Source organism: Mauremys reevesii, unplaced genomic scaffold (genome assembly GCF_016161935.1).
Source record: "Mauremys reevesii isolate NIE-2019 unplaced genomic scaffold, ASM1616193v1 Contig94, whole genome shotgun sequence".
NCBI lineage: Eukaryota > Metazoa > Chordata > Testudines > Geoemydidae > Mauremys > Mauremys reevesii.
In genome coordinates this window covers 228,530-296,704 of record NW_024100911.1, presented here as the reverse complement: position 1 = coordinate 296,704, position 68,175 = coordinate 228,530, and the positions used below count along the sequence as shown (strand labels likewise).

At 54.0% G+C, this 68,175-nt stretch overlaps 4 protein-coding genes and 1 long non-coding RNA gene across 6 annotated transcripts; 1 reads left to right on the top strand and 4 right to left on the bottom strand.

Annotated features, from left to right (window-relative positions):
* Positions 1-8,820: 8,820 nt before the first annotated feature.
* LOC120395107 lies at positions 8,821-10,766 on the bottom strand. Of its 2 annotated transcripts, XR_005592473.1 has the most exons (5): positions 10,720-10,766; positions 10,243-10,390; positions 9,673-10,063; positions 9,506-9,578; positions 8,821-9,116 (listed from the first exon to the last, which is right to left on the bottom strand). It is a non-coding gene; the product is annotated as an uncharacterized LOC120395107 (long non-coding RNA). The 2 variants fall into 2 exon arrangements; XR_005592472.1 differs by lacking the exon at positions 10,720-10,766 and having other exon boundaries at positions 10,243-10,482.
* Positions 10,767-26,357: 15,591 nt separating this feature from the next.
* LOC120395102 lies at positions 26,358-29,322 on the bottom strand. Its single transcript, XM_039519263.1, has 6 exons — positions 29,078-29,322; positions 28,598-28,702; positions 28,113-28,248; positions 27,273-27,367; positions 26,637-26,789; positions 26,358-26,369 (listed from the first exon to the last, which is right to left on the bottom strand). Exons 1-6 carry the CDS (start codon positions 29,201-29,203, stop codon positions 26,358-26,360), a joined length of 627 nt encoding a protein of 208 aa, XP_039375197.1. The 5' UTR covers positions 29,204-29,322.
* Positions 29,323-44,650: 15,328 nt separating this feature from the next.
* On the bottom strand, positions 44,651-48,895 carry LOC120395103 (serine protease 27-like). The gene is made up of 6 exons (XM_039519264.1): positions 48,803-48,895; positions 48,154-48,180; positions 47,740-47,899; positions 46,791-47,068; positions 46,110-46,258; positions 44,651-45,234 (listed from the first exon to the last, which is right to left on the bottom strand). Exons 1-6 carry the CDS (start codon positions 48,870-48,872, stop codon positions 44,938-44,940), a joined length of 981 nt encoding a protein of 326 aa, XP_039375198.1. The 5' UTR covers positions 48,873-48,895; the 3' UTR covers positions 44,651-44,937.
* Positions 48,896-56,702: 7,807 nt separating this feature from the next.
* LOC120395104 (serine protease 27-like) lies at positions 56,703-60,600 on the top strand. The gene is made up of 6 exons (XM_039519265.1): positions 56,703-56,858; positions 57,481-57,507; positions 57,761-57,917; positions 58,585-58,862; positions 59,246-59,397; positions 59,976-60,600. The coding sequence occupies exons 1-6, from the start codon at positions 56,789-56,791 to the stop codon at positions 60,198-60,200; spliced, it is 909 nt and encodes a 302-aa protein (XP_039375199.1). The 5' UTR covers positions 56,703-56,788; the 3' UTR covers positions 60,201-60,600.
* A 3,966-nt stretch (positions 60,601-64,566) lies between these two features.
* On the bottom strand, positions 64,567-67,622 carry LOC120395101 (serine protease 27-like). The gene is made up of 6 exons (XM_039519262.1): positions 67,499-67,622; positions 67,068-67,094; positions 66,707-66,869; positions 66,205-66,476; positions 65,546-65,715; positions 64,567-64,846 (listed from the first exon to the last, which is right to left on the bottom strand). The coding sequence occupies exons 1-6, from the start codon at positions 67,554-67,556 to the stop codon at positions 64,583-64,585; spliced, it is 954 nt and encodes a 317-aa protein (XP_039375196.1). The 5' UTR covers positions 67,557-67,622; the 3' UTR covers positions 64,567-64,582.
* Between the last annotated feature and the right edge of the window lie 553 nt (positions 67,623-68,175).

Below are 68,175 nucleotides of genomic sequence, written 5' to 3'. Positions count from 1 at the left end.
GCAGGGAACTTCTTATAGATCCTTAATATGACAACTTGTAGTGTGACCGCCCCTCACGCCACCCGAGTCACTCTGCCCTCGGGCCCGTCATTCCAGCGGGTATTTCCTGCCCATCGCTGCTGCAGGAGGTGGAGGTGCTCGCTGTAGGCTCCATGAGCTGCAACAGTCTCTTCTGTGAAGCATTAAAAGAGCCTGCGAGTTACAGCCCCGTCACAGAGGACATGATGTGTGCTGGGTCCATGCACGGCTGTAAAGGCTTTGCTTGGGTGAGGTTCTCAGAATGAGATCTGGAGACCCCCTCTCTGTGTGGGGTGCTACAGGGACCCCCCACCTCATTGCTCCTGGCCCATTGTCCCTGTTGACTTGGTGTTGGGTGTCAATGGGACCATAGGGGCCAACTCCATGGGGGTCCCATGGCTCAGCTCCTCCCCCTCCCTTTCCCCCCAATCCTCCCACCCACTGGCGGCCCCACCAATCAGCTCCTCCCCCACCTTCCCAGCGCCTCCTGCCCACCACAATCAGCTGTTCAGTGGCATGAAGAAGATGCAGGGGCGAGGGGAGGGGTGGGAGCAGGGAGAGGCAAGGGAGGGGGCGGAGTGCGGTGGGAAGAGAAAGAGGTGGGGCAGGCATGGGGGGCTTGGGGGAAGGGGCAGAGTGGGGGTGGAGCCTGGGGTGGAAGGGGGATCAAGCAACTCTCCTCCCCCCCCCCCCCCAGCAACTCAGGAAGTTTTCACCTCTGAGTGGGACCCACCAAACCGTGGTCCTGGATGGAGGGGCTGAGCTCTGAGTTCATTCCCCAGTGTTCAGACATGACACCTCTTAGCGTGAGGCTGCGCCATAGAGTATAAAGTCAGCAGGATCCATCAGCCCATCCAGTCTGACCTCCTGGATACCCCGGACCATAACTGGACCCGGTTACCCCTTCACTGAGCCCAGGGACTTGCGTCTGGGTAAAGCATCTCCCAGAAAGGCAGCCAGTGGGGACGTGAAGCCATCGAGAGATAGAGAACCCACCACTGCCCTTATGGAGCCCGGACCCCACCCCCAAAACCCTATTTCTGTCCCCGTCTCTAGGGTGACAGTGGGGGACCCCTGGTGTGTGAAAAGGATGGGACCTGGTATCTTGCTGGGATTGTGAGCTGGTTACTGAGAACATCATAAAATACTTTTGCTGGATGTTCGCAAGGTCTCCTTAATTTGTTTCTTAGGAGCCAGAACAATAACACATAAGAACCCAAAACTCAGAGGGAGAGAACGCAGGCTACTGCCTATAACAGAGAAGCACAACTCACTGGGGACCTGCTGACTGGCTGCTGCTACGCCCCGATTGTGTGCTGCCCTACCGAGCTCCCCAGCATGCAAGCACGCCCAGGAACCCTGCCCAACATTTAAAGTCACAGTATTCAATTTTAACAACCACAAATGCACCAGAGCATCAACATTTCCTGGTTTACAAGGCCTCTCCTTTTTTGGAACCCTTGTTTCTAAACATGCCATGCAGGATTTGAATCAAATTTCAGTGACTAATTATCATATGGGTGGAATCACCATTACTGTGTATTCTGGGTAGTTATGTTGTTGGCTTCTTTAGGAAATTTGGGGAAACAGTGGGAAAGCCTGCCCCACCCCAAACACACATACACACCACACATTTGCTGCCCACTGGTGCTGCCTGAGCAATAGCCTTGTGACATCAGAGTTAACCCACCACTCAGCACTCCCTCCCTCCGGTTCATTTTCATACTTGGGGAGAATGACTAGCACCCTGGCTGCCATGGCAACAGCTCCCTTTGACAGCTGGTTGCCCCCATGTTACCAGAACATCATCACAGACAGGAAGTTTGTAATGAAACAGGGCCAGAGCTGGATAACCGGGACAGCCCCTGCTGTGCTCAGTGAGGTTTGTGCTGCGGTACGGTGCTGTGTTCCTTCGCAAAGGGCAGGTGTTTGCTACTGTCCTCAGTAAGGCCTAGGTGAAAACAAGATGCAAAATTCCAGCTCTTTTTCTTGGATATTGTTTCTCTGCTTCTTGCACATTCAGGGTTATAGCTGAGAACTTTCACTGACCCTGAAGTTGCATAAAATGAGTTTTGTTTTAATGCAGTTTAATTTAATGACTTTCAATACTCTGATCAGCACAGCACTGAGTGGTGAAACGGGGATTTTCACCAAGCTAACAATGGCAATAAAATATAGACTGAACCAATGCATGAGCAAGAGCTTCGTTGTTTAAACAGCTTGTAGAGGTGCGGACTCACCTCCACAGCACCTCCAGCTGGTGACTTCTGGGAATTAGCTCGTTCCAGCTCCGGAGCGCCCTCTGCAGGCCAGTGATCCACCTGTCCTCTGGCCCCCGTGCCCCTCCCTGGACCCAGTGCCCCTTTAGCTGGGATGCTGCCCCCTGGCAGTAACCCCTCAGTCTCAGGGTCTCCCCTCCTTGGGGAACCTCTAACCCACTATTCCCACCTCACATCAGTATATGGCTACTGCCAGTCATCGTCTAGCCCTGCGCCCTGGGGCAGGCTGCAGGATCAGTCACTCAGCACTGGCAAGGAGGGTCTGGACCTGCTGCCTTGGCCTACTCCTGGGCTGCCCTCTGCAACCCCCAGGACCTGTTGGCCTTGTGCTAGGCCACAGCCTGGGGCTTTCCAGGCTGGAGCTCCCCAGCTCCTCTGCCTTTCCCTAGCCCTGCTCCACTCAGGTACCCTGTCTCTAGCTCCCTGCAGCCAGATCCTTCTCCCTCGACAGACAGAGAGAGACTGATCCTTCTGGCTTCCCTGGCCTTCTTATAAGGCCCTGTCGCTCAGTTTGGGGTGTGGCCCCAGCTGCAGCCACTTCCCCAGCTTTTACCCAGCAGCAGCCCTTGGCTTTTGGCTTTTCCACTTCTTCCAGGCTGGGAGCGGGGCACACAGTTACACAGCACAGAGTTAAGATTTTAAAAAAAAAAAAAAAAAAAATAAACAAACAAAAACCTTCATTTAACGTTACTCATGTTTGCTTTCATCAAAAAAATCATAGGAAAATACAAAGTCAAGGCTTTAAACAAGATGGAAAGGTTACAAAGTGAAGCATTCTCAGGTTAGCAAATGTCCAAAGAACTGTTGCCCTGGCACCCTCAATTCAGTCCTCTTGTGCATTTGCAGGATGATGCAGACTTTAATGACATGATCCCATAGTAATTTTTTCCCACAGGACCCCTGCCTTATTCAGCGCACAGGGTTTTCTGCTCTGGGGCTGGGTATTGAAGGAGGCTGTTGCCTGTAGGATCCCTGCCTCATTTCTTGCAGAGTTAACGTTGCACAGGCAATGCTTATTCTGGTATTTCCTAACTTGAGAGTGCTTCACTTTGCAGCCTTTTAGTCCTCTGTGCATTTCCTAATGTTTATAGCTTGCTTTACTGAGGAGAACAGTCTCCATAACAAAGGGCTTGGTTATTTTTTTGTGTGTGCGATGTCTCCATTATTTATCTGGTCAGTGTCACTAGTGTGCACTTTACAAGACAGAGAAAGTAAGGACACTCCCTGATACAAAGCCCCTATGATCTAAGGAAGACTGACACATACAAAGAAAGCAGGAGATGTAAGAACTAGGACGTTCTTTCTTTCTTCTGATGAATAGTCATTTATTATGAATTACACTGGTCTACAATTTTTGAGAAGTCGTCTGCTTCAGAGATAAAATGTGGTATTTATTATGTATTTTGATGTGCTGAATTCAAATATGACAATTAAAACAACTGATTGGCTACTGTTTCTAAGATATTTAAGTTTTTACATTTTATGTCTATGTATATTGTGTAGATAGTAGAGTTTTAATCATAAATTGTAAACCTAGGTCTTTTCATGTGTTTATGGTTGCTTTACATGATAATATTTCACCTGTCCTGTTTATGTAACACTTTAAAAATCAGCAAAAGGGTTATCTAACTAAAATTTATTATGAAACAAAAGGCAAAAAACTATTATGTACATAGTTTAGTCCTATTCAGTGTCTACTCAGCGCTTCTTGGCTTGTCTCTTGTATTCATTAAATGGAGCATCTCTTGTCACTGTCCAGCAATAGTCTGCAAGCATTGATGGGCTCCATTTGCCCTGATAGCGTTTCTCCATTGTTGCAATGTCATGGTGAAATCTCTCGCCGTGCTAGTCGCTCACTGCTCTGCAGTTCGGTGGAAAAAATCTAGATGAGAGTGCAAAAATGTATCTTTAGTGACATGTTGCAACCAAGGCTTTTGTATGCCTTGAGGAGGTTTTCCACCAACAACCTGTAGTTGTCTGCCTTCTTGTTTCCAAGAAAATTTATTGCCACTAACTGGAAGGCTTTCCATGCCGTCTTTTCCTTGCCACGCAGTGCATGGTCAAATGCATCATCTCAAAGAAGTTCACGAATCTGAGGACCAACAAAGACACCTTCCTTTATCTTAGCTTCACTTAACCTTGGAAATTGTCCACGGAGGTACTTGAAAGCTGCTTGTGTTTTGTCAATGGCCTTGACAAAGTTCTTCATCAGACCCAGCTTGATGTGTAAGGGTGGTAACAAAATCTTCCTTGATTCAACAAGTGGTGGATGCTGAACACTTTTCCTCCCAGGCTCCAATGACTGTCGGAGTGGCCAATCTTTCTTGATGTAGTAGGAATCTCTTGCACGACTATCCCATTCGCAGAGAAAACAGCAGTACTTTGTGTATCCAGTCTGCAGACCAAGCAAGAGAGCAACAACCTTCAAAACGCCACAAAGCTGCCATTGACGTTGGTCATAGTTTATGCACCTCAAAAGTTGTTTCACGTTGTCATAGGTTTCCTTCATATGGACTGCATGACCAACTGGAATTGATGGCAAAACATTGCCATTATGCAGTAAAACATCTTTAAGACTCGTCTTCGATGAATCAATGAACAGTCTCCACTCATCTGGATAGTGAACGATGTTGAGGGCTGCCATCACACCATCGATGTTGTTGCAGGCTACAAGATCACCTTCCATGAAGAAGAATGGGACAAGATCCTTTTGACGGTCACGGAACATGGAAACCCTAACATCACCTGCCAGGAGATTCCACTGCTGTAGTCTGGAGCCCAACAGCTCTGCCTTACTCTTGGGTAGTTCCAAATCCCTGACAAGGTCATTCAGTTCACCTTGTGTTATGAGGTGTGGTTCAGAGGAGGAGGATGGGAGAAAATGTGGGTCCTGTGACATTGATGGTTCAGGACCAGAAGTTTCATCCTCTTCCTCTTCCTCATCTGACTCAAGTGAGAATGATTCTGGTGCATCAGGAACCGGCAGTCCTTCTCCGTGGGGTACTGGGCGTATAGCTCATGGAATGTTTGGATAATGCACAGTCCACTTTTTCTTCTTTGACACACCTTTCCCAACTGGAGGCACCATGCAGAAGTAACAATTGCTGGTATGATCTGTTGGCTCTCTCCAAATCACTGGCACTGCAAAAAGCATAGATTTCCTTTTCCTGTTCAACCACTGGCGAAGATTTGTTGCACAAGTGTTGCAGCATATATGTGGGGCCCATCTCTTGTCCTGATCTCCAATTTTGCAGCCAAAATAAAGGTGATAGGCTTTCTTAACCATAGTGGTTATACTGCGCTTTTGTGATGCAAAAGTCACTTCACCACAAACATAGCAGAAGTTATCTGCACTGTTCACACAAGTACGAGGCATCTCTGCTCACTTTGGCTAAACAGAAATGTGTCCCTTTGCAAAATCAAACACTGACAAATAAGAGAGCACGACACTGTATGATTTCTAGAGCTGATATAGGGCAATTTGTTCAGCAGAGTGATGTAAGCTTCATTATGATTGCATCATCCATGACTTCTAGGAATAACATGATGCAATGCATATCATGTATGACGCAATACCAGCTTCAGATTGCATCATTCATTGTTTTGCCTAAAAAGCAAGTACTGTCCAAACCACATGCAGCTGAACTGAAGTGCCGCAGTGTTAGGTTTTGGGTAGCAAGCCCCCTCACAATGGCAAAGAGCCTTTTCAGAACTCTGATGCAATCTTCCCTTGATGCTCATCAGCTCTGGTGGCCTTTAACCTTAGGCTCATCTCAAGCTCTTTCCACCTCTGGATGCTCTCTGCTGATTGGCTGCCTTCTCGTGGCATGCCACATTCCTAGCCAGATTTGTCCAGTCCTTTGTTCCTGTAGAACTCAGTGTGGCTGGAACATTAGACTGGAAGAGTTTGCAACAAAAACAGTATGCAGCATTCTGGGGTTTTGAGTACTGTGGCAGAGCTCTGCCCTTGCTCCCGTGGGTCCTGCACTTCTAGGTGGTTTATGCTGCCTCAGTGGCTCACTGTGACCCTCCACGTAGCCCTTCTCTCCAGGGTTAGGGTTACAGTCTACTGAGCCCTTTTCATCATAGGCTGCAAGGCGGTTGGTGAGAGAACTCCCACAGTCTCTGTTCAGCCTCCTGTCCTGACAGGGACCTGACTTCCCCTTCCAGGAGCTGTTCCTGTAGTGGTGGGTTGGGGGAACCCGGGCCCGCCCTCTACTCCGGGTTCCAGCCCAGGGACCCTAATGGTAGCAGTTGTTGGCAGCCAACCTTTCACTGCCAGAGTTGCTACATTTCCCTGGGCCACTTCCCCACAGCTCTCCTGCTTCTCCCTTCTTCACCCTTAGCTTAGGGCTCCCTTAACAATGGTTTGAGGGTGTCTTCAGTAACCAGCCCTTCAGCCGCACTTCCTCTCCTCTGGCTCCCTGACTCCCCTGCCTGACTGGAGTGAGCCCTTTGTATAGTATCAGCAGGGCCTTAATTAGAGTCAGGTGGTCACATTAGCTTAATGGCCTCACCTGATTCATTACAGGTTAATTAGAGACAGGTGTTCTCATTAGCCTGGAGCAGCCCCTGCTCTGGTCAGTCAGGGAACAGAAAACTGTTAATCCAGTGGCCAGTATATCTGCCTTCTGCTATTCTGCTGTACCCAACTGGCCTGGGTCTATCACAGTACGTAAGCCATGGCCTCTCCACTTTGTCACCATTGGGGATTTCACACCAGGAATGTGTTGGATGGAAACTTCTATTTTCATTGTCTTTGGGGAACATGAAGTTTTTCACTCGCTGTGGCCCAGGCAGTACGAGGAAGTCCCTCAGGCTACTGCTCAAGTGGGTCCACAGTCCTGGATCATCTAGATTTCAGGAACTGAACTCAGCAGCAGCTGTTTCTTGTGCCTCCACCACACTCTTCTCTGATCTACACTTTTCTCCAGGAATGTGCATGGTTACATCCATCTGAGATGGAGATATGGATGCTGCAGTAGCTGCCAGGTCTCCTGCACTCTGACTACCTGGAAGATCAGGCATCTCCTCACCACTCACATCCTCACTGGGGCCGGAAGGCTCAACGTGAACATTTGTGTCTATGTATCTCAGGAGAGCTCCTTCCTGCTTAGACAGAAAAGCTTCCTTTGCTTTCTTGCTTTTTCTGAATGCTGCCCCAGAGGGGCGTTTTCTTCTTTCACTCATGACTGCTGTTCTGTGCCAGCTAGAGTGGCAGGGGACAAATAAGCAGGCTGGTAGCAGGGTCTGAGCGAGGGAAGAGATCAGCGTCTTAAGGGCCTACTCGGCTCCTACTACTTCAGTTGACTGCCTGTTCTCCTCAAGCGGGTTCAGGGAAGCAGCAGGAAATAGGAAGCTCCCTGACAAGCTGGTGTTAGTCCAGACTCCTGGGGGTGCTCAAGAGGTACATTAGAGGCTCCTCCTCCGCTCTCTCAGTGCAGCTCCTGTTGCTTTCTGTTATTCCCTCTCCCCTTTTCTCCTGCCTGCCTGTTATGTCTCTTGTGTCCCCTTCCTCCAGCACAGCACTCCACCAGCTCTGTGCATCTACAGCAGAGAGAAAACATATGCACCAGCACCAGACAATTTTCTACTCTCTGGGTCCTAGTGGTGCCCTGCCACAGTTTGGCACCTGTGACAGCCGCCTCAGTTCGCCTCCTGGTAAGGCCAGCCCTGTCCTGTGGGCACGGAGAACCTAACTCCCACTGAGGTCAGCCAGGGAGGCTGGATGTGCACATTGCAGGAAATAGACGGTCAGGACAGCATAATCCACTGAAAAAAACGTGTCTTGCTAATTGCAGCCCAGGCTCTCCCTGTGTGGCTCTTCGTCCTGCCTCTGCTGGTTGGAGCATGAGCAGAGCTTTCTGAGACAGCTGCTGCGGCTGTGGCCAGCCAGCGAAGTGCGTTTCCCATCGTCTCTCTTCCGGCTGTGGATGTTTGACTGCAGCAGCCCCGCAGAGGTCCCGGCCTCGCTCTCTAATGTCCATTCTCCTCTTGCTTTCATGGCGATTCTTGGACTATCGAGTAGCCTCAGGAAAACATCCCAGCTGTGGACACAGGCACCAGCACCGATTCCCCAAGCCAGAGTCCCCTTTGCAATCCAGGGAACCAGCCTGGGTTGTCTGGAGCGCAGGGTGTGGCCCACGGTGACTGCAGACCCTGCCCCTGCTGCACAGCGACTCCTGGGACCCTCTAGCCCATCAGCACTCGGCTCTCCCGCATTCTGCTGAGCGGCTGAGATCTGGGGGAACAGAAACCGTTTGTGAGAGATGGAAAATCTCCCCCCAGGAACACTCTGTCAATGGCTGCCAGAGGCCGTCCCTGTGAAACCCCAAATGTGCAGCCCCTTGGATTCCCACAGGGGAGATCTCAGCTCATTCACTTGTCACCCGTGGCCGCAGTCACTGACAGGGGGAATGTAGAGGGTATTTTTTTGCCAATGGTCCCTTCTGCAGCACCCATAATGGGAGGAGGTTTGGCCTTGTGATGTGAGGCCTGAGTCTGAGAATCAGGGCTCCTGGGTTCTGGGGCTCTGGAATGGGGTGTGGTCTAGTGGGTGGAGCTGGATTTGTTGACAGTGAGAGAGAGGGGCTTGTGCTGAAGGACCCTGGGTCAATTCCTGTGATGTCTACATGTGGCCACGATTTTACTTGCCTCTCAAGGTAGGTTATTTAGCCCATTCCTGGACACGTGTGTTACATCTGCTGCTGGCCACCCCTGAGATGTAGGTCCTTCATCCACACAAGGACATGGCACATCAAGGTCAATCCAGCAGCTCCCATCTGGTCTTCACCTCCGCAATGGAGGGCGAGCTCTAACCTGACCAGAGAAAGACAGGGTGGTGTCCTTCAGGGGAATCTGCTGGAGCTCCTGCATCCCCTGCTCCACCTCACACCCCAACACGCTAAGGGTTTTCCAAAGATACCACTAATGTCGGATAAACAAAGCAGCTGAGAAGAGGTCAGTGTGGGTGGATTTACTGAGCAGACTGGTTCTAATGGAAGAACAGATTTCTCCCCTGCTCTAGGGAGATTCCCATAGGAAAAGTCTCGGATGGTTGGGGTGGGGGCAATGCAAATCCTCAGCCCCTTGAATGGCAGGAAATCAGGACTCAGGGAGTTAAGGGGTGTCTCTGTCCTGCTGGAGGGAGCAGATCTGGAGAGCAGGAAGAGCACTAGTGGCATTGTAGGAAAGCCAGTGACTTCTACCTGTGAAGGTGGCTGAAGCTTCTGGCAGACACTAGAGTCCCGGATCCTTACACCTCCTTTGGGGATCCTTTCCCTAGGAATAAAATAAGGACACCACACAGAGAATGACATTTGAATCCCAGGTCTGGGATCCAGGGAAAAGGGATGATCTCAGCCAGGCTACGTACCAGGAACCTGATTTTGGTCCCAAGAGCCACAATTACCCAGAGGAGGTTTTCTTCCCCATTTGCTTTCAGGTTATTTATTCACAGTATTCATTTGTCTGCTTTGCTGGGTCTCCACTCTCTGCAGCTGTTCATTGGTTTTAGTAACAGTCTTTCAGTTTTTGCTTCTGTTTCCTCTTCTTACAGGGTAGCATCTGCTTAGCACTTTTTTAAAAAAATAAAACAATTCAAAACAAAATCCTGATCCTACATGGAAGAGGAAGGTTCCTGAGAATTTGGCTGCAGAACTTTAGTGTCTGCATATTTCAGTCCCTATTATTTATTCAGGTGCAGGTCTGATGCCATCTGCACCCCGAAGAATGCCCATATGATGCACGGGGGGCCCTTAGAATAACTGTTAAAAGAGAAGAAGAGAGTAGATTAAAAGGTGGGGAAATCAACCAATGCATCAGCCCTTCTCTGCATCACTGAAGCACCAGGCATGGGAGCGAAACAGGTTACAAATCCCCATGGTTCTTTCCCACTAGACAGACGTCCAGAAAGAAAAAGGCCTTCAGCCAATTATTTCCTTACACTCGGAAGGGGTGAAATTCAGCCCTGTGCAGACAGCCAGGGCAAGGTCTGTGCATCACAGCGGGATTAAATGGCACTTCACTGCCCAGGTGCTCGGAGACTTCGGTGGCACAGGTGTCCTCCTGGATTGGAACAGCCGGCTGGAATCCTGTGAGGTACAGAGCAGAGAGAGGTTTGGGCCACAACGTTCACCTCAGAGGCTGAGCTTCTGCAGACTTTTGGGATGTTCCCATCTGAGGGGGAGGATTTTGGCCAGCCCCAGCTCAGAGCTTTCAGTCACTTCAACCAGTGATTCTCTGGCACAGTTGATCTAAAGCAGCTGAACTTTTCAGGCCTTGCCCCCATCTCCGACCCCCCTCCCACCTCGCATTGCCCTCTAACAGCCCTCTCCCTGCTCTCGATCCCTGCCAAGCCCAAATACAGAGCCTAGCCCACGCTCCTCCTCTCAGACCCTCTCCTCACACGACCCTCCCCTACCTTTGAGAGGCTGATCCCGGTGCCCTTTACTGAGCTCCTGGAGAAATCATGGCTCCTCAGGACAACCTGTGAGTGGGTGGTTCCAACCTCTGTGTGGGGTGCGTGGTTTTCCGTCTAAGCTTCACTGAGAGCCAGCATGTCTCGATTTCACAGGATGAGTGAAGTCTAGGAAGCGCTGCACTTCTTGAGGACTTCCAACTTCGCCCCATTTATCAATGGCTTCCACCTTATTTGGATCAATCATAACATCTTCTGGGGAGAGGATGTACCCCCAAAACTCTGTGGAGAGTTGGCTGGAGGTTCCGCTTTTCCAATTCTGCGTTGAAACCATGCAGCCGAAACCTCTTCAGGTTCGGATGTGCTGCGCGTGCTGCTCTGGGTTCTCCGAAAAGAGACGTATGTCACCCCAATAGATGACACTGTCCCCAAATACATCACTGATTAAGTGTTTCAAGGTCAGGGGACCGTTAGTTAGCTCAAATAGCATATCAGACCGTTAAAATGTCCATCGTGTGTTTTGAAATCTGTCTTCCATTTGTCCCTTGCCCAAACGAGCCTTAGATTGGAAATTTGTCCCTTTACCCAGCTCCTGGAGAAATCATGGCTCCTCAGGACAAGCTGGGAGTGGGTGGTTCCAACCTCTGTGTGGGGTGCGTGGTTTTCCATCTAAGCTTCACTGAGAGCCAGCATGTCTCGATTTCACAGGATGAGTGAAGTCTAGGAAGCGCTGCACTTCTTGAGGACTTCCAACTTCGCCCCATTTATCAATGGCTTCCACCTTATTTGGATCAATCATAACATCTTCTGGGGAGAGGATGTACCCCCAAAACTCTGTGGAGAGTTGGCTGGAGGTTCCGCTTTTCCAATTCTGCGTTGAAACCATGCAGCCAAACCTCTCCAGGTTCGGATGTGCTGCGTGCTGCTCTGGGTTCTCCAAAAAGAGACATATGTCACCCCAATAGATGACACTGTCCCCAAATACATCACTGATTAAGTGTTTCAAGGTCAGGGGACCGTTAGTTAGCTCAAATAGCATATCAGACCGTTAAAATGTCCATCGTGTGTTTTGAAATCTGTCTTCCATTTGTCCCTTGCCCAAACGAGCCTTAGATTGGAAATTTGTCCCTTTACCCAGCTCCTGGAGAAATCATGGCTCCTCAGGACAACCTGGGAGTGGGTGGTTCCAACCTCTGTGTGGGGTGCGTGGTTTTCCATCTAAGCTTCACTGAGAGCCAGCATGTCTCGATTTCACAGGATGAGTGAAGTCTAGGAAGCGCTGCACTTCTTGAGGACTTCCAACTTCGCCCCATTTATCAATGGCTTCCACCTTATTTGGATCAATCATAACATCTTCTGGGGAGAGGATGTACCCCCAAAACTCTGTGGAGAGTTGGCTGGAGGTTCCGCTTTTCCAATTCTGCGTTGAAACCATGCAGCCGAAACCTCTCCAGGTTCGGATGTGCTGCGCGTGCTGCTCTGGGTTCTCCAAAAAAAAGACGTATGTCACCCCAATAGATGACACTGTCCCCAAATACATCACTGATTAAGTGTTTCAGGGTCAGAGGACCGTTAGTTAGCTCAAATAGCATATCAGACCGTTAAAATGTCCATCGTGTGTTTTGAAATCTGTCTTCCATTTGTCCCTTGCCCAAACGAGCCTTAGATTGGAAATTTGTCCCTTTACCCAGCTCCTGGAGAAATCATGGCTCCTCAGGACAAGCTGGGAGTGGGTGGTTCCAACCTCTGTGTGGGGTGCGTGGTTTTCCATCTAAGCTTCACTGAGAGCCAGCATGTCTCGATTTCACAGGATGAGTGAAGTCTAGGAAGCACTGCACTTCTTGAGGACTTCCAACTTCGCCCCATTTATCAATGGCTTCCACCTTATTTGGATCAATCATAACATCTTCTGGGGAGAGGATGTACCCCCAAAACTCTGTGGAGAGTTGGCTGGAGGTTCCGCTTTTCCAATTCTGTGTTGAAACCATGCAGCCGAAACTTCTCCAGGTTCGGATGTGCTGCGCGTGCTGCTCTGGGTTCTCCAAAAAGAGACATATGTCACCCCAATAGATGACACTGTCCCCAAATACATCACTGATTAAGTGTTTCAAGGTCAGGGGACCGTTAGTTAGCTCAAATAGCATATCAGACCGTTAAAATGTCCATCGTGTGTTTTGAAATCTGTCTTCCATTTGTCCCTTGCCCAAACGAGCCTTAGATTGGAAATTTGTCCCTTTACCCAGCTCCTGGAGAAATCATGGCTCCTCAGGACCACCTGGGAGTGGGTGGTTCCAACCTCTGTGTGGGGTGCGTGGTTTTCCATCTAAGCTTCACTGAGAGCCAGCATGTCTCGATTTCACAGGATGAGTGAAGTCTAGGAAGCGCTGCACTTCTTGAGGACTTCCAACTTCGCCCCATTTATCAATGGCTTCCACCTTATTTGGATCAATCATAACATCTTCTGGGGAGAGGATGTACCCCCAAAACTCTGTGGAGAGTTGGCTGGAGGTTCCGCTTTTCCAATTCTGCGTTGAAACCATGCAGCGAAACCTCCAGGTTCGGATGTGCTGCGCGTGCTGCTCTGGGTTCTCCAAAAGAGACGTATGTCACCCCAATAGATGACACTGTCCCCAAATACATCACTGATTAAGTGTTTCAAGGTCAGGGGACCGTTAGTTAGCTCAAATAGCATATCAGACCGTTAAAATGTCCATCGTGTGTTTTGAAATCTGTCTTCCATTTGTCCCTTGCCCAAACGAGCCTTAGATTGGAAATTTGTCCCTTTACCCAGCTCCTGGAGAAATCATGGCTCCTCAGGACAACCTGGGAGTGGGTGGTTCCAACCTCTGTGTGGGGTGCGTGGTTTTCCATCTAAGCTTCACTGAGAGCCAGCATGTCTCGATTTCACAGGATGAGTGAAGTCTAGGAAGCGCTGCACTTCTTGAGGACTTCCAACTTCGCCCCATTTATCAATGGCTTCCACCTTATTTGGATCAATCATAACATCTTCTGGGGAGAGGATGTACCCCCAAAACTCTGTGGAGAGTTGGCTGGAGGTTCCGCTTTTCCAATTCTGCGTTGAAACCATGCAGCCGAAACCTCCAGGTTCGGATGTGCTGCGCGTGCTGCTCTGGGTTCTCCAAAAAGAGACGTATGTCACCCCAATAGATGACACTGTCCCCAAATACATCACTGATTAAGTGTTTCAAGGTCAGGGGACCGTTAGTTAGCTCAAATAGCATATCAGACCATTAAAATGTCCATCGTGTGTTTTGAAATCTGTCTTCCATTTGTCCCTTGCCCAAACGAGCCTTAGATTGGAAATTTGTCCCTTTACCCAGCTCCTGGAGAAATCATGGCTCCTCAGGACAACCTGGGAGTGGGTGGTTCCAACCTCTGTGTGGGGTGCGTGGTTTTCCATCTAAGCTTCACTGAGAGCCAGCATGTCTCGATTTCACAGGATGAGTGAAGTCTAGGAAGCGCTGCACTTCTTGAGGACTTCCAACTTCGCCCCATTTATCAATGGCTTCCACCTTATTTGGATCAATCATAACATCTTCTGGGGAGAGGATGTACCCCCAAAACTCTGTGGAGAGTTGGCTGGAGGTTCCGCTTTTCCAATTCTGCATTGAAACCATGCAGCCGAAACCTCTCCAGGTTCGGATGTGCTGCGCGTGCTGCTCTGGGTTCTCCAAAAAGAGACGTATGTCACCCCAATAGATGACACTGTCCCCAAATACATCACTGATGAAGTGTTTCAAGGTCAGGGGACCGTTAGTTAGCTCAAATAGCATATCAGACCGTTAAAATGTCCATCGTGTGTTTTGAAATCTGTCTTCCATTTGTCCCTTGCCCAAACGAGCCTTAGATTGGAAATTTGTCCCTTTACCCAGCTCCTGGAGAAATCATGGCTCCTCAGGACAACCTGGGAGTGGGTGGTTCCAACCTCTGTGTGGGGTGCGTGGTTTTCCATCTAAGCTTCACTGAGAGCCAGCATGTCTCGATTTCACAGGATGAGTGAAGTCTAGGAAGCGCTGCACTTCTTGAGGACTTCCAACTTCGCCCCATTTATCAATGGCTTCCACCTTATTTGGATCAATCATAACATCTTCTGGGGAGAGGATGTACCCCCAAAACTCTGTGGAGAGTTGGCTGGAGGTTCCGCTTTTCCAATTCTGCATTGAAACCATGCAGCCAAACCTCTCCAGGTTCGGATGTGCTGCGCGTGCTGCTCTGGGTTCTCCAAAAGAGACGTATGTCACCCCAATAGATGACACTGTCCCCAAATACATCACTGATTAAGTGTTTCAAGGTCAGGGACCGTTAGTTAGCTCAAATAGCATATCAGACCGTTAAAATGTCCATCGTGTGTTTTGAAATCTGTCTTCCATTTGTCCCTTGCCCAAACGAGCCTTAGATTGGAAATTTGTCCCTTTACCCAGCTCCTGGAGAAATCATGGCTCCTCAGGACCACCTGGGAGTGGGTGGTTCCAACCTCTGTGTGGGGTGCGTGGTTTTCCATCTAAGCTTCACTGAGAGCCAGCATGTCTCGATTTCACAGGATGAGTGAAGTCTAGGAAGCGCTGCACTTCTTGAGGACTTCCAACTTCGCCCCATTTATCAATGGCTTCCACCTTATTTGGATCAATCATAACATCTTCTGGGAGAGGATGTACCCCAAAACTCTGTGGAGAGTTGGCTGGAGGTTCCGCTTTTCCAATTCTGCATTGAAACCATGCAGCGAAACCTCTCCAGGTTCGGATGTGCTGCGCGTGCTGCTCTGGGTTCTCCAAAAGAGACGTATGTCACCCCAATAGATGACACTGTCCCCAAATACATCACTGATTAAGTGTTTCAAGGTCAGGGGACCGTTAGTTAGCTCAAATAGCATATCAGACCGTTAAAATGTCCATCGTGTGTTTTGAAATCTGTCTTCCATTTGTCCCTTGCCCAAACGAGCCTTAGATTGGAAATTTGTCCCTTTACCCAGCTCCTGGAGAAATCATGGCTCCTCAGGACAACCTGGGAGTGGGTGGTTCCAACCTCTGTGTGGGGTGCGTGGTTTTCCGTCTAAGCTTCACTGAGAGCCAGCATGTCTCGATTTCACAGGATGAGTGAAGTCTAGGAAGCGCTGCACTTCTTGAGGACTTCCAACTTCGCCCCATTTATCAATGGCTTCCACCTTATTTGGATCAATCATAACATCTTCTGGGGAGAGGATGTACCCCCAAAACTCTGTGGAGAGTTGGCTGGAGGTTCCGCTTTTCCAATTCTGCGTTGAAACCATGCAGCCGAAACCTCTCCAGGTTCGGATGTGCTGCGCGTGCTGCTCTGGGTTCTCCAAAAAGAGACGTATGTCACCCCAATAGATGACACTGTCCCCAAATACATCACTGATTAAGTGTTTCAAGGTCAGGGGACCGTTAGTTAGCTCAAATAGCATATCAGACCGTTAAAATGTCCATCATGTGTTTTGAAATCTGTCTTCCATTTGTCCCTTGCCCAAACGAGCCTTAGATTGGAAATCCTTGCAGAGGAAGTTTGATGAAACCCTTTGCAGATTTCCTGTGAGCCAACAAGTGTGGGATTCACAGCAGAGGGTAATGGTTTCAAATGATCACTTTGTTGAGGAGCTGATTGTCTAAATAGAGGCATAGCAGAGTCCCACATTTCTTCTTCCCCAAAAGGGCCTGCTCTTAGGACTGGTTCTCATGACTGTACGCAGGGAGATCCACTAATTCTGGCCCCAACAATGCGTAAATACCGGGAAAAGCAGCTTTCAGCCAAGGTGGTACGTCAACAGGGCAGTCATAGTCCCAGTCCAGAGGTAACGAGTCCACATTTCTTTCCCCGGTATCCATGTAATCTTGGTATTTATCAGGAACGCCACCATCAATCAAACCCTAACCCCTCCCCTTGACCCTCCCAAGCCCTACCCGTTGACCCCTTATTCCTCCCACCTGTCACCGGAAGTCCCGCCCCATGGGGTTTTAACTCGGGGTCAAGGTGGCCACATGACTGGAAGCAAGGTGTGTCATGTGACCCCTCTAAGAACTCCTCCCACCACTCTCTACCAATCAGGATGGGTTTCATCCCAGAAGGACCACCCTGAGAGGAGATTTGACCAGTCAGGGTGAGTTCTGAGGTGGGGTGACCCATCCAGAAGTGGGTCGTGTGACCCCTCTAAGAACTCCTCCGACCGCCATCTACCAATTAGGATGGGTTTGACCCGATAGGACTACCCTAAGAGGAGATTTTGACCAATCAGGGCGAGTTCTGGGGCAGGGTGACCCATCCGGAAGTGGGCCGTATGACCCCACTAAGAACTCCTCTCAAGGCCCTCTGCCAATCAGGGTGCAGCACCATTACCCCATAAGGCCCAGCACCGGAGAGATGAGGGCATCTCTTACCAAGGACACATGGTTTAGAAATCGTGGGAAGGCTGCTGAGAGGAAACCTGGACTCCTTCACCACCCCCGTGAGAACTTCAGACTCTGTCTTCGCCCCGAGGGTCTTTGACCATCCGCGGAGAAAGCGCTACATCAGCGACAGTCCCGAGCAGGAGGAGGGAGCGACCGAGGGGAGCCCTTCGGCCCAGCCATTGATGGATAAACCGGAACCGGAACCCCAAACCCAACTGCTTGTGAGACAGCCCAACGAGCATGGTGGCCTCTCTTTGTCCACCCGCTTAGAGGTGGAATGCGATTGAGGCTCAGGGGTGTCACCGGTGGAGAAGGTGAACAGAAAAGACGTCACACAGGTAAATGAATGATTAAGAAGCAATCGCTTCTTAATGGGTAAGGAACCGGGGGTTGTGTAAATCTAAAAACAAGCAGTGGGCTGCTTACACTGTTTCTGTTATGAAAATCAACAGCTCAATGATGCCTTTCTAGACGGCCTAGAAACCCTGGACAGCGTTGCATCAAGCAGGGAAGATAACCGGGCCCACCTTGGTTTTGCTCAACACCGATACAAGTTGTTGGAGAGGACTCTGAGGATGATGGCCATGAGGTGTTTCAGAGGAGGCTTGGCATAGAACTAACTGAGCCAGTGCCACGTCGTGAGCGTAAAAAAGTCACGTGGACTATTGTACGTGTTGCTGTTTATGCTGCCCTTAAGCACTGCCTGAGGGAAAAGCTTTGTGAAGAATGCGAGGGACGTGTCATAGATTTGCCAGGTCAACGGCCCATGACTGGGTGACTTGGACTTCAGTGGATATCAACTGCAATCTCCGGGGCCTATGTGCTGAGCTGGGTAGGGAAAGCTGATTAAACACCATTATTGCCAGAGGTTCTGCTGTGCAATGTCTGTGCCTAAGCCAAGAACATTTAGCGCAAGGGGGGACCTTGTTCAATGCTGTGCAATTGAGTGGAGCCCCTGACTGTGTTTTAAAGAAAATAACCTGCTTACAGCTGGGGTGGAAAAATTGCAGGCACCTTCTGGTTCATTTTCTTTAAAACACAGTCAGGGTCTCCACTCACTTGCACAGCATTTCTCCAGTTATGGCAATCATGTGAACAAGGACGTGTGTATCACGAATTGTGGGTTTTTTGCTATAAAAACTGTTGAAAAATCTCTATTCAGGGGGATGACAGTTTGCTGCCCCCTCCCCCCCCCGGCATGCTCGTAATAAAGGGGCCTCGGGTGATTCTGATCCAAACACAACGCGGGGTCGTTTTTCCACGACACGGCGTGATATTGGCCGTCTAGTCTGCACAAAAAGTTACAGATCCCTGCTTAAGGAAAAGACTATTTGTAAGAAATCTAAAAGGATTCAGCTAGAGAATGGGGAGGGGACAAACACGCGATAGAAAACTTGGTAGCTGTAAATTAAAAATAAAAAACCCTATTGAAAAGGGCTTTGTGACTATCTGTGTTTCAGTTCGAAGGCCTTTGGCCCTTAAGTGAGCTAGAAGTGTTAATGACGCGTCTTGGTTTGGTTTCAAGGAGCTGTATGTCTTTTCAATCAAAAATCAATTGTGTGTGAGAACCTAGTGCTTGTGGGTTTTGTGTGTAAAAGTGACCCATTTACAGCAAAAAGCTGAAATGTATGTTGGGGGGAGGGGGGGAAATCCTAAGAAATGTGCTTACAGTAAAACAAACAGGCTGTTCAGACCTGTGTTTGAATACAATAGAGTTGACTTATCCTGTTGAACTGAGTGGGTTTAACCCGCACCCCCCCTCACTGAATAGCCAAGGTGACTGCGATTACTTACCCTTGCTGCCATAGGGTTAAATTTGATGGGGGTGGGTGGGGGTGGATGGTGAGTTCTGATTAATATGAAATGAAATAAAACCTCAGGAATTCGCAGATGCCATTGGACAGTTTCAATATAACTGCTGGAGTTGGCAGAACTCAACTGGACAGTTTCAATATGACCCCAGGAGTTGGTGGAACACTATTGGACAGATTAAATATGGCCCTGGAGTTGGTTGAATGCTCTGGGTCGTTCTTTCTAGAAAACACCCCCACCCCAAACTTTAAGCATGAAAGAAACGTGTTTAAAAAAAAACAACCTCAAGCCCCAAGACATTCATTGATCTCTGCAAAGGGCCCCCCGCTTGGAAATGGGGACTGTTCAATACTCTAAGAAGGCCCCACAGAAACATTTATTTTAACTTACAGAAAAAGAAAAAGAAAAAAAGCCCTGTTGTGCAGATGCCTAAAATCCTTCAGGATCTATTAGTTCAGAGCTGTGGGGATTAAATTAACCTGCTAGCTACTCTGCTGAAGTCTGTTTGAACAATGGGCTAAGATGGTAAGGGGTGTTATTGAACAGTATAGGGAGGCAAACTTGGTTTGGTGTGTTTCTAAAGCTGCTGATTTGTGTGTGAGAGGGGTCTGGGCAAGGCATAGGTGTAGGGTTTTAAAAGTACTTGGTTTGTTTCAAACCAACAGGGTTTTTTTCCTGTGCAAAATGTGGTTTAAAATGGATTTTAAAAGCAGTTTGGTTTTTATTCTGCAAAATGAGATGCATTTTAAAAAAATGTTTTTGAGGTTTTTGTTGTTGTTTGTTTGTTTGTTGTTTTTTGGTTTATGTTTTAAGTGGTAGAAATAAACTCAAAACCGGTGTTTGTCGTACAGCCTGAACTGGATGATTTGTTTTAAAGCTGTGACTTTTTAAACAGAAAACTCCCCTAATGAATATTTAGTTTTGAAGTTTACCAGACGGTTTCCTGTGTTTTATAATAATGCTGTTTGCTCCACAGTACGGTGGAAACATGAGAGATCCTTAGAGCAGAGGGAAAACAAGCTCAGAAGAAAAGGGAACGAGACAGCTGAAAGGGAAAATTCACCAGCATCAGTGACTGATGATGGATGGATGAAGCCCAGTAAATATATTTTGCTTATTGGTTGGGTTGTTCTGTGAGGTTTTGTATTTGAAGTGAATACATAGGTGTCGGTGAGAAAGAATGTAAAGTTCAGTTTTGTAAAATGGTTCCCCCCACCCCCCATAGGCCTGGGCAACTTTTCTGACAATGCTTAGTCCGCGCTACAAGGACACCTCCTCCAGAACCACCAAAGAGCCAGGAATCTGCTTGGAGACCTTTAACAACGCAAACCAGCACAAGAGTGCAGATGAAGCACCCAGGCAGTCCAAACCTCATATCCGTCAAACCCAAGGGCAAAAGAAGACTGTGGTAAACAAGAACCACAACTCCAGTTCCTCAGCGGCCACTGCCACAGCAAACCCTGAGTAAACACCCACATTCACAAACCCGGAACCTGCGCTCGAGGGGCTCTGAACGTGCGCAGAACCACACACATTCACAAACCCGGAGCATGCGCTCGAGGGGCTCTGAACGTGCACAGAACCACACACATTCACAAACCCGGAGCATGCGCTCGAGGGGCTCTGAACGTGCGCAGAACCACACACATTCACAAACCCGGAGCTTGCGCTCGAGGGGCTCTGAACGTGCGCAGAACCACACACATTCACAAACCTGGAGCTTGCGCTCGAGGGGCTCTGAACGTGCGCAGAACCACACACATTCACAAACCCGGAGCTTGCGCTCGAGGGGCTCTGAACGTGCACAGAACCACACACATTCACAAACCCGGAGCTTCCGCTCTAGGGGTTGTGAATAAAACACCAAGGACTGACAAACCATTCTCCCAAAACCATAAGCTCGTCACCGCTCCCCTATATTCTAGTATTTGGGAACAGTTTGATGGTTCATTCAGAAAACTGATGGACGCTGTGTCCCCAGGGGGGTGGGGGGGGCGCTAAAAGAACGGCATTCTAAAGAGAGTTGGGAAAAATCTGACGCTTCGGAAGGACCCCCCGCCGGCGAAGACCGGGAGTGGAAGAAGCTCCTGGGCCCGGCCCTGCAACAGTTTTCCGAGCCCCCCAGAGCGAGTGAAGGACCCCGCTCCAGAGGCCCCGAAAAACTCTTGTGGGGGCCCCTGTGCGGCCCGGGGCCTGGGGCAAATTGCCGCTCTTGCCCCCCCCTCTGGGCGGCCCTGCACAGCAGGGGTGAAAGTAACTTCCAGGACTTACCGGTACTGCTGGAGTCCTGAGGGGGCGTGGCCTCAACTGGAAGAGGCGGGGGCCTCAAGATTTAAAGGTCCTGGAGCATCGGCTGTGGCTGGGAGCCCCAGGGCCTTTAAATCAACCCTGGGCTCCGGGGCAAATTAAGGGCCCAGGGCTCAGGCCGCCGCGGAGCCCCGAGCCCTTTAAATTCCCCCGCAGCTCTGGCAGCCGGGTTCGGGTGTGAATTTAAAGGGACCGGAGCTCCCACGGCTGCAGGGAGCCAGAGCATTGGCCAGGCTGGGGCCGGGATTTGAAGGGCCCGGAGCTCCTGCCGCTGCAGGGAGCACCGAGCTTTTTAATTCCCAGCCCCAGCCCGGCTGCCGGAGCTGCAGTGGGAGGGGAGGAGGGATTTAAAGGGCTCTGGGCTTCCCGCAGCTGCGGGAGCTCTGAGCCCTTTAAATCCTGGACCCAGCCCGGCTGCCAGTGCTGCGGGAGAAAATTAAAGGGCTCTGGGCTCCCTGCAGCTGCTGGAGCTCTGAGCCATTCAAATCCCTGCCCAGGAAGACAGTGCGGTCCAGCACGGCATATTGGCTCTTCCTGGTACGCCGTACTGGACTGTAATGGCTTATTTTCATCTCTGCTTCAGAGATCCCACGGCTGCGGGGAGCCCAGAGCCCTTTAATTTCCCCCTGCAGCTCCGGCAGCTGGGCTGGGGCCAGGATTTAAAGGGCTCGGAGATCCCGCGGCTGCGGGAAGCCCAGAGACCTTTAAATACCACCCACAGCTCCGGAAGCCAGGCTGGGGCTGGGAATTAAAGGGCTTAGAGCTCCCGCGGCTACAGGGAGCCCAGAGCCCTTTAAATACCCCCGCAGCTCTGGCAGCCGGGTTCAGATGTGGATTTAAAGGGACCAGAGCTCCCACGGCTGCAGGGAGCCAGAGCATTTCCGGGCTGGGGCCGGGATTTGAAGGGCCTGGAGCTCCTGCCGCTGCGGGGAGCACCGAGCTTTTTAATTCCCAGCCCCAGCCTGGCTGCCGGAGCTGCGGTGGGAGGGGAGGAGGGATTTAAAGCGCTCTGGGCTCCCCGCAGCCGCCGGAGCTCTGAGCCCTTTAAATCCCCGCTGAGGAAGCTGGTGTGGTCCAGCACAGCGTACTGGCTCTTGCCGCTACGCTGCACTGGCCCGTACCGGCTTACTTTCACCTCGGGCTCAGAACTCCTATGGCTGCGGGGACCCCAGAGCCCTTTAAATTCCCCCCGCAACTCCAGGAGCTGGGCTGGGGCCGGGAATTAAAGGGCTCAAAACTCCTGCGGTTGCTGGGAACCCAGAGCCCATTAAATCTCCCCACCTGCAGCTCCAGCAGCTGGGCTGGGGCCGGGATTTAATGGGCTCACAGCAGGGGTGAAAGTAACTTCCAGGATTTACTGGTACTGCATGAATTCTAAGGGGGCGTGGCCTAAACCGGAAGAGGTGGGGCCTCAAGATTTAAAGGTCCTGGAGCATCGGCTGCGGCTGGGAGTCCCAGGGCCTTTAAATCAACCCTGGGCTCAGAGGCAAATTAAAGGGCCCAGGGCTCAGGCCGCCGTAGAGCCCCAAGCCCTTTAAATTCCCCCCTCCGCAGCTCCCGCAGCCGGATTCGGGTGTGGATTTAAAGGGCCCGGAGCTCCCATGACTGCAGGGAGCACCAAGCCCTTTAAATCTGGCCCCAGCCCGGCTGCCAGAGCTGCGGGGGAAAATTAAAGGGCTCTCGGCTCCCTGCAGCCGCCAGAGTTCTGAGCCATTCAAATTCCTGCTGAGGAAGCCGGAGAGGTCCGGCACGGCATATTGGCTCTTCCTGGTACGCCGTATTGGACTGTAACGGCTTATTTTAATCTCTGCTTCAGAGATCCCACGGCTCTGGGGGAGCCCAGAGCCCTTTAAATTCCCGCAGCTCTGGCAGCTGGGTTCAGATGTGGATTTAAAGGGCCTGGAGCTCCCACGGCTGCAGGGAGCCAGAGCATTGCCAGGCTGGGGCTGGGAATTAAAGGGCTCAGAGCTCTGGCAGTTGCTGGGAACCCAGAGCCCATTAAATCTCGCCCCCGCGCCCTCCCCGCAGCTCCAGCAGCTGGGCTGGAGCCAGGATTTAATGGGCTCAGCGCTCCCCGTGGCTGCGTAGATCCCAGAGCCCTTTAATTCCCCCCCCCCGCGCAGCTCCAGCACCCAGGCTGGGGCAGGGAATTAAAGGGCTGAGAGCTTCTGCAGCGGCAGGAGCCCGGCCCTTTAAATCCTGGCTCCAACTGGGTAAGGCTCAGGCTCCCCACAGCCATGGGAGCCCGGGCCCATTAAATCCACGCTGAACCTGGCTGCCAGAGCTGCGGGGGGAATTTAAATGCCCTGGGGCTCCCAGCCACAGCCGATGCTCCAGGATCTTTAAATCTTGAGAGGCCCCGCTCCTTCGGGTTGAGGCCACGCCCCCTCAGGACTCCGGCAGTACCGGTAAGTCCTAGAAGTTACTTTCATCCCTGACTTAATCATTCCTTTACCTGTGTTCACCTTGTGCGCCGGTGACTCCCCCGAGCCGCAGTCGCATTCCACCTCTAAGGGGGTGAACAAAGAGAGGCCACCATGCTCGTTGGGGTGCTCTGGGTTTTGGGTTCGGGTTCCGCGATCCATCAACGGCTGGGCCAAAGGGCTCCTCGGTCGCTCCCTCCTCCTCGGCACTGTCGCTGATGTAGCGCTTTCTCCACAGATGGTCAAAGACCTCGGGTGAAGACAGAGTCTGAAGTTCTCACGGGGGTGGCGAAGGAGTCCAGGTTTCCTCTCAGCAGCCTTCCCACGATTTCTAAACCATGTGTCCTTGGTGAGAGATGGCCTCGTCCGTCCAGCGGTGGGACTTATGAGGTGATGGTGCTGCACCCTGATTGGCAGAGGGCCCTGGGAGGAGTTCTTAGTGGGGTCAAACAGCCCACTCCCGGACGGGTCACTCTGCCCCAGAACTCGCCCTGATTGGTCAGGATCCCCTCTGGGGGTGGTCCTGTCAGGACAAAACCGATCCTAATTGGTTGAGGGCAGTGAGAGGAGTTCTTAGAGGGGTCACAAGACACACGTCGGGATAGGTCACCCTCCTACCCCAGAGCTCGCCCTGATTGGTCAAGTCTCCTCTTGGGGTGGTCCTTCCGGGAGGAAACCCATCCTGATTGGTAGAGGGTGGTGGGAGGAGTTCTTAGAGGGGTCACATGACACACCTGGCTTCCAGTCGTGTGGCTGCCTTGACCACGAAGTAATACCCCCATGGGGCGGGACTTCCGGAGACAGGTGGGAGGGACTAAGGGGTCATGGGGCGGGGTTAGGCTTTGATTAATGGTGGGGCCTGTCTACTGCTGCCGGGTGTTGAGTGTTTGCAGGCAGAACCGGAGCCAGTGTCCATGTCCAGGCCGGAGGTCGAAGCCGGGTGGTCGGAAGTATGAGGCAAAGTCCATATCCATGCAGAGATCGAAGCCATGTAGTCAAAATTGAAGGGGTTGGGGAAGATCAGGCGGAGAAGGAGGTGGCAGGGCTGGAGCGGGTGGCTGGAGGGCCTGGAGCGAGGCTAGAGAAAGGCAAGGAGAATACTGAGCCGGGGTTCAGAACCCAAATCTGGAGCCAAGAAGGGTCACGCCAAAGTCATAGCCAGAGACTGGAGTCAAGAGTCCAGCCAGAGTCAACAGCGAGAAACTGGAGGGCAGGGCAGGGCAGGGCAGGGGGTACATGCGGGCGGGAATGAGGATGACTTACTGGAGCCTGGAGACCCCTCATCGGGGGACTCCCTTCCTAGCAATAACAGAAGGACAGCGGGGTGACAAAGATGTCTCTGAGCCTGGGCTCCAAGCCAAGGGGAGCTCCCATCCAGGCTGTGTGCCAGGACCCGTCCCTCCCTGTTCATTTCACACTCACAGACCCCCTGGCCGGAGGGGAGAACAAAGGGCAGAAGCGAAGGTGCCCCTGGGGGAAAGGCTCTAGGCCGGGACCCAGTCCACTTCCCAGATCTACACCCAGGATTGTGTGACCAGGCCCACAGCCCTTCCTCTGCGTCTCAGTTCCCACCTGCCACATGGGGAGGCTCCTCCCCTGCCCCAGGGTGTTCGGGGGGAGTTTCATTCCCGGCTGGGAAGGGCTCAGATACCAGGTGGGTGGATTGGGCCCCGGCTGGGGGATGGTCGGACATTTGCTGCGTCAGGGGTGACAGGGGCCATGGGAGGGTCTGAGCAGTGACGACGGGGGAGGGGCCCCATGTCAGGCCACCCCTCCCAGACTGCAATGGCAATTGAGCACAACCCCTGGCTCTGCGGAGGCTCTCACTTCTGGGCCAGCCCCACAGCCTGATTCTTCCCAACCAGTATCTGGCTTGGCCCCAGCCCCAGGGGTCGGGTGGGGCAGGGTGTCCAGAGCGAGGTGCTCGGCCTTGGTTTCTCTCAGTGCTGGGGGCTCTATGGCCGCTCCCCCCAGCCCTTCCCCCCAGGCACAGTGAGACAGAGCAGTACCTGCGGCAGGGGGTCCGAGCTGGTCATGCGAGGGGGGGGTCTTCAGTGCTGCCCCACGGAGCACAGCCCCTGCAGGGCGTCGGGCACCTGGCCCAAAACCCTGATGTTAAACAGCTGGACCTTTATGTAGGCTGCGATGTCCTCCTGTTGCAAGGGAACAAGGATCAATCAGAGACTCCGACACCCACGAGAACGAAGGGTTTTAACGGCACCGGGAGCCAGCAACATTTCCTCCCCATGTCTGAGGGACGGATTCCCCCACCCAACCCCCGAGACAAAATCTTCTCTCTTCTCTAGTGACTTCCATCCCCTCTTCCGCCATTGTGGAATGAACTCCTTCCCCCACTCCTCTCAGTCCCCCTGAGAGCTGTTCTACCTCCCAACCCAGCGGGAATCCAGCCCGCTCCCAGAGTCCTCAGCCACCTCGCCTCAGCCGGGGCTGGGAGGCTTTGGGCAGTAGTGCCGGGGGGTGAGAGGAAGTGGACACCTTTCCCCAAGGGATCCCCATGTCCTTAACGTGATGCCATGGGCAGTGGCTCTGGTGAATGGGGCACTTATGCAGCCTCTGCTGACTGACTCCTCCAGTTCTCCCAGAGCAGGTGGGGGCTGGGATAACACGATACCAGAGCTCTAGGAACCGGCCTGAGGCCCCGAGGGGGATGAAAGGCTCACAGAGGTGGCTAGGGGAGTTGGCAGCCCCTAGTATGAGCAATGGCAGCGTGTCTTGCTGATGTGACGCCTGTTAGGAAATAGCCTTGCTGGGGAGCTGGGTCTGCCCTGCTTTGAGCTGCTCAGGGGAGAAGCTGGCACCGACCAATGGCACCTGTCTGGGGTCACCCTCTCCTTGCTCCCTGGTCAGCGCATGGGGATGGGATGTGAGTGATTTTCAATGGCCTGGAAGTGAAAGGCCCTGGGGGTCTCTCCCCAGGTGACCCCTCTTTGGTTACCTCGTCCTCTAGCAGCTGGCCAGCTTCCCCCAGGATGGAGTACGTCAGCAGCAGGCCAGCCTGGCTGACGCAGAGTAGGGGGTGGTGAATGGCCAGCAGGCCCGCCTGGAGGAAAGACCTTTCCTGCTCTTCTGTGAACAGCTCGCCAAAGGCCTAAAACCAAAAGAACCAGAGCCCTTACAATGGCCCAGAACCTGGCTCCAAATCCCTCGAGTGTCTCACAAGGTGGAGAAGAGTCCTGGGGCAGCCAACCTTTGGGGCCCCATGGACCAGGAACCCCCTTCAGTAGGAGGCTGCAGGCACTGAGGCCTCCAATAGCTCTTATGGAGCAGGATTCACCGCAGGTGCCATGAGATGCTGGGAATGTGTCTGCGCGCTCTGGAACCCAGCTCACACAGACAGCCCAGGACCCCTGCTGCTCCCAGCAGCGATAGCTGCTGCAGCTCACCCGCTAGAGGTTCAGGGTCTTTTAGATCTGGTTCATTCCCACATCTCACCCCACGGACATTCCCAGGAGCCTCACATACTCTGTGGAAATAAGGAGCAGGCTCTTGCCCTGTGTCCATGACACACTCACTGCAGCGGGAGACAGCTCCACACCTGAGCTGCTGCAATGCACCGGCGCAGAGTCCTTACCTCTCCCACCCTGGCCAGATTTCTATACCCCAGGCGCTCGGGGTCATGGAGCCCGTCCCGGCACCACAAGTCTGGGGCCTCGCTGATGTTGAGCCCTGGGGGAGAAAGACACACCCATTGGGGAGGTTTGGCCTTCCGCTTTCAGTGCCTGTTTCCTTCTGGGTGCACACTGGCCAGGCTCCTCCTGGCATCCGCAGCCCAATGGAATCACAGGGTCCATGCCAGGCGGGTTAGTACCAGAAGGGGGATTTGTTTCAGCCATCACCGTAATCATGTGACCCTTACGGTCATGGGGGTGTCTAATACTGAGAACCCCCCACACCCACTGAAGTCAAGATCTGGCCCTGGTTACCCAACTGGTGACACCCTACAAGCTTTGTGTCCGTCCCCTGTGGTGCCTGCTCCTGCCCCTGCCCTCATGATGGGCTCTTTCCCTCCATGTGTCTCAATAGCTCCGTTCCTGTCCCCTCACGAGCTGGCTGCCCCGTACTGGGTGGGCTGATTTCCCTGGGCTGGGGGACAGAGCCGGGCTCTGAGATAAAGCAGCCAATTTCCTTGGCACTTTCACACTCATCTCCCTAATTCAGAGAAAGGGGGAGAGAAAGAGTCACCTTCTAAGCTGGGGTCGGTCTCAGAGGAGGGGGCTTCTTTCTGCAGGGTCCCACTGCCCAGCAGAGGGAGTCTCAAAGGAGGGGCCTTGTTTCTATTGGGATTCCTCTTCCCCGCTACAGCGGGTCTTAGCAGAAAGGCCTTAGTTCTAGAGGCGTCCCAATGGCCAGCTGGAGCTAGTCTCCCAGAGGCTCGTTTCCATGGGTCCCATTGCCCAGCTGGGTTTCTTACCCCTCTTCCGGAGCAGGAGCCAGTAAAGCCAGTAGATCCCACCCCTGGCATGCCGACTGATGTTACTGGCTGGGTGGGATATCCAGAGACCCAGCTGCAGCACGAATTCTCCTGCCTTGGAGAAGGCGGAGGAGGTCTGGTGGAAGGAGGAGGAGAGGGGAATCCATCACTATTCTCCCTTCAGCTCCCCAGCGCCCCTGGACCTGAGCTCTGTTCCCACCCCTCTGTAGGAGGCGCTGGGGGAGAGGAGCGAGAGCCCTCATCCTCTCTGCCCCCAAGGGAGCTCGGAGCAAAGGGAGCAGGGCAAGGGCCCTCGCTGAGCACTCGCTGCCTCGCGGCTCCAGAATAGCAAGGGCCCTGAGGCCAGGCACGACCCTGCCACCGAGCGGCCTATGGAACGCAGTCCCTTACGGACCCGGGGGGACCAATTAGCCAGGGGATGAGGAACTTGACTCTGCAGGATGCTGGGGTCAGAGGTCACTTACGTCAAATCCAGGCAGGGAGGTGGCGATCTGGAGCAGGGCCGCGCTGGTCTGGACGGCCCTGGCTCTCTCCTGGGGGTTGTTTGCCAGGAGAGAGCGATGGATGTGCTGCAGGAGAAGGAGGCAGGGGAGGGTCAGCGGGCAGGCGAACATGCTCTACAAACCAGCCTCTCCCCCTCCCCAAGGGGCTGACACTTTGTGCTCAGGGTGGAGTAGCCGAGCCCTGGTGGCAGAGCTTGAAAGGGGGTTCAGTCTCTCAGGCCCCAGCCAGGCCTGGTGCTCACTGTTAGTGCTTAATGCAACCGCAGAGCTCTGGCTGACAGTCCCAGCTCCTTCCCCCTGCACTGGCAGCTCTGGGAACGTGTGGCCGGCTGGGTCCAAGCTGGGAGGACACAATGGAAACGTGGCTCTTCTAGCCTCTCCTTTACTGCCCTCCCACAGGGCTCAGGGGCAATTCCACCCCAGACCGTCCATTCTACTCACCTCCAGGAGGTGCTGCAGCTTCTCCACGGTGGGGGTCTCTGTTAGCTGGCTCCTGAGGATGGTGTCCAGGCTCCGCGAATAGTGGTTGTGCAGAGCCTGCAAGAAGAGGGAGCACCCGTCAGTCATGGGACATGGGGCTACATCAGTCAGGGGACAATGAGGAGGATTCTCCAGGAGCCCTGGCAAGACTCAAAAGGCACATCCTGGCCTCTCCCATTCACATCACTCCAGGGACACTTCGCAAGAGTTCATGGCCGGATGCCTGCTGCCTCGTCAATCCTTGCTCTTCGCAGTTCTCTGTGCAGGGCCTGGTACCCAGCAGAGTATGGACCAGCCAAACTGCAATGGGTGGGAGGTAGGATCCCCGGGAGTGTCCAGGCAGGAGATCAGAGAATGAGGAGAGGAGGGAAGGCTGGGATCAGCCACGGAGGGGTAACGCAATCCCCTCCGAACCCCTGATCCATGAACAGCACGTCAGGATCAAGGCACATGCCCTGGACCCCACACCCCCACCAGCTCCAGGGCTCAGGACCTCCATGGGGTTGGACAGGGAAAGCCGCCCCCTTCCCGAAACCAGTGTCTCCCTGCACAGACAGGGGTTGGAACTTGGACAGTGTCTGCGAGGACCTTGGCCTGTGTGGGACAAATGTCCCCACTTTGGGGTGCCAGATAACAGAGGAGATGTGTCCCCCCCATTGGGGGTGAGGGATTCTCTGGTGCAAGACCCCCCTGCCTGGGTGGGGACGGAACAAGGAGCAGGACAGACTGGGGGGCAGCGCAGCTGGGGGATTTTTGTACCTCAGTTCCGCCCTGCAGGTGCTGCTGGATCACCAAGATGATGTCTTCCTCAGGGCAGAAATCCTGCTCCTCCTGCTCCTCCTCCTCCTCCTCGCACTCCTCCTCTTCCTCCTCCTCAGGCCACGACACCTGGGCACTGGGGGTGTCTGCACCAGGGAGGGAAGGAGAAAGTTTAATCCCTTCTGCTGCTGGGGGGATGCAGTGGACAGAGAAGGCTCCATGTTTCCCCTTTCTCTGTAAGGAGCCCCATGGCGGCGAGGGCCCCCCCCAGCCCCTCCCAGAGACGCCTCAGCCCCATCAGCCTCAGGCCCCCAACATGATCAGGAGGCTGAGCTCCCGACTCCGCCCAGCATCCCCTGCCTTGGGGCGTGGCTGTGCCACCCCCACTGGTGTTAGGGGGGCTCATGTGGGTCAGTCCCGGCGCCTTGGCGAGCCGATGGGCACAGGGTGTTACTAGTCCCCCACCGCCCCAGTCCTCCTCCCTCTCCCCTGGGTCTCCCCTCACCTCCAAAGAAGGAGCCTTCAAAGACCGGGCTGCCAGACCCCACGGAGGAGCTGCTGGCCCCGCAGGAGTACGCGGAGCTGCTGGAGTTTGTCCCGCAGTCACTCAAATCCGGCTCGCGGTTGGTGGGATGCTCCTATATGGCCTGGGTGGGGCGGGGGGGAGGCTCCTCGGGGGCCTGGGTGGGGCCGGCGGGAGGCTCCGCAGTCGCCGGGGTGGGGCCGGCGGGAGGCTCCGCAGTCGCCGGGCTGGGGCCGGCGGAGGCTCCGCAGTCGCCGGGTGGGGCCGGCGGGAGGCTCCGCAGTCGCCGGGTGGGGCCGGCGGGAGGCTCCGCAGTCGCCGGGTGGGGCCGGCGGGAGGCTCCGCAGTCGCCGGGTGGGGCCGGCGGAGGCTCCGCAGTCGCCGGGGTGGGGCCGGCGGGAGGCTCCGCAGTCGCCGGGGTGGGGCCGGTGGGAGGCTCCGCAGTCGCCGGGGTGGGGCCGGCGGGAGGCTCCTGCTGGGCCCTGGGGTGCAGCTCCTGGCTCCTTGGCTTCCTGCAAAGGAAGCCCCAGAGCTGCCATCCCCGGCTCCTGCCCTCCCCTGGCTCTCTGCTCCATGGCTGAACCCGGGGCCACCTCCGTTTCGGCCCAGAAGGTGCCTCTGGTTCAGCTAGAGGAGCTGCTGTCTTCCGCCTCCTCCAGCAGGCGAAGCAGCTCCTCCCTTTCCCCTGGGCACGAGCCTCTTCCCTGCCCGCGGGGACAGAGGGGCCGCTCTCCGCCTGGGCAGGCCGGCTGATGTTTGCTGGCCGTGGATCCACCTGCCCGGCCTTCCTCCTCAGCATCTGCCGGATTCGCTCCATCCTGGAAGTGAGTGGGGAGCAGCCATGAGTCTGGCTTCAAGGCAGCCTCTCATTAACGAGCCTGCCTGCTCCCCTGCCCACCTCCCCTCTGCTGAGGCAATTTCTCCTCCTGACACATCCCACCCCAGGGCACAGGAACCCTCAACCTGGGGAACAAACCCTGACAAGGGACGGGCTGGGAGCCCTAGTGGTGGGATATTCCCACCACACTGGGGATGGCTCTGGAGAACTCCACTTACTTACTCTAGATCGGATGGAGCAGGATGGCAGATGCTGAGGGTTGCTCCTCTCTTCACCCTCCTCGATCTCCTGCACCCAGGTGGCCGGCAACGGGTGCCGCTCAATGCCCTGCCCGCAGGGCAAGGGGTAGACACCAGCGATCGAAACTGGCTGTGAAAACAATACAATGCCACTAGCGGAACGCTCCTGGGACACTCCATAGCTGTACCGGGGCCACCTCCATTTGGGCCCAGAAGGTGCCTCAGGGTCAGCTAGGGGAGCTGGGCTCTTCTTCCTCCTCCAGAAAGCCAGAGCTGGGAAGTGCCAGCAGGATTCGATTCCCAGTCTCCCTGGCTCCGAGTGGGACCTGTTGTACTGACTGACGGATTTGCTCCTTGTCCCCCATCCCAAGCCAATAACACATCTCTGGGTTGGCAGTCATGAGTTAGACCTTCTCAGCACCCCTCTGTCTCCCGCAGCCCTCAGCTGTTCCTTGGACTGCGGTGGCTTGGACGGTAACAGGAGTGGATATTGTTACTGGCTCACTGGGTGGTTCTAGCCAATGAGGGTCTCAGTCTAGCCTCAGAGGCCCACACCCCCAGACACTACAGGTCAGGGTGGATTGATTTCATTCCAAATGTTTTGTAGTTGTATTTTTTAGTTATTTTCCTAACGAGGGATTGATTCTCATGAAATTCTTAGTGGTGGCCGATGACAAAACACGGAGCAATGGTCTCAAGTTGCACTGTGGAAGGCTTAGCTTGGCTATTAGGAAACACTAGTTCACTAGGAGGGTGGTGAAGCCCTGGAATGGGTTCCCTAGGGAGGTGGTGGAATCTCCATCCTTACAAGTTTTTAAAGGTCAGCTTGACAAAGCCCTGGCTGGGATGATGAAGTTGGGGTTGGTCCTGCCTGCAGCAGGGGGTTGGACTAGATACCCCCTGAGGTCTGTTCCAGCCCTAGTCTTCTATGATGCTAGGAATAGGGATCCATTCAAACATGTTGACTTGCTGGTTTTGCAGGATACAGAAAAACAAAAAGGTTGACAGAACCATTTGTTTTCATTTCAAACAAACTGAGGTAAGGAAGTATCTCTAGTTCGTGCACTGAACTGATTGTTCCTGCTCATAATGTCCTTCCAGATTTTAGAAGTAGTAGCTCACACCTCCTCCTCTCTAGCCTTTATTCATATTTTACAAGGGGAAAAGAAGCCTTCATCCTTTTCCAACTCCCAATCAGTTTCTTACATTTGAATGAAGTAGCTGCATCAACTGGAATGAAGAAAATATTCTTTCTGCACCCGCAGAAGAGGCTAGTGCTGCCAAAATCTGGCTGAGTGTTTCAATCACTTCTGGACCCCCAGGTGCTTAGGCAATGACTTCCAACAGTTCAGTGCTTTGACTTCCTCTGACACTTGGCAACAAACATGGACTTCTTCATATATGTAGTTATTTAAATTACTTTAATAGGCTGGAGCAACTAGAGGCCTTAACATCACTTGTCATCATTTCAAATTTTATACTGGATAAGTTTAAAAAAAAAACTTTTTCAATATAAATTTAAAACACCCAGTTTAAATAAAAATAAAATCTCTTTTGGGGGGCGGGGGTTGGGCTGTGAAAAAGCCACTGATTGGTCTTGCCCTTGATTTTAAAAGAACGACTTCATCTGAGAGAATCAGAAACTGCTTCTATTCTAGTCAAGGAGAGGAGGCTGCAAAATTCATCCTAGCAGTAATTTGTTGGGCTTTATTTGCTCAGTCTCAAACAAACAAGTGTGCAAAACTCTAGCTAGTCTCTTTTATGTAGGCCCAGGTAAGAGGTGGTGGGAGGGGCAGGAATGCTGTCTCCCTCCCGGATCCAGTAGCAATTGCACAGGATATTGCCACAAAACCTACATTTTACTGCCAAACTCTCTAAGCCAGTCCTCTCCTGCGCTTCCTGGGTTCTAAGTTTCAAATCCACAAAACCTTCCCCTTGACAGTCACTGCCCAGGTGGTGCAGCAGGCAGAGGAACCTGAGCAGTAACATTGTGACACCAGAGGTAACTCAGCCACCTGTCGCTCCCTGACTCCACGAACCCTGAGCATAAACCCAAAGCCTGAGCCCTGCCTTGGGCATCGCTCCCACGGAAACCTGCAGGTTCCTTTACTGACTTATGCAAATCACCTGTGGAGAGTCAGCACTGACTGGCTGAATTCACTCCCAAGTCACAATGCCCTTCAGCTTACAGCACGAATGGAAGGGGCACAGGGTGGAAATCAGGCTTTTCTGGTGGCCCGTTTTCCAATTGAGAAGAAGGGACAAGAGGGAAGGAGGAAGAGGGAAGCAAAATGGCCACATTCCAAACGCCCCCAGCGAGTCACAGGATAATTCCAAGCGCAGAGAAAACCACTGTCGTCTGACTTTCTCTTTCACTTCGGCCATAGAATGTGCCTCAAAATAATTCCCATAGGAATTAGAGCAGGTTTTTAGTAAAACACCCAAGCTTGATTTTAAAAGAGGCCAGTTGTGGAAAATCCAGCACAACCCTCAGGGAATTGCTCCAAACTCTGATGTTAAAAATGCTCCTCGCCTTCTTTCCAGTGTGTATTGGTCTAGCTTCAACTTCCAGCCATTGTCTGCTCATAACCTTTCTCTGGTAAAGGGAAGATGGAGGCTTGCTGCAGCAAGGCTCCAGGGCTCTGCGAGGTTCCCCCTGCCCCACATCCCTGTCCTGCCTGGCTGTTGGCAAGGGAGCTCTGTGAGGTCACAGACGCCTCACTCATAGAATCATAGACTATCAGGGTTGGAAGGGACCTCAGGAGTTATCTAGTCCAACCCCCTGCTCAAAGCAGGACCAATTCCCAACTAATTGTCTTTGCTCAATGGGCTGAGTTCCTGCCAAAAGCTTTTGTGAACTCACTGCCACACCCACCTTTCCCTGGCAGGCCTGACCTCTGCCCCTGGCCAGCCCAGCTGGATGTTTGAGCTGCACCCCGGATCACCCCACTTGCTCATTATTGATTCTGGGGAGCAAGCAGGCTACCCAGTAAAACAGCAGAGTCTGTTCCACACCCCACACTGAGTTTTTCATAGAGGCATCGGTTGTGAAACAATTCAGTCTCCTAATCGGGCCTCTATTTCACGGGCTATGAAATTTCACACTCTTAGCACCCTATTGAGCCCAATTGCTTGTAATTCACTAAAAGGCACCTTCCCAACCAGTTATGATGGTAGGACACCAGGAAACAGAGACTCCACCTCTCCCCTGGGTAATTTCTTCCAGTGGCTAGTCTCCCTCACTGTCATAATTACATTGGAAATTGACAAACTCTGATAAGGGCCCAGTTTATGACAATATTTTAAATAATTTAAATAGAAGAGAAAAAATAACATTCAGTAGAACATGTTCACTGCCAAGTTTTTCAGACAGTCGCACCACTGATGTGATAGCTAAGGCCCTGGAAGCAGAGTTAGCTGAAATGCTAACCCAGCTTTGGGCAGCAGTAGCTTCCTTGAAAGGTGCAGAAAATATTGTCTTCCTTTCACTTTATTCAAATCGTTCAGTTCAATCGACTAGTTTGTTGAAATTCAAGAAAGCCATTGGGAATTCACAAAACAGGCAAACTTGTTTTCCTCCCTCAATCTAGGGATAAAAACTAGGGGATAGATCTACTGGTTCATCAATCTAGAAACTCGTGGAGACAAGAATGTATCATTTCACTTCACTAACCACACATCAAATTCCCTTTGTTTAAGAAATTGGTTAGTTTGAAATGCAAAACATTTTGATACAACTTCTTTCTTATGCTTCTCTTTCTAGCTCTGGCATGGCCTTGCTGTGTGACCAAAGAGAGGTCACTTCTTTTCTCTTTCCCTCGGTATCATGGGGGATGGAGAAAATTCTCTCAGCCCTAGCAGGAGAGAGATTTGAGCAAGTCAGGCGCGTTAGGGACCTCGTGCTCTAAAGGACAATGGGTGATTGTTGTTTGGGGCAAGAATCCCGACGGATTTGTTACTTGTCCCCCAACCAAAGCCAATAACACCTCTCTGTATTTTCAGTCATGAGTTAGACATTCGGTCTCCCGCAGCCCTCAGCTGTTCCTTGGATTAGGGAGGCCTGGATGCTAAGAGAACTGGAATTATTTTAACGGCTTCTTGGGTGTTACTAGCCCAGGAGGGTCTCAGTCTGGCCCCCAAGGCCCACACTCCCAGACACTAGAGATCAGGAGGGGTTGATTTCACTCAAAGTGTTTTGTAGTTGCGTTTTTGAATTATTTTCCTAATGAAAGATTGATTCTCATGAAATCTTAGAGCTGGCAGATGACAGAACAAGGAGCAATGCTCTCAAGTTGCAGGGTGGAAGGCTCGGATATTAGCAAAAACTTTTTCCCTAGGAGGGTGGTGATGCCTGTGAATCTGCTAGGATAGAGTCCCCTATCTTGTACTTAGAGCCTATATTTTTTCTTACCTTCTACACAGATGACAACGTCTTGGAAATAAATACACACGGGAATGAAAAACACACGCACTGAATCACCTGCACACCAACGGCTCTTGGGCTCGGTGAGAGACCGCGAGCTGGAGGCTTGCTGCAGCCAGGCTACAGGGCTCTCCGAGGTTCCCCCTGCCCCGCACCCCTGTCCTGCCTGGCCGTTGCCAAGGGAGCTCTGTGAGGTCACAGGCGCCTCATCATCGTTGCCCAATAGGCTGAGTTCCTGCCAAAGGCCTTTGTGACGTCACTGCCACACCCACCTTTCCCTGGCAGGCCTGATGTCTGCCCCTGGCCAGCCCAGCTGGGTGTTTGAGCTGCAGCCCGGATCACCCCACTTGCTCCTTATTGATTCTGGGGACCAGCCAGGCCACCCAGTAAAACAGCAGAGTCTGTTCCGCGCCCCACACTGAGCTTTTCATAGCGGTTATGAAACAATTCGATCTCCTAATCTGGCCTCTATTTCACAGGCTATGAAATTTCACACATTAGCCCCCGCTCCCCTCCCAGAACCAGGGATGGAACCCCGGATCCCTGAGTCTGTTCCTGGCTGGTCTCGATTCGCCTCAGCACCTGTGCAGGGAACAGAACTAGGGCTGCAGTGCAAGCCTCGCCCACTGTCCCATTGCTCCTCCCATAGTCTCCACCCCAAGCCACAGGTGGCTACCAGGCATCAGTAGGTTTCAGAGTGACACCAGCATGACATGAAGGGGGGCTGCTCCAAGCTCTCTCAGGGCCACACCTTTTTTTTCCACCCAGCCAAGCCCACAGGAGCTCTGGGTCAGGACAGCCCCACGCAGCCTCCAGCGAGCGGAGCAGTCAGCCCCTGGCTTTGAGGCAGCGGGTTATAAGCCCAGCTGGAGGCACTGCATTGGAGTGGGGGCTGATTTTGGCCAGCCCCCAGTTGCGGGTGTTGGTGCTGAGGAAGCCACCGCATCTCTGAGCCCGTTATCACTGATCCCACGGCTCTCTGGCTCGGAGCCCAGCGTTTTCCTGCTTAAATCTCTGATTTACAGGAAAGCGAAAGCAAAAGCTCCCAGACCCTCATTTCCCCATCATGAGAGCTGCCTATTTGCAGCTCAGCCGGCGGCAGGATGCTCCTGGCCAGTGCTCTGGGCTCAGGATCCCCTCAGCTGGCCCGTTCTTCCGCACCCCCCTGACCCCTGCTCCTCACCACTTCCAGGGACCTGTCCACGCAGCCCGTTTCCAGCTGGCCATGGGCACCGGACAGACGGCTCGGCCCGGCTACCTCCCGGGAAAACCTGGGCAGGTAGCCACCCGCCTGGGGATGGTCTCACAGAGCAGGCCCAAGTCACAGCCCTGATTTCTCCTCCCCCGAGAACGGCCCAGCAAGGACCAGATCTCAGCTAAGCCACGCTGGCCAAAATGGGTCAATGGTGCACGAGCATCCTGGCAGCTTTCGCAATGGGGGCGGAGGGGGGCAGACAAGGGTCCATGAGCTTCTGCTTTTGCTTTCCTGTAAATCAGAGATTTAACGAGGAAAACACTGGGCTCCGAGCCAGAGGACCCTGGGACTGGAGATAAGGGGCTCAGACTTGCCATGGCTTCCTCAGCATTGGGGGGCTCTGCTCTGAGCTGGCTGCGCTGCTGGTGCTGTCGTCCCCAGCGCATGGTAAGAGAGACCAAGGGATCCAGAGAGGGACACAGTCACGGGGAACAGACCAGAGGGGGCAATCCTGCCCCTAGGGGGGTAATTGACTGGAGGGGACGATCTTGCCCCACCCCCGGGGGGGGGAAGAGAATGAAGGGGACAACCCTGCCCGTCGTGTACAAACTCTCTCTGAGAGGTTTCCATTGTACACGGTTCCCAGGGTAATCCTTGTGAGTGGGTGTATCCCCCTTAATGGGCCATCAACGCTGTCTGGCCTTTTCATGGCTTTGGGGGTTCCCATCCTCACAACATATTTCAGTCCCACACTCATAGCAAAACCTCATAATTCCAGATACAACAACAACACATACAACTTAACAGGGTATTAATATTCAGCCGATGGAGACTTTTAAAATGATGCATCACAAGGCATACTTTGTACAAAATGTATCATAATTATATCACCATAGTGAATAAGGGGGTGGCAGGGTGTCAGCGTTCACTCAGAAACCTACTGACACACAGTAACCATCTGTGATTTGAGGCAGACTATAGACATTGTGGGAGGAGCTGGGGATCATGGGCAGAACTTGTATTCCAGCCCTTTTCCCCACCTTCCACCCTCCCCAACAGGGGCTGTCTGCTCCGCTTGCTGGAGTCTGAGCTGCTCCTCCCCCAATGTCTCTGACTCTGTCATGTCTCCCCAACATTTCCATCCCTCCACAGGTGCAGTGGAGAGTCAAGCCCAGCCAGGTAAAGAGTCTGGACTCCTGGGTCCTATCCCCAGCTCCGGGAGGGGAGCGGGATCTAGTGGTTAGAGCAGAGGGAGCTGGAAGCCAGGACTCCTGGGTTCTGTCACCTGCTCTAGGAGGGGAGTGGAGTCTAGTGGTTAGAGCAGAGGGAGCTGGAAGCCAGGACTCCTGGGTTCTATCCCTGGCTCTGGGAGGGGAGCGGGATCTAGTGGTTAGAGCAGAGGGAGCTGGAAGCCAGGACTCCTGGGTTCTGTCACCTGCTCTAGGAGGGGAGTGGAGTCTAGTGGTTAGGGCAGAGGGGCTGAGATCCAGGACTCCTGGGTTCTATCCCTGGCTCTGGGAGGAAAGTGGGGTCCAGAGATTAGAGCAGAGGGGGCTGAGATCCAGACTCCTTGGTTATTTCCCAGGCTTGGGGCAAAGAGTGGGGTCTGTCAGGTGAGAGCAGGGGGACTGGGAGCCAGGACTCCTGGGTTCTCTCCCTGGTTTTGGGTGGGAGAGCTGCACTTTGTCCCATGTTAACATGGCTCCCTGGTTTGTGCAGTGTTCAGTTGTATCACAGGGGGGCAGGATGCCCAGGAGGGTTGATGGCCCTGGCAGGTCAGTGTGCAAGTAAATAGTCACCCCACCTTGTCTCTCTAACAGCCCGGGATCAAGTCGGCTACAGCACTGCAAACAGCTACAGTGAAACTAACATTTACTAAAAGAACTGGGGTACTTGTGGCACCTTAGAGACTAACACATTTATTTCAGCATAAGCTTTCATGGGCTACAGCCCACTTCTTCGGATGCATAGACGGGAACATATAACAAGAGTGTGTGTATATATATATATATATATATATATATATACAGTGGCAGAGCTCTGACCTTGCTCCCATGGGTCCTGCGCTTCCAGGCGGTTTATGCTGCCTCAGTGGCTCACTGTGACCCTCCACGTAGCCCTTCTCTCTCCAGGGCCAGGGTTACAGTCTACTGAGCCCTTTTCATCACAGGCTGCAAGGCAGTTGGTGAGAGAACTCCCACAGTCTCTGTTCAGCCTCCTGTCCTGACAGGGACCTGACTTCCCCTCCCAGGAGCTGTTCCTGTAGTGGTGGGTTGGGGGGAACCCGGGCCCGCCCTCTACTCCGGGTTCCAGCCCAGGGACCCTAATGGTAGCAGTTGTTGGCAGCCAACCTTTCACTGCCAGAGTTGCTACATTTCCCTGGGCCACTTCCCACAGCTCTCCTGCTTCTCCCTTCTTCACCCTTAGCTTAGGGCTCCTTTAACGATGGTTTGGGGGTGTGTTCATTCACCAGCCCTTCAGCCGCACTTCCTCTCCTCTGGCTCCCTGACTCCCCTGCCTGACTGGAGTGAGCCCTTTGTATAGTATCAGCAGGGCCTTAATTAGAGTCAGGTGGTCACATTAGCTTAATGGCCTCACCTGACTCTTTGCAGGTTAATTAGAGTCAGGTGTTCTCATTAGCCTGGAGCAGCCCCTGCTCTGGTCAGTCAGGGAACAGAAAACTTAATCCAGTGGCCAGTATATCTGCCTTCTGCTACTCTGCTGTACCCAACTGGCCTGGGTCTATCACACTATATATATATACACATACAGAGAAGATGCCATACCAGCTCTAAGAGGCTAATTAATTAAGATGACCTGTTATCAGCAGGAAAAAAACTTTTGTAGTGATAATCAAGATAGTCAGTTACAGACAGTTGACGAGAGGTGTAAGGATAGTTATCATAAGGAAATAGATTCGAGTAGTGTAATGACTCAGCTGTTCCCAGTCTCTATTCAAACCAGAATTAATGGTATCTAATTTGCAAATCAATTCAAGCTCAGCAGTTTCTCGTTGGAATCTGTTTTTGAAGTCTTTCTGTTCCAAAATTGTCACCTTCAGGTCTGTTACTGAGTGCCCAGCAAGATTGAAGTGTTCTCCTGCTGGTTTTTGAGTGTTAGGATTCCTGATGTCAGATGTGTGTCCGTTTATTCTTTTGCATAGAGACTGTCCACTTTGGCCTATGTACATGGCAGAGGGGCATTGCTGGCACATGATGGCAAATATCACAGTGGTAGATGTGCAGGTGAACGAGCCCCTGATGGCGTGACTGATGTGATCAGGTCCTATGATGGTGTCCCTTGAATAGATACGTGGACAGAGCTGGCATCGGGCTTTGTTGCAAGGATAGGTTCCTGGGTTAGTGTTTCTGTTGTGTGGTGTGCGGTTGCTGGTGAGTATTTGCTTCAGGTTGTGGAGCTGTCTGTAAGCGAGGACTGGCCAGTCTCCCAAGATCTGTGAGAGTGAGGGATCATCTTTCAGGATAGGTTGTAGATCTTTGATGATGCGCTGGAGAGGTTTTAGTTGGGGGCTGAAGGTGATGGCTGGTGGCGTTGTGTTATTTTCTTTGTTGGGCCTGTCCTGTAGTAGGTGACATCTGGGTACTCTTCTGGCTCTGTCAATCTGTTTCTTCACTTCAGCAGGTGGGTATTGTAGTTTTAAGAACGCTTGATAGAGACCCTGTAGGTGTTTGTCTCTGTCTGAGGATTGGAGAAAATGCGGTTGTATCTTAGAGCTTGGCTGTAGACAGTGGATCGTGTGGTGTGTTCTGGATGGAAGCTGGAGGCATGTAGGTAAGTATAGCGGTCAGTGGGTTTCCGGTATAGGGTGGTGTTTATGTGACCATCGTTTATGAGCACAGTAGTGTCCAGGAAGTGGATCTCTTGTGTGGACTGGTCCAGGCGGAGGTTGATGGTGGGATGGAAATTGTTGAAATCATGGTGGAATTCCTCGAGGGCTTCTTTTCCATGGGTCCAGATGATGAAGATGTCATCAATGTAGCACAAGTAGAGTAGGGGATTTAGGGAACGAGAGCTAAGGAAGTGTTGTTCTAAGTCAGCCATAAAAATGCTGGCGTACTGTGGGGCCATGCGGGTACCCAGAGCCGTGCCACTGACTTGAAGGTTTTCATTGTCCCCAAATGTGAAATAGTTGTGGGTGAGGACAAAGTCATAAAGTTCAGCCATCAGGTTTGCCGTGGTGGTATCGGGGATACAGTTCCTGGCGGCTTGTAGTCCACCTTTGTGTGGAATGCGGTGTAGAGGGCTTCTACATCCATAGTGGCCAGGATGGTGTTTTCTGGGAGATCACCGATGGATTGTAGTTTCCTCAGGAAGTCAGTGGTGTCTCAAAGGTAGCTGGGAGTGCTGGTAGCATAGGCCCTGAGGAGGGAGTCTACATAGCCAGACAATCCTGCCGTAAGAGTGCCAATGCCTGAGATGATGGGGCATTCAGGATTTCCAGGTTTATGGATCTTGGGTAGCAGATAGAACACCCCTGGTCGGGGTTCTAGGCATGTGTCTGTACAGGTCTGTTCCTGTGCTTTTTCGGGGAGTTTCTTGAGCAGATGGTGCAGTTTCTTTCAGTAATCCTCAGTGGGATCAGAGGATAATGGCCTGTAGATTGTGGCGTTAGAGAGCTTGTTATATGTTCCAGTCTATGCATCCAAAGAAGTGAGCTGTAGCCCACGAAAGCTTATGCTGAAATAAATGTGTTAGTCTCTAAGGTGCCACAAGGACTCCTGTTCTTTTTGCGGATACAGACTAACACGGCTGCTACTCGGAAACCCAACATTGACTGATACAATTCGAATCCTTCCCAGGCTGGTAGCGCAGGAGCTCAGGCGAGGTGATCACCATGGTCCCGTCTGGCTTGAGAATCGACGTGTCTGTGGCTGGACTTTCGGACGTGACCCAGGCAGCATCCCAGGATCACAGAATGGGGACTGCAGCGAAGAGCAGGCCTGGCTCCTCGCCCCGATTTCTCCTCCGAAGGGAAACAGCTCGGACGTCAGATAAACCTCCCGGGGCCAACGTGAGGAAACAGGCAGGAAACATCCTGCTGCCGATTTGGCTGCAAACCTCACGGCGGAGGGGAGGAGATCTGGGGGAGAGCAGCTGTTCCGAGCAGCCCCCCACTGTACCTGCCCCTCTCCCCTCTTCTGCCCACATGCCCTGCCCCGCCAGCCACTCCCTGCAGTCTCTCTCCTAGTCTCCTTTTCACTCCACCTCCTTCTTCGCTGAAGTTTAAGCCCAGATGTCAAGAATCCGCCGTTCCTCTCCCCCCTTCCCCAGCAGGGATCAGCAGCAGAGCGGGCTGGGAGGAGGGAGAGGCGCACACGGACCCAGGCTCGGGAGGAGGGAAAGTTACCGGAAAATAAAAGCAGGTGGCGTTTGCTTTCCCTGCCCCTTCACAATATTCCAGTGTCAACAAGGGGACACTGACACTCAAACAGTGGGAGGAGGGGGACGGACCTGGAGCAGGAAAGCGGCTGCAGAACCCAGGGAGGGAACAAGCTCTCAGCTGGGGAGGAAGATGGACTCGCCCTTGCCAAGGCTGGCGTAGCTGAAAACGTTTATTTAGGGAAAAGGGACGTGATATTTTTTTTCCTGTCGGTCCAACTCTCTCCATGTTGAAGGGGGGAGCGTTCCAACAGGGCAGAGCTGAGCGGGATTTGAACGGTCCCTTCAAGAGCGCAGCACCGTCTTCCTCCCCGGGGGGAAAGACCTTTAAAACCAGCCTTAAATAACCCAAACCAAGGGCCACGGTTCAAACGAGCGTTGGCGGCTTACGGCTCCAGCCCCCCTGCTGAAGCATTGTTGAAACTGCCGCCGAGTTATACCCAGGACGATGCCCCTGAGCCGTGCGGGGCCACCAGACCAGGGGTGTAAATCAGGGCAGGAAAAACACCTGGTGCCTGAACCGAATTCCTTTTGCTATTAAACTGCACCTCCCAAGCGCCTCGTTACTTGTCAGGATCAGCGGTAAATGCTCTATTGTAGAGAGAACAAAAGGCCATTTGGGGTTGATGGGCCAGAGGGGTGGCAGGCAGGGGCCTGGATTCAGCGATTGGTATCAGCTGTTTCCTTCTTGTCATTCAAATGGCTCAGGGGTCATGGCTGACATCCAGCCATAGGTAATAATTGGAGATATACCAATCTCCTAGAACTGGAAGGGACCTTGAAAGGTCATCGAGTCCAGCCCCCTGCCTTCACTAGCAGGACATATTTTTCCCCAGATCCCTAAGTGGCCCCCTCAAGGATTGAACTCACAATCCTGGGTTTATCCCTCCCCTGTCATGTCAAATGCTTTCCTGGGGCCTTTTGACAGGCACCCACAGGCATCTCACTGCCGAATCCCTGTCCTAGGAGGAGAGGGGAGGGGGATCCCCCCCCTCCGTGCAGCCAGGGGCCAGTGCTTGCCACTGCCACGCTGGAGCCTCCACCTTGATTTATGGACAACATTGTGCAGAACTTTAAAATATTTTGCACAGAATTTAACTTTTTGGTGCTGAATTTCCCCAGGAATATGGGGCGCGGGGCAGTTGGGGGGGGGGCTGTGAGGGGGCGCTGGGCAGTGGGGGGGCTGTGAGACGGGCACTGGCAGTGCGGAGGGGCTGGAGGGGAGATCGCTGGGCAGTGGGGGGGCTGTGAGGGGCGCTGGGCAGTGGGGGGGCTGTGAGACGGGCACTGGCAGGGCGGAGGGGCTGGAGGGAGATCGCTGGGCAGTGGGGGGGCTGTGAGAAGGGCACTGGCAGTGCAGAGGGGCTGGGGGGGAGATCGCTGGGCATAAGGATCTGTCGTGGAGATCTCTGGGTGAGGGGCCCCTGGGCATGGGGGTTGCTGGGTATAAGGGGGCAGGAGGGGACTGGGCAGGGGGGCGGTGTAGTGGAGCACACTGGCAGTGCCGGGCTGGGGTTGAGTGACATAGTGATACGGACCAGAGTTCCCAGCACAGGCCAGGGGGTGTCTCCAGCCTGTCCCGAGAGCAAACAGTCCTTTCCCACACACGGGGTGACAATGCGGCATTCAGGGGAAACTGAGGCACGGCTAGAGACCATAAAAATGTTTCAGAAAATTCCCACTTTGTCACACTTGGTCTGGGGAGTCAGAGCTGGGCCTGGCACGACGGGGACCCAGGTTTTGGTGGGGGAGGGAGTCTGTGCAGTGCCCAGCATGATGCAGAGATGGATCTCAGTTCGGGGGGTGGGGGGGCATGTCTGTGCCCAGGGGCCCTGATCTTGGTCAGTGTCTGTACAGCGCCTGACACAACAGGGGCCCCAATCTTGGTCGGGGGAGTCTGTGCAGCACCCGGCGCGATGGGCAGTGCCGGCACTCTGCCCTCCCACAGCTAACACCAAGCCACCGAGCCCACGGGAGGCTGTGGGGGCGGCAGGACTGGCCCTAGCGGGAGGTGGCACCAGCTGCGACGGGGCAAGTCGTGGTTGCTGCCAGGAGAAGACAGAATTTGCAAAGCCGATTTATTGACGATTTTCAAAGCACAAGTCCCGAGATCAGAATGGCTACGGGGCCCTTCCCCATCGGCTTCCCAGTCACCCCGTGGGGGCGCTGCAGAGCTGCAGGGAGGGCTGGATGAAACCCCCCACCCCTACGCTCCCCATCCCTGTAGCACCCCTGAGCTTCCATCCACCAGCCTCTCCCAGCCGCGTCCCGCAGACCCCAGCAACGTGGGGCCCACACACGGTGCTAAGGGGGGTCTATACACACCCCAGCTGGCAGGGGGCTGCCAGCTCTGCTCTCTCTGCAGCTCATGCTCAGGAGGGGGGTTCTGCTCCCATGTTATCTGGGCCGGGGGGTTGGCGCGGGGGGGAGCCCCAGGGGGCAGGTCACAGGGCCGTCAGCAGGAGCCCAGCAAGGAGCAGAGCCAGCGCTAGGCATGAGCAAATTAAGCCATTGCTGAGGGGCCCCGGTGGGGTGGTACCGGCACTGAGTACGGCAGGAGAGACGATGGAGAGGCCGGCGCCACCCGTGACATTCTGGATCCAGTTGACATAGACTGGGACCCGGACGTACACCCCTGGTGGGACAGGTGTGGACTGTGTGCACTTAATCCCCCAGCTGACGAGCCCAGCCAGGATGAAGTTGCCATTCCTTGGACAGACCAGAGGCCCCCCGGAGTCACCCTGGGTCAAGAGAGAGGGACATAGCGGTCAGAGAGGCTCCCTTCCCACAAAGAGGCTCCTGTTTTTCCCACAAAGAGGCTCCTGTTTTTCCTCTAACAGATGCGGGGAGAGAACCCAGGAGTCCTGGCTCCCAGCCCCCCTGCTCTAACCCACCAGCCCCCACTCCCCTCCCAGAGCTGGGGAGAGAACCCAGAAGTCCTGGCTCCCAGCCCCCCCTGCTCTAACCCCCCCGCCCCCACACCCCTCCCAGAGCCCGGGATAGACCCCAGGACTCCTGGCTTCCAGCCCCCCTGCGCTAACCCCCCAGCCCCACTCCTCCCAGAGCCGGGGAGAGAACCCAGGAGTCCTGGCTTCTAGCCCCCCTGCTCTAACCCACCAGCCCCCACTCCCCTCCCAGAGCCGGGGATAAATCCCATTTCCCTCTCATGCCATGTCCTGCTGCCCTGCCGGGGCAGAGCTTCCACTCTTGTTAGGTTTGTTTTCTCTGGCATTAAGATCAGGCGAAGTTTAACCCTCTCAGTTTGGTGGGGCCGGAGCTCAGAGAGTTTCCCCCCATCCTATGGTGACTTGAGAGATCTCCCAGAATGCACTGGTGCTGGGAGAGCTGCTTTCTCCATCAATGAGACGCGGCGGAAGATCAAATTAAAACATCACCCACCTGGGCCTTGTTTGAGAGCAGGGGAGGAAGGGCCAATGTTCGCAAACAGAACAATGGGCCAGATAATTTCAAGCAGCCCCAGTGCTGCCCCCCTAAGCCAAGCAGCTCACCTTGCAGGGGCCATTAGGGTCACCCCTGGCCCCAGCACACAGCATGTCATCTTGGATCCAATGGCTCTGTTCCCTAAAGTGCTGCCCCCCTAAGCCAAGCAGCTCACCTTGCAGCTATCGCGATTGACTTCAGACCCAGCGCACAGCATGTCCTCTTGGATGGGACGTTTGCAGTCCCGAAAGTGTTCTCTGCAGGTTGACGAGTCGACGAGAGGAACCCGCAACTCCTGAAGCGTCCGGGGCGTCGGAAGCGTATCTGGAATGAGAGAGCCGGGGATGGAGCCACTGAGAGGATGGGGGAGCTGGAAAGGACGGGGACGGGCTGGGGAAAATCTCTCCCAGTTCAATGGACTGGCCGAGCCTGTGAGCAACGCCACCTTCTAGGAGCTGCAACTCACAGTGCACATAAACGTCACAGGGGAGAGTCTTTGTGTGTGTGTGTGTGTGTGTGTGTGTGTGTGTAGTGCGGCCCCCTGCTGGAGAGGACTGGGGCAGTGTGTGTGTACAGTGCAGGAGGGGATCAAGGCAGTGTGTGTGTGTGTGTGTGTGTGTGTGTGTGCAGTGCTGCCCCCTGCTGGAGGGGATCGCAGCTCTGTGTGTGTGTGTGTGTGTGTGTGTGTGTGTGTGCACGCACGGTTTCCCTCTTGTGGCTACACACCCCTGTGTGTTCAGAGCTCCGGGGAAGGGCTCTCAGACTCTGGAGGCATTAGCCAGCCCTTGGGATAGGGGCTGAATACCAGCCCCCCCAATCACCCATTAGACCCATCACATTCCCATCCCCCCCTCACCTTTACACCCCCATCCAATGAGGCCCCAGCCCGTGACCCAGCACTTTTCCCCGGCTGGGAACTGGGTGGAGGGGCCCGGCAGGGAGACGGGGCGGATGGTGTCCGTGAAGGCGACAGGTTCTGTCAGCTGCACCAGGGCGACGTCGGCGACTCCCGTGTTCTCCTTGTAGTCAGGGTGCCTGACGATGCGACGCACGGGGGACGAGATCCGGGTGGGGGAGGGGTTGGAGAGCTGGTGCTCCCCCAGGTTCATGCGATAGGCAGAGACAGGGGTAGAGCTGGGGGAGTGGGGACAACGCACCTAGGGTTACCAGATTTCAAGTTCCCCAGAAGAGGACCCAGCCGGGGGAGGCGGGAGGCGGAGGGATGGCACAGCTGGGGGTACCGGAAGGGGGGGTGTACTATGAGGCAGTATTTCAGGGTGCTGGCGGGGGTACCCGTGGCCTCACTCTCGAGGTGGAGGGCAGCTCCAGCTCATCAGCATCTCTCAGCTCCGCTTACCTGGCCAGCTGGCCAGGCCACGGTGGGCTGGATCTGGCAGCCGCGGATGCAGGGGAGGGACCAATCGGGGAACGGAGACAGCTCTTTCTGAGCTGCAATGTCCGCTCCACAAAAAGCCTCTTCTTTGAAAAATCCACCCGGACAGAGAGCAGGAGATCAAAAAAGAAGAGATGTCCAGGAAAACCCAGTGGCGGGGGGTGGGGAGGGATATACTATGAACCTAGGCAGGAATGCAGCCAATTCTGCGGCACAGTGTCTGGGGAGCAGCTGCACAGCAAAGCACTGGCTCCTCTGGCACTGAGATGCGGCCACCTCTGGGGTGGGGCAGCAGGGGAACAGCCGCACCGTACCATGGGGATGGCGGACTTCCCCAAGAGCGGGATGTCAATGGTGTCTCTGAAGCCAAGTAAGGGGAACCTGGGACCCACCCTCTCCCTCAGTTACTCACAGATCGAAGCAGTGAGCAGCTGACACCACCCACTGGGCTGAGATGAGGGATCCTCCACAGATGTGGTAGTATTCACGCTTGTTGTCATATTGCTGCACACTGACCTGCCAGGGCCATATACCCTCCTGTGCATCCTGCCCCCCTATGATACGGCTGAACACTGCACAAACCAGGAAGCCATGTTAACACAGCACAAAACACACGTCTCCTGTCCATAACCAGGTATAGAACCCAGGAGTCCTGGCTCCCAACCCCACCCCATCCCACTGTGACCCAGTAGACCCCACTCTCCTCCCAGAACCAGGGAGAGAACCCAGGAGTCCTGGCTCCCAGCGCCCCCCCCCTTGCTCTAACCACTGGACCCCACTGCCCTCCCAGAGCAGACAATAGAACCCAGGAGTCCTGACTCTTTACCTGGCTGGTCTTGACTCTCCTCAGCACCTGTGGAGCGAACGGAAATGTTGGGGAGACATTACAAGTCGGGGCCTTAGGGGAGGATCAGCATTAGGGTCCATTGAGGGTGGGAGGCTGGGGAAAGCACTGTCCCATGGCTCCTCCCATAATCCCCATACACCACCCCAAGCCCTATTTGGCTACCGTGCGTCAGTAGGTTTCAGAGGGAACGCTGATATGAGCTGAGCAGGGGCTGCTCTCAGCTCTCCGTGGCCCACACATCCTCCCTGTACCCACCAAGCCTGGGGGCAGGGAGGGTTTGGGCGCAGCAGCTGGCAGGGGGGCAGTGACTCCCGTGGGAATGAGTCAGAGGGGCTGGAGGGGTCATGCCGGCCCCTGGCGCTTGGGGGTGGGATCAGGGTGGGTCCCTTCATGCACCGCAGAGCTGGGAAGCAGCACAATCATTTGTGCCCCTCACTACACAGGATCTGTTTTGCTCACCTCCCCCCAGAGCCACTAACTGTTGAACCCAGACCCTGGCAAAGAGCCAGAGCCAGGCCACTGGGGCAGGATCGTCCCCCCCAGTCTATTCCCCCTGTAGGCTGCAGGGTCACCCCCTCTGGTCTGTTCCCCGGGGCTCTGCATCTCTCCAACCCTCGGTCTCTCTTACCATGTGCTGGAGACGGCAGCAGCAGCAGCAGGAGCAGCGCGGCCAGCTGGGAGCAGAGCCCCCCCATCATCCTGCCCCACGGGAGCTCTGGGTCGGGACGGCCCAGCTCAGGTTCCAGCCAGCGGAGCAGACAGCCCCTGGCATTGAGGCAGCGGGTTATAAACCCAGCTGGAGCTGCCCCATGGGGGTGGGGACCGATTTTGACCGGACCCCCAGCTTCCTGGGAACATCTGATTTACAGGAAAGCAAAAGCAGTTCATGGGAGTTCAAGGGGTTGGGGGTTCATCAGAAAGGACGTAGGTTGCCCCCGCGGTATCCGTGCAGTTAGGTTACAGTTTGTCAACAACAAGAGGCCTGTTCCTCTAACCAAGGCCCGCCCAGCCCTGGCGCTTGTGCACGAGGGATACAGGCTGTTGGGGCACCTGGAGCATCGCAAAGCCGCCCCAGAACCCTCTTAAATCAAACCGTCTTCTGCTTCGGCTGGACCTTTTCATTTCCCACCCCAGGCCCTCCGCATTCGGACTTAATCACGCCCCCTCTGATTTCAACAGGGTCTCAGGTCTCTCGTCTACTGGTTCATATTATTTAATGCTGTACAGAATTTATAGCAGGGATAGGCAACCTATGGCACGTGTGCCGAAGACGGCACGTGAGCTGATTTTCAGTGGCACTCACACTGCCCGGGTCCTGGCCACCGGTCCGGGGGGCTCTGCATTTTAATTTAATTTTAAATGAAGCTTCTTAAACATTTTAAAAACCTTATTTACTTTACATACAACAATAGTTTGGTTATATATTATAGACTTACAGAAAGAGGCCTTCTAAAAATGTTAACATGTATTACCGGCACACGAAACCTTAAATTAGAGTGACTAAATGAAGACTCGGCACACCACTTCTGAAAGGTTGCCGACCCCTGAACTAGGGTTAACGTTTGCATAAAAGTGTTTTATAAAAACAAAACAAAAATATATTCTCTAGGGGCTTAGCCAAGATAATGATGAACGAAATTGTAATTTTTGCTTTGCAGGCCCTGCTACAAAGTATCTTTAAGTTTGTTTTTGTTAATATTTCTGAGAGGCCGTAGGATGGGGGAGATAATACCTCGGAAATTGGGAAAGTGCTTCCGAATGACAAACACTTGCCCGTGCTAAAGCATAACAATGAGCACAGAATGGCTGTCTACAAATCTGTTTCACTAAAAGAGTTATCAACGTTCCCCCTAAAACTCAGGACAGCTTTCTTATCCCCATGGCCTGACCTCTGGGGCTGTGGAGTTTTTAAAAATTTGTTTGTCCTCGGTTTTGATTTAAAAAAACACATCTGTAAACTCCCCATCCATTGCCAGTTTTCAAATTCTTACCCTGTTGCTGTTTTGGTACTTTAAAAACACTATTTTGAAAAGGACAGGCTAGTCTCTAAAGACTTTTTAATTCACTAAACTTCTATAAAATATCCCTAAGTGGGGCCTTGTTTTGTTACAGCTCAGGCAATGCGGCTTTTCCATGTTCAACTTTAAAAAACAAAACAAAACAAAAACTCATAATGCTTCAAATAGGCCTCACTGCATACAGAATAATAAAAGCAAAAAGCTAATCTAATACCACCAAACCTGTGAGAGCCGGTGTCACTGATGCACTCTCGGGCGTCAGCCTCAGGCTGAGCCTGGCTGGGACAGGGGTTTTGAAAGTCCTCGGCTACAGGAAAGCGCTGCAAGTGCACAGTGCAGGTCGGGGTGGGGAAGAGAGCCAAGGCTGGGCTGCCGTGAGGAACAAACTGGAGTAGGCAGTATTTCTTTGTTTAATACGTAAGTTGCTATATTCTTCCCTTCCCTGTTGCTTGTAAGGATTGATAAGGATGCAGCTGCAGGAGAAATGTAGCTGTCAAATAAATGCCATCTGTGTGAGAGAAGGTAAAAGAAATGTTCTCCCCCTCCCTCCCAGCTACATAAACAAGCCCTGGCTCAGGCCCCTTCCTCCTCCTGAGAACTGCTCATGAGGAGATTTATGGCAACAGATTGTTGCAAAGAAATGTATCTTCAAGGTCAAATGCCTGCATGACGTGTAATGATAGATAGGGGTAGGTTTACTATCAGTGGGTGGCCACTCTTTTTGTTTTGGTTTAGTATGTATGTCCCTACATCCATTACAACACCCCCAAAACCCTGATTCAGTCATAGAATCACTTCCCCACTATATTTTTTAAATTCATGTGACCTTTCTGCCTGTCTGAGTTGGCAGCAACAAGGGCCGGGTTCAGCATCCAGGGGTTCCGTTTCAATAATGCAATGCAAAACCGGCTTGAGCGACCTGTGACCTGGGACAATTACATACCCCCCCTCCCCCCCGGGTGCCTCTAGGAGGCAATACTTCCCCTCTCGCAAGCACAGTCCGAGTGTAGCAAAGTCCTTTTAATAAAGGAGGGAAACAATGCGGCATTATGTTGGGGAAACACCACAAACAGGATTCATAACACAAACCATGAGCAAAAGACCCACCCCCAAGTAAGTTTGGCAGTGTCCTTTTCCCCTCCAGCAACCCAAAAAATCACCCAAAGTCCCAAAAGTCCAACACCCCAGTGCAGCCCCAAAGTTCAAAAGTTTTACCTCCCAGCCTGGGTGGAAATGGGGGGGGGGGGCACAGATGTGTTTAGGGGCACCGTACATGGTCCGAGGCCGACTGCCCCACCTCTCTGTGTGGTTCTGCTACAGCCTTCACCCCAGCCACTGCGCTCCACCAGCTGTCCTGTGAGCTGCTCCACTCAACTCTACTCCACCAGCCATCCCTTGAGCCACTCCAGCTGTCCTGCAAACTCCTCTGCTCTACTGCCCCCCCCCCCAGCAATTTCAGCTCTTAGCAATTCTAGCTCTTTAGTGATTTCAGCTTGTAGTAGGGGAGCCTCAGTGCTGGTGCACCATTGGCCTAAAGTGAATTCAGCTCAGTAGTTTGTAACTAGACTCTTAATAGAATCAAAATTAGCTCTGATACTCCACACTGGAGAAAAGTGGTGGTGGCGGTGGTGGTGGTGCAATAGATATTTAAGGTTCTCAAAAGGACACATCCCACCAAATCCCAATGTCTGTACCTAACCCTCTCAATTCACTGGGTTTTGGAACCCATGTCCCTTGTCTAGCGAGTGCTACTTAGTTGATGGCGAGTCCCTCTGTCATGAAACAGTTCCACTGGCCTTGATTCACATAATCAGGGTAACAACACTTTATTCTTCCTGACCCAATAACAGAGAAAGTGGGGACCCCACAGCAGCCACAGTGACCATTTGGGCTCATGCTAGGCGGGGTGGGTGTGTCTATGCAAACAAGACCAACCCCTCAAGTTCTTTTCCACAACTTGCCACAATTCACCACCAGTCTCAGGGTAGAGCTCAGTCGGACTCTGCTTACATTCATATGGACCCTCTTTTGCTAGCAACCCAGCAGGTCCATGAGTTATTAAACTCTGTGGGGCTTTGCAGGGAGGGTTAAGGGAGTTTCCTAGCTTGTGGTTTTCTGTCATGTTAGATAACGATTCCTACACTGGACAGCTCGCTTACTCACCAGATCAGTGGTCTATTCAATCTTGATAACAGTCGGCTGCATGTGTGTGTTCCCTCTGTGTGTTGCCCCAGCTCTGCAGACCGCTGACACAGCAGATTTCGAGCAAACTGCCCAATGACCACAGACTCCGATAAGGTACGAAGGCTCCCGGCCAGGTTTATTGCCAAACGAAAAACAGTCTCTAGCTCCCCGGATCAGATGTCTACAGTTCTGCTAGTACAGATGTGCTCCCGGACAATGGACCGGCTCAGTCAGTGGCAGGACTCTCCATTGCCCCCTAGGCTGGACAAAGACAACTCCTCGGGGGTCCATTTTTTCACACAGGTACAAACAAGTTACACATCACTCCTGATGTATTGAGGTATAATCCCTCCTTGTACATGTTGGTTCAATTAAAACAACTCTGTCCATCATGTTACCTTTTTGCCTCTGTCTTTAGGGTGGGTCGGCCTGTTCCTTGTTATCTGTGTGGAATGTGAAAGTATCAGAGCTCTGGTACCATCCTGGCACATGTTTATATCTCTAGTGTCCAGCACCTTTTAGGTGTGTCTCTTTGTCCCTTTCCTTGCCAGCTCCTGTGAGCAGGGCCTGCCTCTGGCTCACAGCTTCACTTTGCTTTATGTTAGCAAAGTCTTGACCATTACTTTAGCTCAGGCCTCAGGGCTCATACCAGGCCTCTGATATAAGGGTTTATGTTTCAGGGCCTCGTCTTACCACAGTTTGTAGAACTTTGACTGCAAATTTAGTTTTGTTTCTTAAGTAACCAACTCTGATGTCTGCGCCTGCTGCTTATAATCACTTAAAATCGATCTGTCTGTAGGTAATAAACCAGTTTTATATTTTACATTAAAAAGGACGTTTTGGTTGAAGTGTTTGGGAAATTTCAGCTCAGTTTACAAAGGCTGGTGCATGTCCTCTGCAAACTGAGAGAGGGGTGAACTGGGTAATGAACTCATACCAGCCAGGCTTCTGGCCACTGCCAGACAGGACAGCTCTGGGGTGCAAGGCGGAAGGGAAATTGACTGGGGCCTCTCAACTGTTGGTTCATGAGTGGCTGGGAGAAGCATCCATGTATCTCAGATGGGCGGATCCCTGCCTGGGGGTGTCTGTGTGGGTGCAGCACCTGCCAGAGGCCTGTACTTGTCACAGCATCACAGCGTGAGAGGCTCACCCCAGGTCAGTGGGGCAGAGGGCTCCGTGGTCCCACAGTCCAGGTTGCACCCCGTGAGGAAATGGCTTGGGTGAAGTTCAGAGCAACAGTCTCTAAAGTGCAATAAACTTTACAGTCACAACAAATTTATGAGTCCGGTGTCTTCTTCCAGGACCTGGCTGTGCTGCGGCTGGGGTTCCCCTGGGATGCTTTTGGGGTCTGTGTAATGTAACCCCCTCCGAACCTTCAGTGAACCTTCATGAACCAACAGTCGAGAGGCCCCAGCCAGTTCCCCCTCTGCCTTGCACCCCAGAGCTCTCCTGTCTGGCAGTGGTCAGAAGCCCGTCCAGTGCGAGTTCATTACCCAGTTCACCCCTCCCTCAATTTGCAGAGGAGATGCACCAGCCTGAGCTGAGATTTCCCCAGCACTTCAACCAAAACTAACTTTTTAAGGTAAAATATAAAACAGGTTTAACTACAGCCAGATCAGTTTTAAGTGATTATAAGTAACAAGCACAGAAATCAGAGTTGGTTACTTAAGAAACAGAAAATAAATTAGCAGTCAAAGGTCTACAAACTAAACAGGATTTGAATGAAGCAGAGTCTCCCCCTAACAGATGGTACAAACTGGTCAAAGATCCTCAATACATAGGCTGGGACTCTTTCGCAGCCCGGGACCACCCTGCCCTAATTCAAAGTCTTTGTCCTCCAGACGTGTTTCCAGGTGTCAGTTCCCTGCTTTTATAGTTTCTTCCAGCTTCCTGGAAAGATCCTTGCTGTGAAGTGGGGGTCAAGCAGTCTCCATTGTATACGTGTTCCCACTGAGAAGTCTTCACTGTATGCATGATCCCTCTGAGAAATCTCCATTGTCTACAGTTCCTGGGACAGTGGATTCTTTCCTTGATGGGTGTTGATGAGCCATTGACCCGCTGTCTAGCTGTTTATGGCTACTCCTTTGTTGTACCTGAAAGGCTCGTTGTGGGTGTCTCCCTGCCTCAACATTTTTCAGTGACACACACATAGTAAAGCTTCATAACTTCACATACAGTGGCAGCACACACAACTCAACAGGATATTAATGTTCAACAGATCAAGACTTTTCATATGATGCCTCAGAAGGTATGTGTGACGGGTTCAGTCAGAGAAACCCCCTTGGGACTGTCACCTGATGTGCTGAGACTGCCTCTGAGCCCATTTTCCCTGCCAGCCTGGGACTCCAGAACCCTGCCTTGTTGAGCCAGACACGCTCGCCTGCTGCAACACAGACCCAGGGTCTGAACCACGCCCCCAAAGCTGCAGACTTAACTGAAAACAGCTTAGCAAGTAGTCCTGTCTCCAGCACCCAGACACCCAGCTCCCAATAGGATCCAAACCCCCAAATAAATCCGTTTTACTCTGTATAAAGCTTATGCAGGGTAAACTCATAAACTGTCCGCCCTCTGTAACACTGATAGGGAGACATGCACAGCTGTTTGCTCCCCCAGGTATTAATCACTTGGTCTGGGGTTAATTAATAAACAAAAGTGATTTTATAAAGTATAAAAAGTAGGATTTAAGTGGTTTCAAGTAAAACAGACAGAATAAAGTAAGTTACCGAGCAAAATGAAACAAAACATGCAAGTCTGAGCCTAATACATTAAGAAACTGATACAGGTAATATCTCACCCTCAGAGATGTTCCAATCAGCTTCTTTCACAGACTAGACTCCTTCCTAGGCTGGGCCCGATCCTTTCCCGGTACAGTCCTTGTTAGCTCCTGCTCAGGTGGCAACTAAGGGATTTCTCATGATTGGCAGCTCCTTTGTTCTGTTCCACCCTTTTATATCTTTGGCACAAGGCGGGAATCCTTTCTCTCTCTGGGTCCCCACCCCGCCTTCTAAATGGGAAAGCACCAGGTTTAAGATGGATGCCAGTACCAGGTGACATGGCCACATGTCCTGTGAGACCCCCCAAGCCTTCATTCTTCCCTGCCTGACTCACAGGAAGGCTTTCAAATAAACAGAGCCATTTACAACCAATTGTCCTGGTTAATGGGAGCCATCAAGACTCCAAGCCATTATTAATGGCCCACACTTCACAAAGTTACAATAGGACTTTAGAGTAATACTTCACATTTCTAGCTTCAGATACAAGAATGATACATTTGTAGAAATAGGATGACCACACTCTGTAGATTATAAGCTTTGTGACGATACCTTAAAGGAGACCTTTTGCATGAAGCATATTCCAGCTACATTATAGTCACACTCATTAGCATATTTCCATAAGACTTATGGAGTGCGTCACACCAGGCCCTGCACAGACCCCCCGCACTGAGATCCGGGCCCCCCTCATGCCGGGCTCTGCACAGACCCCCCTGACTGAGATCGGGGACCCGTTGGGCCGGATGCTGAAGAGACTGACTGCGTTTGCAGCTGGGATACGTCAGCCAGGGCTATGGTGGGGGGGGGCGTGAAGTTTTGGGGGATGGGGCACAAGTGACGCAGCCACAGCAGGGTAAAGGAAAAAAACCGCTCTGAGCTCAGTGGTGGCAGCGTGTTTCTATAGCCCCCCCCATGTACCATCCCCTCCCCACCTGCTACCCCCTGCCACCAAACTGCTGCGTGGGCAGGAAATCTCTCTGGTGCCCCCGGCGGCTGGATGCCAATGAGCGAGAGCAGCATGGGAGGCTGCTGCCTGCGACACCTGCCTGGGGAAAGGGCTGCACGGGAGGTCCCTGGAAGTGGAGGGGAGCGGGGGGCGTGTGGAAGAACTGGCCGGCTGGGGGGATCCTGACCCAGAGCACTGGCCAGCCGTGGGCACCGAGCACTGGACAGAAGGCCCAACCCGGCTACCTCCAGCAACGGGACAGTCCTGGGAGAACCTGGGCAGAGTCCACTGACTGGGGATGGCTCCACAGGGCAGGCCTGAGTCACAGCCCTGATTTCTCCTCCCGACGGGTATGGTCCAGCAAGGATCCAATCTCAGCTAAGCCACACAAGTGGTGGGGGAGAGACGAGGGTCTGTGAGCTTTTGCTTTCACTTTCCTGTACTTCAGAGATGTAAACAGGAAAACGCTGGGCTCCGAGCCAGAGAACCACGGCGCCAGAGATAAAGGCTCAGACATGCCATGGATTCTTCATACACATGCCTGTCGGTTAAGTGGTCTGGCAGAAATCACACCCCACCCCCACGGGGCGGCTCCAGCTGGGTATATAACTCCCTGCTTCAAAGCCGGGGGCTTCCTGCTCCGCTGGCTGGAGGCTGAGCTGGGCCGTCCCGACCCAGAGCTCCTGTGGGGCAGGATGATGGGGGGGCTCTGCTCCCAGCTGGCCGCGCTGCTCCTGCTGCTGGTGCTGCCGTCTCCAGCACATGGTAAGAGAGACCAAGGGTTGGAGAGATGCAGAGCCCCGGGGAACAGACCAGAGGGGGTGACCCTGCAGCCTGCAGGGGGAATAGACTGGGGGGGATGATCCTGCCCCAGTGGCCTGGCTCTGGCTCTTTGCCAGGGTCTGGGTTCAACAGTTAGTGGCTCTGGGGCGAGGTGAGCAAAACAGATCCTGTGCAGTGAGGGGCACAAATGATTGTGCTGCTTCCCAGCTCTGCGGTGCATGAAGGGACCCACCCTGATCCCACCCCCAGGCCCCAGGGGCCGGCATGACCCCTCCAGCCCCTCTGACTCATTCCCACAGGAACCACAGCGCCCCTGCCAGCTGCTGCGCCCAAACCCTCCCTGCCCTCAGGCTTGGTGAGTACAGGGAGGATGTGTGGGCCACGGAGAGCTGAGAGCAGCCCCTGCTCAGCTCATATCAACGTTCCCTCTGAAACCTACTGATGCACGGTAGCCAAATAGGGTTTGGGGTGGTGTATGGAGAGTATGGGAGGAGCTATGGGACAGTGCTTTCCCCTGCCTCCCACCCTCAATGGACCCTAATGCTGATCCTCTCCTAAGACCCCAACTTGTAATGTCTCCCCAACATTTCCGTTCGCTCCACAGGTGCTGAGGAGAGTCAAGATCAGCCAGGTAAAGAGCCAGGACTCCTGGGTTCTACTGTCTGCTCTGGGAGGGCAGTGGGGTCCAGTGGTTAGAGCGGGGGGGCTGGGAGCCAGGACTCCTGGGTTCTCTCCCTGGTTCTGGGAGGAGAGTGGGGTCTACTGGGTCAGAGCAGAGTGGAGTGGAGTTGGGTTGGGAGCCAGGACTCCTGGGTTCTATACCTGGTTCTGGACAGCAGACATGTGTCTTGTGCTGTGTTAACATGGTTCCCTGGTTTGTGCAGTGTTCAGCCGTATCATAGGGGGGCAGGATGCACAGGAGGGTATATGGCCCTGGCAGGTCAGTGTGCAGAAATATGACAAGCGTGAATACTACCACATCTGTGGAGGATCCCTCATCTCAGCCCAGTGGGTGGTGTCAGCTGCTCACTGCTTCCATCCGTGAGTAACTGAGGGAGAGGGTGGGTCCCAGGTTCCCCTTACTTGGCTTCAGAGACACCATTGACATGCCGCGCTTGGGGAAGTCCGCCATCCCCATGGTACAGTGCGGCTGTTCCCCTGCTCCCCTACCCCAGAGGTGGCCGCATCTCAGTGCCAGAGGAGCCAGTGCTTTGCTGTGCAGCTGCTCCCAGACACTGTGCCGCAGAATTGGCTGCATTCCTGCCTAGGTTCGTAGTATATCCCCCCTACCCCCCGCCACTGGGTTTTCTCGGACATTTCTTCTTTTTTGATCTCCTGCTCTCTGTCCGGGTGGATTTTTCAAAGAAGAGGCTTTTTGAGCAGACTTTGCAGCACAGAAAGAGCTGTCTCCGTTCACCGTTTGGACCCGCCCCTGCATCCGCGGCTGCCAGATCCGGCCCACCGTGGCCTGGCCAGCTGGCCAGGTACGCGGAGCTGAGAGATGCTGATGAGCTGGAGCTGCCCTCCACCTCGAGAGTGAGGCCACGGGTACCCCCGCCAGCACCCTGAAATACTGCCTCATAGTACACCCTCCCCTTCCAGTACCCCCAGCTGTGCCATCCCTCCGCCTCCTGCCTCCCCCGGCTGGGTCCTCTTCTGGGGAACTTGAAATCTGGTAACCCTAGGTGCGTTGTCCCCACTCCTCCAGCTCTACCCCTGTCTCTGCCTATCGCATGAACCTGGGGGAGCACCAGCTCTCCAACCCCTCCCCCACCCGGATCTCGTCCCCCGTGCGTCGCATCGTCAGGCACCCCGACTACAACCCAAGCACAGTCATCGCCGACATCGCCCTGGTGCAGCTGACGGAACCTGTCGCCTTCACGGATACCATCCGCCCCGTCTCCCTGCCGGGGCCCTCCACCCAGTCCCCAGCCGGGGAAAAGTGCTGGGTCACGGGCTGGGGCCGCATCGGATGGGGGTGTGGAGGTGAGGAGGAGCTTAGTGGGGCTAATGGGTGAGTGGGGGGCACTGGTATTCAGCCTCTATCCCTGGGGGTGTCTAACGGCTCCAGAATTTGAGAGCCCTTCCCCAGAGCTCTGAACACACAGGGGTGTGTAGCCACAAGAGGGAAACTGCACACACACGCCCACAGTCCTGATCCTCTCCACCAGGGGGCAGCGCTGCCCAGCCCCACAGACATGAAGAATTTCTCGTGGGACTCCTATGCGCACAGTGAGCTGCAGCCCCTAGATGGCGACGTTGCTCACATGCTCGGCCGCAGGGGAAGAGATTTTCCCCAGCGCGTCCCCCCCCCCCCTTCCCGCTGCCTCCGCCTCCCAGTGGCTCCATCCCCGGCTCGCTCATTCCAGATGTGCTTCCGCCGCCCCGGACGCTTCAGCAGCTGCAGGCTTCTCTCGTTGACGCGTCGACCTGCGAAACGCTCTTGGGGAGCTGCAAACTGTGGAACCAACCCACGATGCTGTGCGCGAGGGCCCAAGATGCCCGGAGTGGCCCCTGCAAGGTGAGCTACCTGGCTGGGGTGGGCAGCCCTGAGGTGCTTGAAATTATCTGGCACATTTTTCAAATGTGCCCTTCCTCCTGTTCCCCCCAAAGGGCCCATTCTGGGATGTTTTCACTGGATCGCCCCTCCCTCCCCTGACATTGATGATGAAAGTGGCTCTCCCAGCAGCAGTGCATTCTGGGACATGGGGGGGGATAGTTCAGTGGTTTGAGCCTTGGCCTGGTGAGCCCAGGGTTGTGAGTTCAATCCTTGAGGGGGGTCTTAGGGAACTGGGGCAAAAATCTGTCTGGGGTTTGGTCCTGCTTTGAGCAGGGGGTTGGACTAGATACCTCCTGAGGGCCCTTCCAACCCTGAGATTCTATGATACCACTAGGCTCCATAGGTCGTGGGGTGGAACTGGCTGAGACAGGTCACATTTAACCTGAGCTTGACGCCAGAGAAAACAAATCAAATGAAGGGATAATTCACCCTCAGTGCTGATGCAGGACATGGCAGGAGAGGGAAGTGGGTTGGAGCCAAGACTCCTGGGTTGCATCCCCTTGACCTGGTAGAGGAAACAGTCCCTTTCTTTTCCCTAGGGTGATTCCGGGGGGCCTCTGGTCTGTCCAAAGGGAAACAGCTTCATCTTGACTGGGATCGTCAGCTGGGGGATTAACTGCACAGGCAGCACACCCCGCCCAGGGGTGTACACCTGGGTCTCGGTCTATGCCGAGTGGATCCAGGAGGTCACGGGCAGCGCTGGCCCATTGGCCTTCTCTCCTGCTGTACTGCTCCTTGCTGGGCTCCTGCTGCCAGCCCTGTGACCTGCCGCCTGGGGCACCAACCCCCCCAGCACAGACGCCTGCCTGAGCTAACACAGCAGCAGGACACCCCTCTGGGTATGGGCTGTGCTTCCTGGGCATGGGCTGCAGGGAGATCGGAGCCGGCAGCCCCCCGCCAGCCAGGGTGTCCATAGACTCTCTTGGTACTGGGTGTGGGCCCCACATTCCTGGGGCCTGGGGGACACAGCTGGGAGAGGGTGGTGGATAGCAGCACAGGGGTGCTATGGGGGTGGGTAGGGAAGTGGGGGGGTTATATCCAGCTCTTCCTGCAGCTCTGTAACACCCTCCAGAGGTGACTGGGAAGCTGACGGGGACGGGCCCCGCAGCCCCTATGATCCCGCAACTTGTGCTCTGAAAATTGTCAATAAATCGGCTTTGCAAACTCTGTCTCCTCCTGGCAGCAACCGCAACCTGCCCCACAGCAGCTGGTGCTGCCTCCCGCTAGGGCCAGTCCTGCCACGGCAGCAGCCTCCCACGGGCTCCGCGGGTTGGTATTAGCTGTGGGAGGGCAGAGCGTAGGGGCCACCCGTCACCCCAAGTGCTGCACAGCCACCCCCTCACCCAACTGAGATCAGAGACTCCATCACCCTGGATACTACACACACCCCCCCCAACTGACTGACACTGAGACCCCATCACGCCGGGTGCTGCACAGGTCTCCTTGACCGAGATCGGTGCCCCATCGGACCAGTCCATCGAGGCAGTCACAGCCCTTACAAGCTAAGACACAAGATACCAGCTGGAGACAGACAGACAGACAGACGGGGAAGCACCAGGGACCAACGAGGCAGGTGCTTTGTTCTCTGCCCATTGTCACTCACCCCCTGCCCTGGGAGAGGTTCCCTGCTGGACACTCAGCAGGCGACGGTGTGAGGGTCTCACCTATAGGTGCCAACTCTTGGGTGCTCTGGGGCTGGAGCACCCCCGGGGAAAAAATGGTGGGTGCTGGACACTCACTGGCAGCCCCCCCTCAGCTCCCTTCCTTCGCCCCCACAGTGCCTCCCACCCACCAGCAAGCCCCACCAATCAGCGCCTCCTCCTCCCAGCGCCTCCTCCACCGTGATCAGCTGTTTCCAGGCAGGCAGGAGGTGCTGGCGGAGGGGAGCAAGGGCATGGTACACACGGGGAGGGGATGGAATGGGGGGAAGAGGTGGGGTGGGGAAGGGGTGGAGCGGGGGCAGAGCCAGGGGTCAAGCACCCCCCAGCACCTTGGAAAGTCGGCGCCTCTGGTCTCAGTACACCAGGCCCCGTGTGCTTTAATCCCTTGGCTGAACAGAGCCCAGGCACGGCCCTGGCCAGGTCCCCAGGGGCCCCTCTGTGCGAGTTTGGACTTTGAGCATTTAAACAAATGTATCGATTGAAATGTTCACACTTGTGGGAAATGAGGAGGTGGGTCTGACAATGGGGGGAGGGGGTGTCAGACAATAATTATTTAATTACATTGAAATGAATTGAAAGGGAAAGCCCTAGAACACCAATTGCCAACATCCCTTGTTCAAAAATACGAAGCCAACAGCCTTAAAGCAAAGTCTAAGAGGTTGTGGAGCTGCCTTTTTCTCACGGCGGCTGCCTGCGCATTTCAACCATTGCTGATGGGAAAGTAAGTGCGTGTGTGTGTGTGTGTGTGTGTGTGTGTGTGTGACAGAGAGAGAGACTTTTCGGACATGACCCGGGCAGCATCCCAGGATCACAGGATGGGGACTGCAGCGAAGAGCAGGCCTGGCTCCTTGCCCCGATTTCTCCTCCGAAGGGAAACAGCTCGGACGCCAGATAAACCTCCTGGGGCCAACGTGAGGAAACAGGCAGGAAACATCCTGCTGCCGATTTGGCTGCAAACCTCACGGCGGAGGGGAGGAGATCTGGGGGAGAGCAGCTGTTCCGAGCAGCCCCCCACTGTACCTGCCCCTCTCCCCTCTTCTGCCCACATGCCCTGCCCCGCCGGCCACTCCCTGCAGTCTCTCTCCTAATCTCCTTTTCACTCCACCTCCTTCTTCGCTGAAGTTTAAGCCCAGATGCCAGGGATCCGCCGTTCCCTGGGGGGGGGGCAGCCTGGAGGGGGCAAATCTGTCCGGGGGGGGGGCGGAATCGACTGGACGGGGAGATCCTGCCCCCCCCCCGGGGATGGTAGTTCCCCCCTCCCACCCATGTGACCTGCCCCACAGCTCGCTCTGTCTGCCCGGAATTTTCTCCGGCAGAACCGAAAGTGAAACCTCCGCTGGTTTCTGTTTCCTCCTCCCCCGCAGCCGGGCGCTGACCTCGCAGGAGATCGGCTCCCGGGGGCGGGAGGGGTGTAGCCAGAGGGGAGGCTGTTAATAGCCACTGCTGGTGGGGGCTGGGAGCCAGGACTCCTGGGTTCTCTCCCCGGCTCTGGGAGGGGAGTGGGGTCTAGTGGTTAGAGCAGGGGGGCTGGGAGCCAGGATTCCTGGGTTCTGTCCCCAGCTTTGGGAGGGGAGTGGGGTATAGCATGGGGGGGGGGGGGTCCCAGAGCTCCTTGGTGCTTTTTCTTTCATAAAATGGAGCTAAAATTGATCGTCAAAACATTTTGCAATCGGTGGGATTTCTTTCCTCCTGCCAAAACAGCTCACAGCTGAAAAAATGTGTTAGCTGAAATCTTTCCTCTGGCCTTGTGCTGGGGAAGGAACTTTCTGCTGCCATCTAGTGATGGGAGTGAAGCGCCAGCAGATGATGAGTCCAGGGATTGGCTGGTTGTGCCAGAGACACTGAAAAAGGACACTCTGGAAAGGATCATGCCACGATCTTAAAATCACTGGACACTTCGGGGTTGGAAAACCCGTAGCCAAGCAAAGGGCGAATTTCTGCAGGTGGATGTAGAAATCGGAGGCAGGAAATGTGATGCTGCTTGTGAAAACGAACTCCCCTAACACCGGCAGTGCCAGGACGTGGCAGTAACTTGTTGGGGGCACTGATGGGGCCCGTTGCTGCTGACGTGGTTTGGGGACTTTGCCTGAGACAGAATCTAGCAGCGAACGTTGGCTGGTCGCTGTGGCCACCTTCACAAACCGGCCCCTAAGAAATCCCGAGGCTGGAACAGCCGCCGGGGTCCAGGGAATGAATCCTTCACCAGGTCTGGGCTCCCGGGTAACTTACGCACAGATCATGGGTGAAGCTTTGAATCCAAAGTGTTTCAGCAGGATGGTGAGATTCTAGGGATCCACTATCAGGGTCAATCTACTCTCAGGGCCGTTTGGATCAGGCTTCCCAGGGAGGCGGTGGGATCCCCGTCACTGGAGACTTGAACCCCTGCCAGAGCTCATCTAGATTTACGTGGTCCTGCTTCTGCACGGGAGGCTGGACTAGGTGACCTCTCGAGGTCCCTTCCAGCCCCACAGCTCTCTGGTTCCCTGTAAGGTCATGTGGGGAAACTTAGAAGCGGGGCCTGCTCGGGTCCCACAATCCTAGGGAAAGGAAGGGTGAGAGCCCAAAGCTGGATAAACCTTGCGGGGGGGGGGGACCCTCCACAGCACTGAGCTGAGTAATTAAAGTGGTGTGTAGGACAGAGTGGGGTCCCAGGACTAACCCCAAAGCTCCCCAAAGGACCATCTGAGGGCACTTGGGGGGGCAGGATTTCAGCTCGGCAGCCCCCCAAATCTGAAAATGAAGCTGTGGAAGCTGAGGCTGGAAGGGTTGTGACACTGATGAGTCCCCCAGTGGAACAGATGGGATGGGGATTGTCTGAGGCTGCTGCTCTCGCAGACATAATTGGCGTTTCTCAGGGGCCCGTTGAGCCCATCTGGGAACACAGGAGCAGCGTCTGATGCAAAACCATTTTATTTTTGACCACATGTGATGGGGGGGGTGCAGCGTCCATATATGCATCACACACAGGGTCTACCTATAAACCTTGCCCCCCCCCCCCCGAGACCGCCCATCTCCCAGCGAGCCAACCCCAGACATTCCTGGTCTGCATGCCCCCGCGCTGCCCCCTAGAGGTGCTTGGAGCAGTGCCCCTCCTCTCCAAGTGATTAGTTCAGGCTCTCTGCAGGCTCAGGCAGCATCGCTGCACCAGTTACACTTGTGCCAGTTCACCCCTCTCTGTGAAATCAGCCCAGGTTCTCTGGAGATGCAGCAAGTGTTGCTGTTTGGGTCACATTCCGGGAAGTTCACACCTCTCCAAGCAATCAGCTCAGGCTCTCTGCAGACTCAGGCAGTGTTGCTCTCAATCACACTCAGGGCAGCCCTCCCTTCTCATTGCAACAGGGTCAGGCTCTCTGAAGACTCAGGCATTGCTGATTGGTCTCAGATCCTCTCCCATCTCCACCTCACCCTGCCCCCAGACAGTGGAGGGTTTCAGTGCTGGGTGAACGGAGAAGGGAGAGATGGGGGGCGTCCCAATGGAAGGGAGGTCACAGTGACATCAGGAGAGTGGTGAAGAGAAGCGTGTAGGTGCTGAAGGAGGATCTGGCGTCATTTACTCCAGAGGTGCTGTTCTCCATGGATGTGGCTTGGCCCCCGGACACCACGTGCCCCCATATCCATTCGCCGTAGGCCACTGTCCGGACATAGACACCGGGACGATTGGGCTGGCCACAGCCGTCCCCCCAACTCACAACCCCCATCAGGAACCAGGTCCCATTGTGGTCACAGGCCAGCGGCCCCCCAGAGTCACCCTGGAGGAGCAGAGAAATTGGGATTAGTGAGGCCCTTCCCCCTCATCCCCATCCCGAAGCATCCACAATCCAGCCCCTTGGGCTGTAGGCATAGGGGCCACCCTATGCCCCCCCCCACCATATATTTTGTCCACACCAACATGAGAAGTGAAAGGAGCACGGTGTGCTTTTCCCACGCCCTTTCCCTGAAGGAGGCATTGGTGGTAGAGGTGGTGTCCCCGCTACGTTCACAGGGGCTGGGGTGGCTGGGTTCTTCCTCTCCTGCCTTACACAGAGACCAGTGGCAGAGCTCCCCAGAGCAGTGGGGCTGGGAGTTAACACCCTCTATATTGATACATCGAGTATTTACCCATCTCAGAGTGACTGGCTCAGGCTCTCTGCAGACTCAGGCAGGCCTCAGTTACCCTCTAGCCACATTGTGCCTCTTTTCTACCCAACCACAAAGGTTCTACTATTATTTTAATAAAAAAATAAAAGCTGGGGCTCTGCCCTAATCACAGGACTCCAGGAGCTGGGGCCTAGGCATGCCGCTGTGACTCCACCTGGCTCTAAAAGTCAGAGGTGCTCCTGTCTCTCGAAGGAAGCTGGGTCCAGCGCTCTGGGGCTGCGGCAGACGTTCTGCTCACTGCAAGCCCTAGATGGCGACAGGGAGACGCACTGGGGCTCACGTGCATCCACCCAACCCAACACCTCCCTCACCTGGCAGGAGTCCCTCTGCCCTTCGGCGTAGCCGGCACAGATCATGTCGGGTTTGACGGGGTCCCTGCCGATGTTCGGGGCCGGGTCAATGTTGTAGAGGGCATTGCAGGCTGCAGTGTCGATCAGCTGGACCTGAACCTCCTGCAGCGTCTTGGGGGGCGGGAGAGAGACTGCGGGGGGAGAGAACCAGGGTACTGGATCCATCGCCTCCTGCAACCCACCCCCATGCCTGACAATTTCCTGTCCCCATCTACCTCCCCCACCCACTCCCCTCCCGCCATCCTCCACCCCATCCCCTCCCCATGTCCCATTCCCTTCACCTCCCTGCATCCATTCCCCATCACCACCCAGCTTCCAGAGCCGCACCCAGCCCCATAGGACCCAGTCTGTGCCGCGCTGCCCCTAGAGGGGGTTTCCTCTGCAGGATTCAAATCAGGGACCACCTGTATCTAACACAGAAGGTTCCCACCTGAGATCAATAGATGAGCTGCCTCACAGATGGCTCTGAGGGATACAGCCAGTCGGGGGTAGCCAGCTGGCAGAGGACAGCAGAGAGCTGGGCGGGGGTTATTACAAATGCAGCAGGAATCACAGGGCTCCAGGAGCACGGGGGTTGAGTCACAGAGTGATAGTGCATCTCCCCCGGGGCATGGTCTTACCCGAAAAGGCTGTAGTCCCCCAGCCGGTGACCCAGCACGTGTGGTTGCCAGGGAAGGAGTGGGAGGGGCCTGGCAAGCAGATGGGGAGGATTTCGTCGGTGTATCGCACTGGCTCCGTGAGCTGCACTAGGGCAATGTCGGCTGAACGGGTCCCCCTGTTGTAATCGGGGTGGACGAGGATCTGGCGCACAGGGGATGAGACCCGGCTCGGGGAGGGGTTGGACAGCTGGTGCTCCCCGAGGGTCACACGATAGGCAGACTGGGGGAAAGAGCTGGGGAGCAGAGGGAAAGCAACGATCAGTGGGGGAAACTGCATTGCAAATACGGGCAAAAATGCAGTTGGGTCCAGGGAACACCCGATTCTGAGATGCAGCCACCTCTGGGGTGGGGCAGCTGGGGAACAGCCACACAGCGATGCCATCCAGGGATGGTTTCCCTGGCATAGATCGAGGCAGGATGCCTGACTGCGCAGCACCAATCCCTACCCATCCCAGTTACTCACAATTGGAAGCAATGAGCTGCTGACACAACCCACTGGGCTGAGATGAGGGACCCACCACAGAAGTGCTGTCTATTGTACTGGATGCTGACCTGCCACGGCCACCGGCCCCTTGCGGCGTCCCCTCCCCCAACAATTCGGCCGGAGACTCTGGGCTGGCCGCACCCTGGAGGAGAACAGCATTGACATGGGAGGAGCAAAGAACCAGGAGTCCTGCCTCAAAGATCCTGCCCTGCTCTAACCCACTAGACGCCACCCTCCTCCCACACCTGGGGTTAGAACCCAGGAGTCCTGGCTCCCAGCCTCATTCTCATGGCACATGCCCAGGGCAGGTGAGGTCAGAGTTTTGCAGTGGGTGTCTTACCTGTCTGATTCCAGCTCCCCTGAGCACCTAGCGAGTGAAGAAAGAGAAGGGAAAAATATGAATGTGTGTGCTGGGGGCGAGGGGGGCTATTCACAGGCATTGCAGAAGGTGTGTGGAGGGGACTGAGTGCCAGTAGCTCCACCCATAATTCCCAAGCTCCGCCCATTGCCCCAGAGCAGCCCTGCCATCCTCAGCGCCAGCCACAATTCTCACCAATAGGTGCAAGAATCAACACTCCCCATTGATCTGAGAGGGGCAGCTCAGGACTGAAGGCACCAATCCAGGCTGGGTGGGCCGGGGGGTCTATGAAGAGCCAAGGGGTTGGATCCCCCTGTTATTCACTAGCCCAATTCCCTACCCCACAACCTGTATCTTGCTCCCCTCCCCCTGGGAGGGAGGGGCTGGTCCCTACATCCCCACCCCACACTCACCCTGCAGCAGGGTCAGCGCCAGCAGTGCTAGAGCCAGTGGGGAGCGGAGACGCCCCATGGTTCAGCCTTCCCCAGGCCTGTCTTGGCTACATGCAGCTGCCTCCAGTGCTCCGACCAAAGCCCGACTGGGGAATGCAAGTGCCAGGGCAGGTTTTTATGGGACTCTGTGTGCCCCTCCCTAGATCTATAGAGAATAATGGAGACTGATTTTCTGCGAACATAAGCAAGGAAATAACAGCTGCTAAATGTAACATGCTGAACAGGTTGTGACCGCTTTTGTTCTGCTCTTCCTGGTGTCACCCCAGTACGAGCATCCTAGAAAACCAGACGAAAAGGTGGGATGGCCCAGGTCACTGCGTGGTGATTTTCACTTCCCTGTGTCATTGCCAACTGAGTATGCTCAGAAGAGAGTGACAAAGACAGTACCTAGGTGAGGGATGTGGTTATCGTGGGGTGAAGGTTATCATGGAGTTAGGGTTAAGGGTATCGTGTGGATTGGGGTTAAGGTTATAATGGGATTAAGAGTATTGTGGGGTTAACATGAAGGATATCATGGCTTTGAGGGTTAAGGTTATCATGGGGTTAAGAGTATTGTGGGGTTACGGTGAAGGATATCATGGGGCTTGGGGTTAAGGTTATTATGGGGTTAAGATTAAGGGTATCATGGGAGCTGGGAT

Coding starts and splice junctions, on each gene's coding strand:
- LOC120395104 (XM_039519265.1), top strand. CDS start 56,789: ATGATGGGGGGGCTCTGCTCCCAGCTGGCCGCGCTGCTCCTGCTGCTG. Junction 56,859..57,480: donor GCTGCCGTCTCCAGCACATG/GTAAGAGAGACC, acceptor TTCGCTCCACAG/GTGCTGAGGAGAGTCAAGAT. Junction 59,398..59,975: donor CCCGGAGTGGCCCCTGCAAG/GTGAGCTACCTG, acceptor TCTTTTCCCTAG/GGTGATTCCGGGGGGCCTCT.
- LOC120395102 (XM_039519263.1), bottom strand. CDS start 29,203: ATGACTGACGGGTGCTCCCTCTTCTTGCAGGCTCTGCACAACCACTAT. Junction 28,703..29,077: donor AGCTGCAGCACCTCCTGGAG/GTGAGTAGAATG, acceptor CTTCTCCTGCAG/CACATCCATCGCTCTCTCCT. Junction 26,790..27,272: donor ATCTGGCCAGGGTGGGAGAG/GTAAGGACTCTG, acceptor TTTTGGTTTTAG/GCCTTTGGCGAGCTGTTCAC.
- LOC120395103 (XM_039519264.1), bottom strand. CDS start 48,872: ATGATGGGGGGGCTCTGCTCCCAGCTGGCCGCGCTGCTCCTGCTGCTG. Junction 46,259..46,790: donor CATTGGATGGGGGTGTAAAG/GTGAGGGGGGGA, acceptor CTCTCATTCCAG/ATACGCTTCCGACGCCCCGG. Junction 45,235..46,109: donor TCAATCGCGATAGCTGCAAG/GTGAGCTGCTTG, acceptor CTCTTGACCCAG/GGTGACTCCGGGGGGCCTCT.
- LOC120395101 (XM_039519262.1), bottom strand. CDS start 67,556: ATGGGGCGTCTCCGCTCCCCACTGGCTCTAGCACTGCTGGCGCTGACC. Junction 67,095..67,498: donor GGCGCTGACCCTGCTGCAGG/GTGAGTGTGGGG, acceptor TTCACTCGCTAG/GTGCTCAGGGGAGCTGGAAT. Junction 66,477..66,706: donor GCAGCTCATTGCTTCCAATT/GTGAGTAACTGG, acceptor TCTGCTCCCCAG/CTCTTTCCCCCAGTCTGCCT.